This window comes from Mesoplodon mirus (assembly GCF_964341445.2).
Source record: "Mesoplodon mirus genome assembly, chromosome: 15".
Taxonomy (NCBI): Eukaryota; Metazoa; Chordata; class Mammalia; order Artiodactyla; family Ziphiidae; genus Mesoplodon; species Mesoplodon mirus.
The window spans coordinates 21,657,752-21,711,360 of NC_138991.1; the positions used below are offsets into that span (position 1 = coordinate 21,657,752).

The 53,609-nt window shown below is 54.1% G+C and overlaps 1 protein-coding gene across 1 annotated transcript; it reads right to left on the bottom strand.

The window, feature by feature from the left end:
• Positions 1 to 1,162: 1,162 nt before the first annotated feature.
• Positions 1,163 to 37,823, bottom strand: VSTM2L (V-set and transmembrane domain containing 2 like). The gene is made up of 4 exons (XM_082643499.1): positions 37,560 to 37,823; positions 13,284 to 13,453; positions 11,660 to 11,710; positions 1,163 to 2,516 (listed from the first exon to the last, which is right to left on the bottom strand). The coding sequence occupies exons 1-4, from the start codon at positions 37,678 to 37,680 to the stop codon at positions 2,244 to 2,246; spliced, it is 615 nt and encodes a 204-aa protein (XP_082499625.1). The 5' UTR covers positions 37,681 to 37,823; the 3' UTR covers positions 1,163 to 2,243.
• Between the last annotated feature and the right edge of the window lie 15,786 nt (positions 37,824 to 53,609).

Here is a 53,609-nt window from a genome sequence, read left to right on the forward strand (position 1 = left end):
AGGCTCGCTCAGTCTGGCTGGCAGGGGAGCTCAGGGACAGGTAGATGCCCCAGGCTCAGTGTGGGTGATGCTCGTGATTTCTGTAGACGCACAAAGGAGATGCCAGCTAGCCGTAGTGGCTACCAAGTCTTGACTGACATGCCCTCAGGCAGATTCTCAGCAGGACCATGGCAGGTGGGACTCTAGGCTGGGATGAGCCAGGGGGAGTCCAGAGCCCAGGGCATAGTGGGAGCAGGGGCTCAGCTTGGCAGAGCAGGGTTCGATAGCTGTGACCTTGTGACCTTGGGAGAGCCACTTAACCTCTCTGAGCCCATTTCTTCAACTGTAGTATGGGGATGGTGATACCTGGGGAGAAAATGAGACCCCTAAAGTGCAGTGCCTAAACCTCCAACCTAGCCAGTCCACCCTCGTGCTCACATGCTCGGGGCAGTGCTGTTAATTATTGTGCACCCAGATGGGACCACAAATTTTTGTCAACAGTATAATGGATAAATAAGTTGATAAGTTGTAGATAGTCATGCAGTAATAAAAATGGACAAATTACAGACACATGAAAGAACATGGATAAATCTCACAAATACAGCAGTGTGTTAAGGAATATATATGGTATGATTCCATGCATATAAAGTTCAAAAAATGTAGACAAAACTCAACTGTATTAAGATGATATACATATAGGTAGTAAACATGTAAAAAGAACATTGAGAATGGGATGACCTTAAAAATCAGGGTGGTGGTGACCTCTAAGAGGGAGGCGGGTGATCTGGAAGACATGGGCTGGGCAGAGGCCTCAGTTATGGGGTGCTGCTTGATAAGCTGGTAGCTCACCCCTACTTGCTTTATAATTTATTTATTCACAGAACAGTGTACACATATTTTATGCTCTCTTCTGTATGTGTAGTTATCTCAAAAATCTGAGAATAATTCAAGTGCCTGGTAATTGGATTGGCACTGGACAAAGGCTGGTTTTCCTTTGACTTCTTGTGTCCCCTCCAGTGCTTCTTCTGTGCTTGGGGGGCAGAGAGCAGGAGCGAGAAGATGCTGAGTGAGGCGCGGGCGTGGGCTGGCCAAGCCCTTCCCACCTGCCCCTCTCCGGTGGCGCTGCTCCCAGATACAAATGCCCCAGAAAGACACTGCCCAGAGGCTTTTTTAAACCGCTTTATTCAGGTTGGCTGGTAGTCACAGACTGGATCATGTGTACAGGGTAACCCACACACTCCTAGGCAAAGCCTCTCCCACGTCCCCCGACTCCATCGCTGAGGTGCGGCCAGAGGTTTGAGCCAGTTCTGAAGGGGTGTTGGGCCCAATAGAAATATTTACAAATCACCAGGGGGTGGGTGCCCCCTGATCAGGAATTGTGAGGGGATTGGTACTGGGGGGCCCTCAGCTCCCAACAGCCCCAGGCCCTTGGGTGGATTCGGCATGGGTCCTGGGAGGCGGCTGGGACATCAGGAGCTAGCAGAGGGGGGCTCCTGGAGAGGCTCGAAGCCCCTCGAAGGGGTCTTGCTGGTGCAGAACTCTGCATGGGGCCGTGGGGTCAAAAAGGAAAGGCCCTCCTTCCGACTTGCCATGTGAAGGGGCCGATTCCTGCCCCGGGGCGGGCAGGGAGCTGTTCCTTAGTGTAAGGAGGCTGAACATGAAGGACCCACCTGGAGGCAGTGGGGGCTCCCTCTCCTCCCAGGGCCCCTGTGAGCCACCCTGCCAACTGGCCACAGCTCTCCTGGGGGCTCTGCTCCCAGTTCTTTGCCAGAGGAGAGGCCCCAGTTCTGCTCAGAAGATTCAAGTCCGAATTTGGGGAGGGGTCACTGTCCACACCTCCAGGTCCAAGCAGGGGATGGTTGGAAGGAGGCGGAGTGAGGCTGGGAGGCCCCGGCTTGGGACGGGATGGGGGACAAGCAAGCAAAGCGAAACACTGGACTCTACTGAAGCTGGTGACACAAGGGGGCAGCCCGGCCCCGGCCTGGTGCCCCACCCCAGCGTTCCGGGGCGGTTGTCCCCTCGGTGCCCGGGCCACCGTCTCTGAGCCAGGTCACGGGGAGGGTCTGAAGGGGAAGGGTTGAGCGGGCCTTACATGCTGAGCCAAGGGGTGGTGGGAGGAGGGCCGACGTGGGGGCCACGGGCGGTCTCGGGATGGGGAGGCAGCTGGACCCGGGCAGTCCCGTCCCCAGCGGTCCAGCGGCTCCTCATGCACTCGGTACAGCCGTAGGGGCGCAGGGCGGGCCGGCGGCGGGCTGGGCATCAGTCTAGAGGCTGCAGGCCTCCTCATCCACCGAGCGCTTCCGCAGCTCCTTGCCGGGCTTGGGGGGCGGCGGGGCGGGCGCTGCGGGCGGGGCCTCGGGCAGGTGCAGGACGGAGTTCTCTCCCGGCTGCACCCGCAGGTAGGCCTTGACCTTGTGGTGCCGGGCCTTGCCGTCGCTGAAGTCGATGACACGGCACTCGTAGGTGCCTTCGTCCGTGGGCTTCACCCGCGACAGGCGCAGCTTGTGGGAGATGTTGCTGCCCACCACCTTGACCACCTGGGGGCGACAGAGAGACGGTGACCTGGCCACGGGAGCCCACTCCGTGGGTGGGGCCCCAGAGACACTCCCACGAGGGCACGCGGAGTTAACAGCAAAAGAGTAGAAGCAACTTCAATGGGCATCAACAGATCAGATAAATAGGCAGTAGTTAGTTCATTCAGTGGACTATTGCACAGCAGTGAAAAAGAATGAGCTAGAACTAGGCGTGTTAGAGCTCAGGGACATGCAGGAAGTGAAAAGATCTCACTGCAAAACTCCTACGTACACTGTGATGCCATTTCTGGAAGGAAACACGGGAAAATACTCTACACTGGTTTTGGTGACTTGTGTGTGTGCAAGTTTGAAAACAGATGGGAGGGAACACAGTGGCCTCACAGCCATGGTTGCCTCTGGAGTGGAGCCCAGGGAAGGGCCGGGGACCTGGGGTAGACTGCAAAGTGAATCCTTAGCTTTGTTTCTCAAACAAACAAACGCTGATCACAAATATATCAGGATGCTAACAACTGGTCAATTGCGGGGGGAGCAAGAGTGTGACATCTGTCTTTGTACTTTGGCTTTTTGCTTATTTGATATGGTTTTAAAATTTTTACTTAAAATTAAAATATAATTTATATAGAGTAAGGCACACACAGCTTAATGAAATTTTACTCACATGTACACCGGTGTGACCACCATCCAGAGCAAGGCATGGGACACTTACAACCCTCTGGAGTGCACCCTTGTGGCCCCTCCTTGTCAATACTCACTCCCGAGGGGTTACCCACTAGTCTGATTTCTATCACCATAGATTAGTTTTCCCTGTTCTTGAACTCCTCCGTGTGTGGCTTCTTTCACACAACATAATATCAGTGAGATTCCTTCATGTTGCATGGCTCAGTTTGTTCTTTTTTATTGCAGTGTAGTACTCCATCATATGGATATACCACAATCTGTTTATCCAGTCACCTGTTGATGGACATTTGGGTAGTTTTCAGATTACAGCTCTTACGAATAAATCTGCCATAAACATAAAGCAACTGTGAGTTTTTTTCAATTAAGAAAGAAAAGGCAGTTTCAATTAAGAAATAAAAGGAGAGTCATATAAGATAAATCATTGGGGAAGCTGGGTGAAGGAGACAGGGGACTCTGTGATCTCTTTTTGCAACTTCCTATGAGTCTGCAATTCAAAATAAAAAGCTGGAAAAAAAGAGAGCAGTTGGGCCTATAGAGTGGGGGGGGTGGTAATGGGAGGGGGCTTCCATCCTTCCTTGTCCCCTTATTTCTTACAACCAAAAGGAGCCTTGCCCCACCTCCTGTAGCCCCTGCCCCACCTACACAGAACAGGGGAGAAAAGTCCCCAACCGCCAGCCACGGGCCCCCTGCCCAGTGATCTCACCACCAGTTGGCACTGCAGGCTCGCCAGGGCCAGGATGGAGCTGAGTGGAATTTAGACCTGTGGCCCCAGTTCTGAGCCCATCTGGTCCCTCTCCCCTTGGCGGGGGGGGGGGCAATGGGGACAGACAACCAGCCTGCCTATTCTCGCCACACCCCAAATTCTGGAGGAGGACACCCCTGCCGATCACCCTTGCAGTGAGGAGGCCAGGATGAGGAAGAGGACCGTCTCTGAAGGAGTGCATTCACTGTGCAGCCGGGCACTCACACACGACTTCTAATCACCCCACTAATCTGCTCTGGCTTCCCTGGCCCCTTCCTCCCAGATGCCAAGCTCCTTCTGGCCTCACAGCCTTCTGGTCTCTCTGCCTGGGTGCTGTCTCCTTGACTCCCATTCATTCTCAAACATCACCTCCTCCAAAAAGCCTTCGATCACATCTCCCTGTCTATTTCTTTCCTAACAGTCATCACAATTTGAGAACCATTTTGTTTACTTGATTTTTGTTTCTCTCTCTGGCTAAACTATAAACTCCACGAGGGCAGGGATGATACCTATTTTGTTCCTCTTAGTGACCATCGCAGAGCCTGGTACCCTGCAAATAATAACGATAAAAACATTTGTTAGGGCTTCCCTGGTGGCACAGTGGTTGAGAGTCCGCCTGCCGATGCAGGGGACACAGTTTCGTGCCCCGATCCAGGAAGATCCCACAAGCCGCGGAGCGGCTGGGCCCGTGAGCCATGGCTGCTGAGCCTGCGCGTCGGGAGCCTGTGCTCCGCAACAGGAGAGGCCACAACAGTGAGAAGCCCGCGTACCGCAAAAAAAAAAAAAAAAAAAAAAAAATTTGTTAAGTGAATGGCCTTACTCTAGCTCCTTCTTTCTCCAAATGAAGTGGTACTCAGATATCACGCTTTTTGATTTTAGGTCATGTATATATGATCCTACCCACTTTACAGATGGCGAAGCTACGGCTCTGAAAGAAGCGACTTTCCCATGGGCACTGAGTCAGTGAACGGCAGAGCGGGGAACTGACCCCAGGCCTGAGTCCATGCACTCTAACCCTCCAAAGGCATGACAGAGGCCCACAGAGGGTCATGCAGAGCTGGCAGGGCCAAGGGGTGTTTCCCAGGCTCCAGAAGGGAAGAGAGCAGTGGGCAGCCACAAGGAGCCTGGCCCGTCCTCCCGTATTCTGAGCCTTCCTGGCTGGTCATCATCCCCCCACGAAGCAGGAAAGCATGGGCTTATGGCACAGCAGGAAGCAGGAGGTGGGACAGAGGCAGAACTTCCCACCTTCCCACCAGAGCAAGCACGGGAGACTCTTCCAGCTGCCCCCCTGGGCAGGGGACCCCTCCTCTCCGGGTACCCCCGGGGCTGGGCCCAGCTGGAGGCCATCAGCCCTGCTGATTCCATCACCTCTGGCCAAGGGCACGGAGAGGTCCTGCGGCCCTGCCAAGCTCTCAGGAGAGTGAGGAGATGCTGCTGCAAATGCGCAGCGGGGAGCGAATTACCTCAACATCTGTTTCCCTCACGGATATTAATTATCCTTCATTTGTCAACCCTACAAGGAGCTAATGGAGTAATAATGTGAAGGCTGGGAGCAGCGCTAGGGAGGGAGCACCGAGCCCAGCCCACCCCTCCGCCCAGCCCCGGCCCAGAGGCCAAGGCCTGGGCACCAGCTCCCTCCTGCCCTGTCGCCCCTCTGTGTGGCCTCCCCCCTCAGGGAGGAGGAGGGAGACAGGGAGCACAGCAGACGGTGCTGGGAGGCTGATTCTGACCCTGACAAGTCACCAGCACCCTGGCCTCGGTTTTCTTGGGCTAGATCCATCCATCCAGCTGACGATTAGCGAGTGCCCACTCCGAGCTGGGCACCGGGGATACAGCTGTGAATCAGCCAGACCCCAGCAACATCCGTGCGGGCTCCAGGTCTAACGGAAAACCCAGACCTCACACCTGCAACCAAGCACCCCGGGGATCTGGTTTCCAACAGGACGAAGGGAGAGGACACACATCAGAGGCTGCTCCCTCCCAGCCCCAGGGGTCTGCGCCTTTAAGCACCATCCGGAGAAGGCAACTAATAAAAGCAGTAACAACAGTAACGGTATTGCTGGTAGCTAGTGTTTATGGAGCACTTGATCCCTGTGAAATGATGCGCTAAATAGTCTACACCTTATTTAAACCTCATACTAACCCCGTGATGTAGGTACTGCTGGGATACCCACTGTATGGGTCAGAAAACGAAGGCTCGGAGAGGTGAAGTGATTTGCCCAAGGCCACCCAGCTGGTGACAGAGACCAGGCCTTAACCATATCTCTGGGGAGCCTCCCGGAACCAGTAAACCACAGGTCTTTCTACCCCCTCCCCCGTCATTCCATAGGCCCCCAGCCCTCCATGTCTTGGGGGAGCCCAGTCCCTCCTCAGAAGCATCTCCTGTGGGAGGGGGCCCATCATCCTACCCAGGCTTCTTGTGGGTGGTGGGGCAGCCTGTTGGATTTCAACATTCACAGACTGAGCAGAAAAATCCTGCGGCCCAGGCCTCCAACACAGCCGGAGAGGCTATGAGGGGAAGAGACCCCCAGGCGGCAGCCTGGCTGTAAATCATAATCACCTCGACACAGGCATCGACAGGCCTTAGCAGTGCAATTAAGTACCTAATTATGCTGGAAGAGGCAAGGCCAGTCCGCACCAGGACCAAGCTCAGCCTCCTCCCTGCTTGCCCACGGCCCCGGCCCTTCTGGACACGGCAGGAGCCCACAGACCATCGGGTGGGCAGGCTGGGATCTTTCTCCCAAGCCGAGCCAGGAAGAATGGGTGATGCTAATTTGCGTCCATGGTGCCAGACCTTTCCTCCACGTGGCCTCAGCCTAAGAGTGACGTGGTGGCCCTGGGAAGGTGCTGGGTGGGGAAGAGGGGTCAGAGGGTCCCTGCCCCAGGCCAGGGCTTGCCCTGAGCTCTGCCACTCCCGTGCCTCCGTCAGCAACACCCAGCCGCCAGCCCCTTGGCATGTCCAGAACCCAACCCAGAGTCTCCCCAAATCTGGGCCCCAGAAGGCTGCACCCATTCCAGCTAGACCTTCTCAAGTCGTCATCCCCACTGCTCCTTTCACACTCTGGCACAACCCATCTCTGAATCCCACTGACCTTCCCTCTAAACATCACTGGGCCCCCTCCCCTTCTCTCCAGAATCCAGATCCCCAGGCAGTGGCCAGGACATCGCAGTCTCCTCCAGGGTCTCCCCAAAGCCACTCTGGCTCCTTCCAATCCATCCTCCCGTGACAGCCAGACAGATCTTCCCAAAACGCCCCCAACTTAGAATGCTTCCTTTGATGGCTCCCAGCAGTGGCTGCTGGGGGGACCTTTGGGGTCTCATCCCCACCTTCCCCTCAGCCACAACAGCCTCCTGCAGTTCCTCCAACACACACACCCAGAGAAGTTCCCCCTACTCCTAGTCAACCTCTCTACACTTCAGTGCTCACTTCACCTCACTCCACCTCCTCCAGGAAGCCCTCCAGACCCACCAGACTAGGTCAGCTCCTCTGTTACTGGCTGCGCTCCTTCTCATTTTGATGGTCACAGTTGTAATTTTACTTTTTATCATGAGGGATTATTGGATTAACATCCATCCCCCACACTGACTGGGAGTACCGTGAGAGCAGGGACTGGGAGTACCGTGAGAGCAGGGACTGGGAGTGTGTGACCATGCCCTTCACAGAGTAATCTTTTCAGTCCCAGCCAGAGGCTGGCTGCTCTATGGATGTCTCAAGGGATCTCCAAGAGGGATGGAGTGATTTTTGACTCCACATGAATCTTGCCTCCCTTTCAGACTTCAGAGTTCCATACCCTTTGTGTACTGTGGATCACGGCAGGAATTTCAAGAAAATATAGAAACGTCTACTGCAGAAAGTAAAGTCATAATACACCATGACCTGCCGCTTGGCCTGTTAATCCTTAGTGAAGGATGCAGACCTCATGTGCTGCTCCAGTGGTCCCAGCCCCCATCCCCCGCACCAGAAAAGAGGTGGTATCCATATGTGTATCATACCTGTGGGGCAGCCAAGCGGGGTAAACAGGGGCTTGACCTATAGGGCCACTTGGTTGATCTGACCAATGAAGCTGCCTTTTAACCACTTATGGAGATTTGGGGACAGGGGGCTGCCGTATGCTTCCTGAGGCCACTTTGGATGTACCTGGCTTTTAGGGCTTAGCTGGAGAGGAGGCGGGGCTTAGGATAAGTGGGCTGGAGCACGAGGCCATATGTATATGGGGACCCAGGCTGCCCATGGCTATTTTGGACTGAAACAGGTTACATGAACTAAATCTACAGCACAAACGACTTTGGTTAGACCAAAGGAGGAACTAACAGTAATGAAGGCAGGTAAGCCCCCTGGGAAAGAAGGTGTGTGGAGAATTTCACCTTTTTTTACAATTAGGAAGTGAGGGGCCATCTCAGCTTGCAAAACTGGTTAAGGGGAAATTAACCTAAATTCCAAAAGACAGAACTTCAGTTAGGTCAAAAGAAAAGTTTCCAGAACTTGAAATGGACATAGCAAAATTTACCTGAGCCACAGGAATAAGGCCCTGATGGTAGAATCCTCAGCATATACAAGCTCCCAAGGGAGATATTTTTAAGGCCAGGGGGTCTTTTCCCAGGACCCAAGTTAAATGAGATAATTCATGTGAAGTACTCATCATGGTTCCTGACATATGGCGGGCACTCAATAAATGTTAGCTGCTTTATTATTACTGTTATTATGATTATCATCATCATCATCACAGATGCCTGTCCTCCCATATAAATGATCTCTCTGAGCTCTTTTCATTTCCTCCCATTTCCTGTAGAGAAGCTGGGCCTCCTTTCCCTGCTCCACACATGCTAGGATAGGCGTCACGTGATTTGAATACTCATATTAAGTTTCCACTCTAGTACCCACTGTCATTCACACGGCCAAATCCAGAGGACTTTACAGTTGCCAAAGTGTTTTCATATATTCATTAGACAGCAGTGAAGGGGGGAAAGAGAGGCCCAGGGAACTGGCAGAGCTGGACCAGGACTCAGGTCCTGTGACATTCAGGGCTGGCTCCACTGTGTCCTCACTGTGCCACCCCCGCACTCAGCACTGCCATATTTCAACCTTCCCAGGGCCACCATGGCGGCCCCAATGGGTTACAGAGCCCATCATGGAGCCCTGCCCACACCAAACTCCCAGAAACTCACTGTATTTCCTCCTCCGAACCTGAGGCCCCCAGGTGCTGACGCTACCAGCGGGGAGACTGAGCCGTTTGTCTTTCACAGTTTTTCAAAAATCAAATTAAGTCCCAACAGTTAAAAGTTGGGAGATTATTCCATGGAACTCGGAATTTTTAGGTGACATGGGACTATGGGGCCGGAATTCCTGCCTGGCTCATCTAGCTCCTACAGATATAGGGCCTGCGGTCCCCAGGTCCCATAGTTTCACACAAGCCCCTTCATGGCTGCACATCCCCTGTACACATCCATGCACAGGCATGATGCACATCGTGTTGGCATGTCCGTTTATCAAAATCTGTGTCTGGCTTTACACTGCCATTGGCCTGGGGGTGTGTGGGTATGTGTGACAGTCACTTGATAAATATTTATTGAGCACTAACTACCTGCCAGGCACTGTGCCAGGCTCTGGAAATGTAACAGTCAATCAGGCAAGCACAGTCCCAGCCCCACTATCTCCGGGGAAGACAGGCCTGAAACAAATGCTCACAGGCATGGATAAGTGCAGACAGAAATGCAGCCAGCAGGGAGAAGGAAGGGGTGCCGGCTGAGTTCCAGGGTCCAGGGAGGCTTGCTGAGCTGAGCTCTGCAGGAAGAGAGAGGAACAGTTTTCTAGGCAGAGGGACTGGCCTGTGCAAAGGCCCAGAGGTGGAAGGAATGGGAGGCTGGAAGGCAGCGGGTGGAAAGGGGCAGTGTGAGCCGGGTCAAGCAAGATGAGATAGCCCAGAGGGTGAGCAGAGCAAGTTGCACAGAACCTCGAAGCTCACAGAGAAAAGTCTGAGCCTTCTCCTAAGCTGCAGGAAACCGGGGTGTGCCTCTGCTTACAGGTGTCCACTAACTGCGCGTCTGTGTATTTAAGAACGGTCACGTGCAAGACGCTGTCTGCACAAGGAACTGGGTCTGTGCTTGTCTGTGAGTTTCCTAACCAGAGCCCCAGAGCCCCAGCTGGTGCAAGAATCGCCGGGGCTAGGATGGGGTGGGGGGGATTGCACAATCATGCTGAGCACATTTATTTTATTTAACTAGTTAGCACCTTCGCATTCCCCTCACGTGGAGCCCAACAGCCTTGAATTCTAATCCTCTAAGTCAATTAGATTATTCTCTCCTTTACCTGAGACACTCCTTAAACCCCAAACAAAATCATCAGCGAGAGAGTTGCCATGAACGGGTATATTAATACACACACAGATTTCTACCTTCCTGGGCTTAACTGATGGGTGTTTGGGCAAGAAATGGGGTATTACGTATGGGTGTGCCCTTGGCAGAGAGTGAGGGTTAGGGTGAGGGGCTAGGGATTTAGAGAGGGTGGACCAGCAGCTGCCCTGAGCTGGAAATGGCTCAAATTTCCAGATCGCAACTCAGAAAGGCCCCGGGGCAGACTGCACAAATGATGCTTTGAAGGCCCTTGTCTGTCATCTGCCTACCTCCTGCTTGAGCTTCTGTGGGAGGCTCCCTCCTGGCCCTCCTGCCTCCATTCTGCCACCTCCAGTGCCTGGCACAGCACCTCATGCCTCCCAACGCCCACTCTTTACACTGTGACTTCTGCTCAGGGAGCTCCTCTGCATCTAACTGGCCTTGGGGTCCCGAGCTCCCCCGAAGGTCCCTGAAGGACTTCAGAAGGAGCAACAGAAAAGAGTGATTTTGGAGGTCACTCCCACACATGCACATTCATACCCCGGCGGGCACCTAAATCTTCTGAGTATGTGTCCAGTGGACTTCTAACCTCCTGCCAGGCTGACCACATGCCCTGTGCACAGACCCAACCTGGCCCCATGGCCACGTGTGTCTCCAGGCTGGTCCCCTCTACACAGTCTCTTTCTCGATCCTGCCTGCCTCTTCCAGGCCCTGCTTTGGGTACCCTCCTCTAAAAAAACTGTCAATCCCTGAGTCCCCTGGGTGCCCCACCTCACTGGGCTCCAGCATAGCCTGGAGACGAAAAGCTGGAGGCAGCTCAGCCAAGTCACGACCTCCAGCAAGGCTTTGACCCCTCTAAGCCTCAGTTGCCTCACCTGTAAAATGGGTGAAAGCTTGCCCTTCCCCATAGAGATGGAGCAACGATAAAATGTGTCAATGCATTAGAAGGCCCGGCCAGTCTTGAAATCCTTCAGCTGTAGTTCCCCTGTCCCGCCTCACGTCCGGAGCCAGATGACCCAAGTGACCATGAGATGCCACAGCAGTCATTCGTGATAGGTCAAAAGAAGCCGGCTCAGTCTCATTATACCCTGTTGGTTCCCCAAACAAAAACTGCTGCTGAGACAGACATGAAGCATCAGGGATGCACACAGCCTTGGCCCCGACAGGAGAGAATGCGTCTTCTCTCCCCCTGTCATTTGTTTGTGTCTGTCATTCAATGAACTTGAAAAATCTCTGGCTTTTAAAAAACAGAGCCAGGCCAATTTTTCCCCCTTCTTTTTTCCTTCTTCTCCATCTTCTTGCCCAAGCTCCCTGCTGAACTGGATTTTTTTTTTTTTTTTAATTACAGCTGTGTCCTCCATTAGAGCCCTTGTGAGAAGTCGTTACCAAAACTCACACTTATTTTGGTCGCGTCCTTCCCTGCGTCTTCCTGCTGAGATGCTTTTAGCTGTTGGGAGCGGGAGGGTGGAGAAAACAGACACAATGTGTTAGGATCACAGGGTGGGGATACAAGCAATGGCTAAGATTCTCGTGACGCAAGTGATGCTCTGGGGACTATGGGTCTAGAGGTTGGGGTCCTTCAGCTCTATGTCCACTCAGGGGATGGAGGTGAGTCAGAGCAAAGGAAGATAAAGGAGATGCCTGTAAAACTGACTGTGCATGTGCCTGTGCTACACATTCTGATATGTAGGGAGGGTACGTGTGAACAGGCAAAAATGTGATTCGGGCTTGGTGTGTCTGTAGGAGTGTCTGTACACTTGCATCTCTCTATCTGTGAATGTGTTGTGTTTTCAGGAGTGTTTGCAGCAGACGCTGTCGGAGCCCTGCCCACATACTATCCCCCTGCAAGCTGACCCCAGAGGCATCCAACTACAAAGCCTGCAACTCTTTGCCTAAGGGCTTTCTCTGACCACTGGAGTCCTCTGAGCCTGTGTGCTGGGGGGTTGACACCTCCAGGAGCTAGATGAGTTTAATATATATCTGTGAATATGTTAGAGGCCATTTCATGAAACATGCAAGAATGTGTGAGCATGCCCGTGTGCGCATATGAAGGTGTGTCATGTAAGTGAACAGGTGGGCAGATACATATGTGTTTGCATAATATTTACATATACACAAGCGTAAGAATGAGAGTGTCTTAGTTTGTTCCCCCAGAAGCAGACCCTGAGACAAAGATTCAGGTGCAAGTGGTTTATTTGGTAGGTGATCCCAGGAAACATCAGGAGAGGAATGAGTGAGTGAGACAAAAGAGGGAAGGAAGTCGATAATGGGTATGTCATCAAGCCAGTTACCACCCTGGGCAACTGGAACTTACTCCCACGGGCACCTGGGGGAAAGGGAGTAGGATGCTCTTCAGTTATCCCAACTGCGGAGCAAGGGAGCTGGGGTATTTACCCTCCACCTCCCGTCAGTCATTGACGGGGCGCTCCTCCAGCCTGCCTTGCTGGCCAGCAGGCTCTGTTGTCCAGAGAAAACCCTCAGGCAGTGTTGCAGGGGTGGGCAGCGGGGTTGGTGGCAGGGGATGGTGCTTACCCGGCACGCGGGCGGGGACACCAAGAGCGTCTGCACCCCGCCATCCCCTCCCCCCCTCCCCGCCGCAGGCTGGCACAGTGTGTGCGTGGGAGCGTGTACGAGAGCAGAGGTGAATGTGTGTGCCGTGACTGGGCTCCCTCGTGTGCCTGCACGTACGTGGAAAGGCATGCATGTCCACGTGTGTGTGACAGCGTCTGTCCCTCTGGCCTGCTTCCCCACCTGTACACGAAGGGAGGGACTCTACTCCTTGGAAGGCGCTTCTGACTGGGCCCAAGTGCTCAGCCTGGCTCCGCCCCCTGCCCCTCCCCACAAACAGGCCTCCGTTGGTGGTGGGGGAAGGGAAGGAGACAGCTGGGGGCTCCAGAGGGCGAACATAGCTGGGGCCCACGCCCCTCCGAGGAGATGAGGGGCAGAGACACACTCCTCCCCGGGGGTGGATGAACCAGGGCTCTCCCAGCCCCACTCGGAAGTCTCCCTGGGGGCGGTACCTGGTTCGAGGCCCATCCCTGCTTGTCCGTCCAGTCCCTGTGGCTCCGCACGTACCACCACTGGATCTCCAGCGAGTAGGAGGGGGAGCCGCTGCCGCGGAAGGAGCAGGCCATCTCCACGTCCTCGCCCGTCCGCGCCGTCACGTCGTGGGGCGTCTCTGTGAACAGGGCTGTGCGGAGAAACCGGGGGAGGGGAGGCCGGGGCTCAGGAGACAGCGGGGCCGGCGGGCCCGGGTATGGTGCGGGGGCTGGAGCGGAGAGAGAGGGAGCGGCCGGGCCTGCGGGCGGGGGTGGCCTGGCTGCAGGTGGGGCACCTGGACGAGCTCCGCGAGGCTGCGCAGAGGCCTGTGCGGCGTCAGCTGGCCAGACCTGGGGATGAAGGCGTAGGCCCGGGGACCCGAAGGCCCCACACAGCTGGGCCTTGATCCCGGAGCCCGCGGGCCCCATATTCTCGAGAAGGGAGCGATGGATCCGAGGAGGGCTTGGTTGGAAGGTGTGAGCAAGGAGGCCAGGGAGGAAGCTGCCGTTTTCATCAGTTCTTCCCTGATGTCTCCAGTTGCCCCCATCCTGGGTTACTCCCCACCCCAGGGCGCAGCGTTCGGCACCGTCTTTGCAAAACCAAATCAGACCTACCCCCCGGCCCCCTCGGAACCCTTCCTCGGGTCCCCTCTGCACCAGGTTGGGGGGCAAGCCCGGCCCACCTCCCCCTGGTCTCCATTCTGTCCTGTGAAAATGCCTCACTTTCTCGCCTCACTTTTGCCCTCGCTGTTCCGAATGCCTGGAATGTTCTTCCCCTGGTCCCTCTTCGTCCAGCAGGTCACTCAAAGCTCAGCTGAAACTTGGCCCCCTCAGAGAGGCCTCCCCTGACCACCTGGGTAGGTTCCCCTCAACCCCCACCTCCCACCTGCCTGGGGAATGGTCACCGTCTTGCATCGGTTCACCGTACTGCCTGTGCGAGCTGCATGGGAGCAGGGACCAGCTCTCCTGTGGCTACACATCTCCCGGCATCTCGTAGGTGCCCCGAACGGCTGACACATCCTCCATCCTCTCAAGAGCCCCAGGAGGCGGTGGGAGACACATGTGCCTCCCATCCCTCCAGCAGGGTCCAGCTCGCCCACCAAATCCCAGAGCAGGCGGTTCCTGGGACCCAGCAGGAGCCCCACCCACTGCCATGCCCGCCACGCTGGCAGGTAAGAGAAAACAAATCCCCGCTCGGTGCGGTCCAGCACCGCTCCCCACCATATGTCCTGACTCTCGTCTCTCCAAACAGATACTGTCCTGAGATGTAATTAGAATCCTTTCCTCTTCTCAGGAGAGATTTTCTCACCCTGGAAAGACACCTGGCAACAGGCAGGTCACCCAGGGAATGCTGCATCCATCAGTGCCCCCATCCCATGCCCACCTTGCTGCTGCAGCCCGCCAGACACCCCGACCCAGCGGGCAGACAAGCCCACCTTGCAGCCCCGGTGGTCCCTCAAGGCACCACTCAGCTCAGGGCAGAGTCTGACTGGGGGTGGGGGTCCTGCTCTGGGCCCACCTCCCTCCACCCCCTCCCCATGATCCCGAGGGCTTTGGGAGGATCGGGATTGCTAAGTTGCCTTTTCTGCTTTGCACACAGGGTTTCCAAGTGGAGCCTGACTCCAGCAACGAGTCTCTGGGCTAAGAGAAAGTCTGTGACATCCCTGACCTCCACGGTCATGGGTTCAGGCTGCCTACATCCTCTGAGGTTCGGGAGGGACTGGCCGCTGTTACATAACAAGGCCCATTTAATAAGAATGGGTGTTGTTGGAGTTACTGAACACAAGCCAGGCGTGGTGTGCGGTCAGCTGGAGGCTGGGCCTGTCCTTATTCCCAGTGGGCAGCAGGCTCCTGGAGGAAGGTACCCGCCCACCCGCCTCTGCCTTCCAGGTGCCCAGGCCCCAAACTGTAGAGTTGCCCTTGCCTCCCTCGTTCTTCCTCTTACACCCCCTTTCGGTCTCTGGGGAATCCCATGGGTTCTGCCTCCAGAACATCTCCTGAATCTGGTCCCTTCTGCCCACTTCAATTGCCCCACGCTGGGCCAGCCGTCACCACCTCTCACCCGTAACAGTGGGGGAGCCTCCTCACTGACCTCCCTGCCCCCTCCCTGACAATTTATTTTTCACACAGCAGCCAGAGGTAATTTGGCAAAACACAAATCAATCCCTGTCTCTTCAGTCCTCAAGCTACTTTTCCACTTGCTCATTCCATTCCTGATACGATGGCCTCCTTGCTGCTCCTCCAACATTCCAGCTGAGATCCTACCTCAGGGCCTTTGCGCATGCTGTTCCCTCTGCCTAGAAGGCTCTTCCCCCAGATTCTCACATGGCTCCCTCCTTCCCCTGCTTCAGGACTCTGCTCAAATGTCACCTCCTCAGCAAGGCCTACCCTGACCACCTCACTTAAAACTGCATCCCTGGGAATTCCCTGGCAGTCCAGTGGTTAGGACTCGGGCGCATTCACTGCCAGGGCCTGGGTTCGATCCCTGGTCAGGGAAATAAGATCCCACAAGCTGCACGGCCAAAATAAACAAATAAATAAAAATTTTAAAAATGAAAATTGCAAAATTGAATTTGTATTAAAAAAAAAAAAACTGCATCCCTTGCCCCAACCCAGTGCTTCAAATCCCTCTTCCCTTCCCACATACTAATAGTGCTGCCCACTAGAACTTTCTGTGACAAGGAAAATGTTCTCTATCTGAGCTAATACAGTAGCCACCAGCCACATGTATCTATTGAGCATCTGAAATATGACCAGTGTGAGTGAGGAACTGAATTTTAAGTTTTATTCCATGTAAATTCATTTAAACTTAAATGTAAATGGCCACTTGTAGGTAACGGCTACTATATCGGACAGCACAGCTAATATACTTATTTTATTTATGTTTATGGTCTGCTTTCCCTTCCAGGAGGCAGGGACGGTGCCTGTCTTGTCTCCTGATATGTCCCCAGCTTGGCACATAGTAGGGCTCAATAAATACTTTTTGAATAAACAAATGAGCAGACCTGGCTGGTCAGTGGTGGAGCAGCGTCCACAGGCAGGAGGGGCCCTGTCCGAGAGTCCCAGGCCAGGCCCAGCCCTCCATGCCTGCTCTGATGCTGACTTGCCAACTCGAGCAGGACTGAAGGAAGCTGCCAAGGACCGAGCCACCAGGAGGGCTAGGAGGTGATCAGAGCAAGCCATTGGCCTCCGGTCCTGGGACAGCCGGATTCGGCTTTGATCCAGGCCCCTGCCCACCCAGCACCCTTTGCAAACAGGGGAAGGAGGAGAGTGGTGAGGCCCCCTAGTTGGATCCGAGGTAACTGGCGGTGTGACCCTGCTGACCAAGAGACAGTGGGAGGGACACAGCTGTGACCTTCTCCAGGTGCCACTGCCTGAGCCATGGGAATCAGAAAATGCCCACACTTCTCCCTCCTGCAAATGGAGAAAGGGGGTCCAGAGCTACTGGGCGGTGGGGGGTTTGCTCATCCCAGGATCACAGAGCTACGAAGGGCGGAGCCAGCCCTGGAGGCTGGGCCTGCGTGACTCAGCCACGGCCCTTCTCCTCCCAGAGATGGCTTGAGTGGGGGAAGCACATCTGTCCGACAGGAGGATGGGAAATGGTACATCTGGGTCTCATGGGTGGAAGGAAAGGCAGAGACGGGCTGTCCTTGGGTGGGGTTTCCATGAGGGTGACCCGGGGAAGGGCCAGCCTCCATCCACCCTCACTCAGCCTCCCCCTGCCCACAAGCTCCCCCAGCTGACTGAAAAACCCTGACCCTGGCCCACCAGCTCTTCTTACTGATGCAGAAAATGAGGTTCAGAGTGGGCAGTATCTGGCCTGGGGCTACTCAGCAGCCAGGGGTCAGCAAGGTCAGGCTTCAGGCCCTCTCACCCCCAACACACAGCCCTTATCCCCCAACCCGGATCCCAATAACTGTCCTCTAGAGGGCACTGTCCAACAGACACCAAATGCAAGCCACGCAGGCAAGACACATACGGCACTTTTAATTTTCTATAGCCGTATTTTAAAAAGTAACAATTTTTTTAAACAGATGAAATTAATTTTAATCACTTATTTTATTTAACCCAAGATATCGAAAAATTATTTCAACAGGTATAAAATTATTGAGATATTTTACATTCTTTTTTGTGCTAAGTCTTGGATATCCAGCCTGTATTTTACATGATTACAACACATCTCAATTTAGACTAGCCACATTCCCACTGCTCAGTTACCACGTATGGCGGGTGTCCTGGCAGGTGGTGACGCTGTGCCAGCCTCAGCTCCCCTCCCCCTCACATGTCCCCATTGCTCAGAGGAGGCGCCCAGGCCCAGCATAGGGTGGTAACCCTTCCAAGGCCATGCGGCAGAGCTTGGATTTGAATCCAGGACTGTTTGACTCCCAGGGCCATGCTACTCCCAGAGAATTCAAACTCTTTTTGGTGGTAGGGCTCTTTCTTAAAAAGGAACAGTCCCAAACGGCCAAGCCTGCCTTGGAAGGTCCTGGAGAGGACCCTTCCTCTGGGACAGGGTGGGGAGTCTGTTTTATTCTGAGTGTAAAGGCCTGGGTACAGAGGAGGCATTTCACCCAGGCTGAGGCAATCAAGGGAGGCTTTCCAGAGGGGGTGTTGCTCCCCCCATCCCCAGGTGGGCCAGATGGTCCTGAGCTGGAGTGGGGAGGGGCATTGGCTGGGAGAATGGAGGGAGAACCCAGCTCCAAGAACTCCTGGGAGCCAGGAGAGTTGTCTGCAGGTGTAGCCACCAGCTCTTCCTCACCACGGTGGGCTCTGATCCCCTCAGACCCTGCCTGGAGGCACTTGGTGGAATGGGTTGGGGGAGGTGCCCTCAGGATCCCATTGACTCCAACCTCAGTGGTGATGGGGGCAATGCATCCTCAGGACAAGTGGGGAAACCGAGGCTCTAGACATTTGATGGCATATCTGAGTCTTCCTGTTCCAGAGTCAGCAACACGGTTTGTCTGGGCTCCACCCCAAGGAAGCCCCTTCCCCCCAGGGAGAAGCTGTGTGCAGATAACTGCCAGGAGCACAGGACTGAGCTGGGGAGGAGGGACTGAGCCTGTTTCTGCCAACAGACTTGCTGTGTGACCTTGGGAGAATTTCTCCCCCTCTCTGAGCCTCAGATTGCTCCTCTATACAATGGGGGTTGTACCTCATGGTCTGAGACCCCCACCAGCTCAGACGGCCTGAGGGAGAAAGTGATGTATGTTCTAAGAGCCATGGTTTGGGCATTGGAAGGGGTGGGGGTCCCTCCTATTTGGGGGAGAAGGGGACTCTGGAGGGAGGAGGAGGTGGCCTGGTCATTCAGCCAGGCCCTGAAGGAGGCGTGGATACTGACAAGCCGAGGAGGATAAAAGGGATGGTGTGAACCAAGGAGGAAAGGAGGGAAACCCAGGGAGCCTTGTTTAAACATGATAATAATAGGGACTTCCCTGGTGGTCCAGTGGTTAAGACTCAGCTTCCACTGCAGAGGGCACGGGTTCGACCCCTGCTCGGGGAACTAAGATCCTGCATACCAAGCGGCACAGCCACAAATCATCATCATCGTCGTCCACCATTTACGGAGCACCTACTTCACGCCTAGCATGGGGCAGACATCGTCTCTAACAGTCTCTAATCCACTCACTCCCATTAGACAGATGAGGAAAATGAGGCTCAGAAAGGTGACATCATTTGCCCAAGACACACACACAGCTGGAATTTTTTTTTTTTTTTTTTTTTTTTTTTTGCGGTATGTGGGCCTCTCACTGTTGTGGCCTCTCCCGTTGCAGAGCACAGGCTCCGGACGCACAGGCCCAGCAGCCATCATGGCCCACGGGCCCAGCCGCTCCGCGGCATGTGGGATCTTCCCAGACCGGGGCACGAACCCGTGTCCCCCGCATCGGCAGGCGGACTCTCAACCACTGCGCCACCAGGGAAGCCCCACAGCTGGAATTTGAACCTGGGTCTGACCAGCAGGCATGACCAAGACCCAGGGGTCCATCAGCTCCCATCAGAATTTGTTCTGAATTATCGGGTCGAGTTTAGCTACCAGGCTCCACACGTCTGTATCCCACTTGCACACCTCCAGAGATGGGGAGCTCAGTCTCTCCTGCATCCACTGAAAGTGGGCGGCTCTAATCGGCAAGAGGTTCTTGCTCCCTCTCCTAACTCTGTGATGAGGACATGGCATCAGCACCCGAGACTGGAAGGTGATCCACATTAATTCTGATGAGGATGATGATGATCTCTGAGAAATTCGGAGAAACTGCCAGGCCCTCTGCCAAGCTCTTTACACATATTTTCTCATGCCCCGACCAGGATGCTATGGGGTAGGTGTGAACATTACCATCCCCATTTTTCAGATGGGGAAGCTGAGGCTCACAGAGGTTAAGTGACTTGTCCAAGATCACAGGGTGAGTAAGCGGTTACATATGAACCCAGATCTAGAGGACTGAGGAGTGGGAGCCCGTAACTTCTAGACCATGCTCCTATAACCCCTCTTCCCAGTCTCCCCAACCTCCTTCCCTTCACCATTCAGACAACCCCATCTCCCATCCCCAACCCCCTACACCACCCCATCTCCACGTCAGCATCCCTGCTGAGTTCAGGACATTAAAAGCCTCTCTCCTCTCCGACATCCTCCGACCCCTGAGCCCCCCTCCCTGTTCAGGTAACTCCTCGCAGCCTGTGCCTAGGGAGGCTGGTATAATTATAGATTTATTTTATTTTATTTTTGTGGTATGCGGGCCTCTCACTGCTGTGGCCTCTCCCGTTGCGGAGCACAGGCTCCGGACGCGCAGGCCCAGCGGCCATGGTTCACGGGCCCAGCCACTCTGCGGCATGTGAGATCTTCCCGGACCGGGGCATGAACCCATGTCCCCTCTCACTGTTGTGGCCTCTCCCGTTGTGGAGCACAGGCTCCGGACGCGCAGGCTCAGCGGCCATGGTTCATGGGCCCAGCCGCTCCACGGCATGCAGGATCTTCCCGGACCAGGGCACGAACCCGCATCCCCTGCGTTGGCAGGCGGACTCTCAACCACTGTGCCACCAGGGAAGCCCTAATTATAGATTTTTGAGAAGGATGCAGTTGTGCTCTCCAGCCCCAGGGCCCGAGCAGGGCTAGGCTCGCTGGGAAGACAATTAAAACCACTGTCCACAAATTAGGATTCTACAGGAGAATGAGAAAGGGGCTTCACTGAATGCAACATCTCCTTCCTTTCTGCTTTTAATTGTATTAATTTAACCCCAGGCCTGGTTAACAGGGCGTCATCTGCAGGAAACAGCTCGTGGCCCTGGCCTGAGTCACTGAGTTTGGCTTCTGGGAAAGGCAGGGGATGACCTGGAAGATCTCACCTGCCCTTCAAGAGCAGGACCCTAACCTTCTTCCTAACCTTTCAGGCCCTGGTTCAGCACACACACCTAGGGCTTGGCCTCAGGTCTGGATTCGAACCCTGTTTCCTCTAGTCCCTAGCTGTGTGAGCTGGATAAGCCCCTTTACCTCTCTGAACCTCAGTTTCTTTAGCTGAAAAAAGGGGAGAATGAGAGGACAAGGAGAGGGTTATACAAGGCAACATACGCCTCATGCCCAGCACATAGTAGGTGCTCACCAACTAGCACTCCCTTCTCTCACCTTCTAGCTCAAAATTCTACCATCACCAGAAAGATTTTTAAAGATGCTTCTTTGCAGCCTCATCAGATTATACGGTGGATGCAACATCTGTATTTCACTCACACCACGAGACCTCTCATCCATCAGTCCTGTACCTCCTCTCCTTCCTCATTTGCTCTCAACAGCCGTCCCCCCGCCAAGCCAGGGGGATTCACACAGGCCCTGGGGGGCTTGTCAACCAAGGTGACCCCAGCTCAGGCCCCACCTCCCTCCATCTCTGAGCTCAGGTTCCCCATCCCAGACCCTCTGGTCCAGGAAGCCTGCAGGGACTGGACCCAGCCCACCCATACGTCTTTGCCAGAGCGACAGCAGGATTCCCCTTGGGGACTGGTGGTAGGGGCATCCCCTAGTCAGGGGAACCAAGGCAGAACTGGAGCTAGAGAGAGACAAAGGGGGCAGAGCAGAGAGAGCCAGTGCGGCCCCAAGGGCCCCTTGGTCATCCCTATCTCAGGCCCCATCTCTTGCCAGGACACACTGAGTCACTGCTTACTCAAGACCTCCAATGATGAATGGATAAGCAAAATGTGGCCCCTCCATACAGTGGAATATTATTCAGCCTTAAAAAAGCAAGGAGATTCTGACACATGCTCCAACATGCATGGACCCTGAGGACATGAGGCTAAGTGAAATAATCCAGGCACAAAAGGATAAATACTGTATGATTCCATGAGGTTCCTAAAGGCAGACTCACAGAGACAGAAAGCAGAATGTTTGGGCTGGAAGAGGGAGGATGGGGGGGTCATTGTTCAATGGGTACAGAGTTACACTTTGGGATGATGAAACATCCCCAGATGTGGATAGTGGTGATGGCAGCACAGCAACCTGATTATATTTGATGCCACTGAACCGTACGCCGACAAATAGTTAAAACAGTGAGATTTACATTATGCATATCTTACCACAATGTTTAAAAAAACACCTCCCGTGGCTTCCCAGCCCTGCAGCGGTGTGTTTTCAGGGATCTGTGCCACAAGGCAACTTTCCACTACATCTGAGCTGTCCAATATGGTGGCCCTGAGCCACATGTGGCTATGGAGAGTTGAAACACAGCTGGTCCAAACTGAGATGGTTGTTCAGTTAGGTCCACACTCAATTTAGAAGATAGTATGAACATAAGAATGTATCAGTAGGGCTTCCCTGGTGGTGCAGTGGTTAAGAATCCGCCTGCCAATGCAGGGGACACGGGTTCGAGCCCTGGTCTGGGAAGATCCCACATGCCGCGGAGCAACTAAGCCTGTGAGCCACAGCTACTGAGCCTGTGCTCTAGAGCCCGCGAGCCACAACTGCTGAGCCCACACGCCTAGAGCCCGTGCTCCACAACAAGAGAAGCCACCGCAATGAGAAGCCTTCAACAAAGAGTAGCCCCTGCTCGCTGCAACTAAAGAAAGCCCGCACGCAGCAACGAAGACCCAATGCAGCCAAAACTAAAATAAATAAATTTATTTTAAAAATTAAATTAAATTAAAAAATAAAAAGTGTGACTCTCTGAGGGCCATTTCCAGAAAGGCTGCTCTGTACCCAGCTCAGCAGGGTGCCGGGGCCAAAAGGGTGTGTGACACGGGGTCAGGGAGGCCTGCAGCCCCCAGAACTCCCAGCTGGGAGGCAGAATAGGAAAAAGAGCTGCAGAGGGAGTGTTTACAAGGAAGCCCCAGCTCACAGGCGAGTCTCACAGAACTCCTGAAATCAGGGGATGTAAAATGTCCGTAAGAGGAAAACCTAAATAAGTGGGATGAAAAAGCCTCCAGGGAATGAGAAGGCTGGAAGGGATGGGTGCAGGGCATCTGCCCTGGGATGGACCCAGGGGAGGCACCTGAGGGTTCTCTTTGTTTCCTCCTGGGCAGCCCCCAGCTTCTGGCAGGCGGCCTGCAGCAATAGGGATCGAGGTGTGAGTCAATGAAGGCTGTTTCATCTTGGAGTGGACAGGTTTCCTCTTCTCAAGAAGTGACAGGGAATGCATTTTGTACTAAAGCTTGAGGAACTGCAGTATGCCTTATTGGGAAGATGGGGGGCTGGGCACGCAGCAGGGGCTCAAGTGCTCCCTGCAGAAGGAATGAAAGAGATCAAATTTCATAGACTCCTACCCTGAGCTAGGCCCCGTGCTGGGCTTCCTAAGATGCTTAGGCCAGGCCCTGACTCTCAAAGGGCCCACACTCTGCAGGAGTGACAAACACACAGAACAGTCTGGACAACAGCTGGGACTGAGCCTGGATCGGCACGTACAGCTGTTCAGGGTGTGCACCATTCACAGAGCCATGAATCATAGTGCACAGAGATGTACAGGGCACAGCTGCATGCAGAAGCTCTGGATGGAGGTGCACGTGCTAAGAGAGGAAAGGGCAGGCCCATGTCTGCCTGGAGAATCAGGCTTCTGGGAAGTGGGGACATGATTGGACTTAAACACTGATGTGGTTTGCACAGCTGGGGGTGCTCAGGACAGGAAAGGGCATACCAGAGATAGAGTTTTCCAAGTCCAACCTTTGGGGGACCACCTTTACCATTTCTGCAGGATCCCGGTACCACCTGCACCATCATTTACTTAATATTTATTTTCGAAAGCATCTTTCCCTTCTTACTAAATAAATTCAGCTTAAAAAGAGACTTTTATTACTGCCATAAATGGAAAATCAGCATCACCTGCCATAAAGAGAGGGTAACAGTAAAAATAAACACTACGAAAACCAAACAGCGTTCGTAAATTCTAGCCAGGGCAGGTTGACTGCTGAAGGCTATGAGCCTCGGTCCCCATTCCTCTCATTAACAGGGGAGATTGGCGAGAGTTAGGCATTAAATTCAGAGCAGCATCGAGCAGAAACTTTCTTCTTGATCAGAAGGGCCTGGGATGCAGGTCCAGCTGACGCCAGTGGGCATCAGTGGGCAACCACCGCCACCACTGTCACCAGCTCTGGCTTCCTTGGCCGCTGGCCCAGTCCCGCGATTCACCTTTAGCTGGCACCTCCAAGACCTTGGTCACTCTGGCCCATAGACCTGGAAGCCTTTCCTGCCACTCACCTATACGGGGCAGCATCCTGTCTGATTCGCTGTAAGTTTCCGTGTGCCTTGCACATGGCAAGGACTAACACCCATTTCAGGAATGAGGAGGCCCGAATGCATGCTAGTAGAATGAATGACCAAAGAAATGAATGGAGGGCTCCCTTCTGTGCTGTGCTGCTCAAACCAGGGAAGTGACTTCCTGAGGCATTGGTTTCCCTCCCCCCAAATGCGGAAAGAGCATTGTTTTTGTATTAAAACAAACATGAACATATTATGGCATAGAATACAGAATTCATGCGTTTTGAATGAAATAGGAGACATCAAAGAAATACTGTCCCTGGTTGGAAGCTGTTTACTCTCCTGCATGGGGAGAACCCCTCGTCAAGGGCCTCCATCCGATCCAATCAGAAGCTGCCTTCACCTCTGCAGCCTCAGGCTCCTCAGACCATGCTCTGCACACTGGAGTGTTGATGTGTCGGCAAAAGGGGCAGGGGACCAAGAGGAAAGAGGGGGGCTGGGGGAGGGTGAAGCCCAGGATTTACAGATGCAGATGCAAGTTGCGGCTCCACCCTGACTTGCTGAGTGGCTTCGTGTAAGTTGCTGCACTTCTCTGGGCTTCGGTTCCCACGTGTGTCACTGTTTAAAGGCTTATTTTGAGGATTAAATGAACTCATGCAGGTGAAGAGCCTGTTTCAGTGTTCGGGACACAATAGGGCCTCAACGCCCACTCACTGCTGAGTTTTAGGGACACACAAGCACATTCACCCAGGTGGGGCCCCTGCCCAGCCCTGGCTGATGACTCACCCAATAACAATTAAAATAGCTAACACCTTTGAGCACTGACTATGTGCTAAGTGCCTGGAGATGCTGTGCCACAGTTTCCTCATCTCTAAAATGGGGATAATAATAACCACCACCTCATAAGGCTGTTGTAAGGATTAAATGCGTTAACATTTATAAAGTGACTGCCTGACACCAAGTATGTGCTTATAAAGATGTTTCCTTTTTATTTATTCATAGTTGTAATTGAAGTGAAATTCACATAACATAAAATTAACCATTTTAAAGTGTGCAAGTCAGTGGCATTTAGTGCAGTCACAATGTGTGACCACCACCTCTATCTAGTCCCAAAACATTTTCATCTCCCCAAAAGGAAACTCTTTACTCACTAAGCAGTCACTCCCCCTTCCCCCAGCCTCCGGCAACCACCAATCTGCATTCTGTTTCTATAGATTTGCCTATTCTGGATATTTCACATACATGGAATAATAGAATATGTGGTCTTTGGGGACTGGCTTTTTTCACTTAATGTTTTCGAGGTTCATCCACATTGTAGCGTATATCAGATTTCACTCCATTTTGCAGAGGTGTTTCTTTAATAAAATATCTCACTGAATCCCCAACACGACCTGGGAAGTAGCCACTATCACCCTCGTCTTCTTACAGATGAGGAAACTGAGGCACAGAGAAGGTGGGGACTTGCCCAGGTCCCCTGCCAGGCAGCCCCAACACAGCCAGGTGGGCAGTGCTGGCACCTAAGGCCGGGGGCAGAGTGCCTCCCAAGGCCACCAGCACATATTGAAGGAGACAGCAGTGGAATTACAAATCTAGGGACAATTTAAGGAGAGTGAAAATATTCTGGCACTTGCAGGATTGTGGGAGTTGAGGTTTCCCCAGTGGAATTCCTGCCTCCTCTTCCCACACATCTGGGCCACGGGAGATGAAAGGGTTTGGGAGGGAAAAAGGCAAGTGTGGGAATGTGCAGGGAGGCGGGGACAGGGTGGGGCAGCCAGGGACGGGAGAAGGCAAATAGGCATCCTGATGTCTGTGCAGGTACCATTTCTTTTCATCCTCACCTGTACATCCTGCAAAGCCGGTGGGGTAAGCCCATTGCACCGATGGCTAGTGAGGCTCTGAGAGGTTGAGTGGGGGCCAGAACTTGAGCCCAACAGTGTCTGATCTCAAAGCCCAGGCGTGTACCCATCCCTAATGCCTGTCACAGGCAAAGAGGAGGCGAATGGAGGAAGCATAGGGAGATTGCATCAGCCATAGTATGAGTGGTTACCCCAGAACCCCAGAAAGGAGCATCCCCGGATCCACTGAGAAGAGGAGAGAAAAGCGAGCAATGTCTGGAGGCACCAAGTGTGGAGCCAGGGAGGCCAGGGCCATGCAGAACACAGCAGAAGGGGAGAGGCAGAGACAAGGGCATCTGAAAGCCAGGTGCAGAGACCAACCGGAGAGGTAAAACTGAGGCAGCCCCCAGGGATGCTCCAGAGCAGAGCTTCTCGGGGTGCCCAGCAGGCAGTGGCAGAGAGCAGAGTGGCCATGCTGCCCCTCCTCCACACCCTCCCCGCCAGGGCCTGGCCTGGGTTAAACCTGGCCCCACTTGGGACCTCGTTCCTGCCCCCGTCCCAGCCCCTCCTACTCCTGTCCAACTGTGTTTGAGAAATCCAAGAATGCAGCTGTAAACATGTGGGCTCTGGAGTCAAGCTGACCTGGCTTTGAACTCCAACTACACTTCCTCGAGGTAGGCAAATCTCTGAGCACCAGTTTCCTCATCTGTAGAATGGGTATTGTGGGCACTCAACAGGATCATACATACCTGTAAACATCTGGCACATGGTGGGCTCCATGGAGCATTATCATGACGGCAATGGTCAGGCGGCTATTCCTCTCTCAGGGGGTCTTGGTCCACCCCCTGCCTCCCCAAGGCTCCCACCTCCCTTTTCCTCACCTAGAAGACTAGCCTGATCTGGCCGTTTAAACACAAGGACTATTCTAGAACCAAACAAGCGCTAGTTGAAGGGGTTCTGCCCTACCCCAGGGCCTTTGAACTTACTGTTCCCTCTGCCTGGAAGGGGACTTGACAGAAAGCAGCAGAGCTGGGATGGGGCTTGGGGCACCCAGCACCTAGCTGGAGTTCAGTGACCACTGCTGGGGGTCTCTGGGGGACATAAGGAGACCAGCTGGTGAGTCTCAGGGCCCCTGCCCCCCCAGGCCCTCCTGTCAGCTGTCAGCCAGCCTGCCCACCCCCTCCCTCTCCTCTGCCTGCCTGAGACCATTAGTGAGGCTTTGTTTTGAGCACTATTTCCACTGCGATGTGCTCTGGCTGCCGGGCCTCCATTAGGGACCCTTTCCTGGGGCCGATGACAGGCAGCCAACAGCTCCCCAGCGAGCCAGCCGTAATTGCTGCCGCCTTGAAGGTCGGAAATGATTTTTTTAAAACCTCACAAAGCAAAACAGACACCCTGCCGTCTGCTCTCGCCTTCCCTGCCCTCAGCCGGGAACCAAGCCTGAGGTTTCCAAGAAGGGGGGGTTCGGTTAAGACCCCCCCAACCCCAAAGACACCCTTAACATGCCAGGCTGGGGGGAAACAAAGTTTGGGTTCTGCTCCCTTGCTTTGAACTAGGTGGGGGGCCCCAGACACCTCTCTAAGCCCGTTTCCTCCTGGTCAAGATGGGCGTGCTGATGGGTGCCTGCTGGGGTGACCATGACGAGCTTCTGACAGGAGGTCACGGGCCTCTCTGAGGACGTACATGAAGCAGGGAACCAGAAGGCAGGAGAGGCAGGAAGAGAGCCTGCCAAGGGGAGAAAATCGCTCGGGAAAAGGAGGAGGGAGGAGCTTGGGTGTTCAAGAAAGGAAGCGAGTGTACTTACACACACACACACACACACACACACACACACACGGGCTCCCATCTCCTTTCGAGCCCACATTCCCATCATTCCCTGGACACCTGGACCAGCCCCATCATACTATGAGCCCAGAAACTCAGCCCCCCAGCCCCTGGCAAACAGCCTCTCCTCCTCCGTTAGCCCCTCCAGCCTCCAAGTCCTGTTTGAGCCCCATTTCAACTCACAGGGCCATCCCCACCCAAACGCCAGCCACGCCCTGTGTCTTCCCCACTCAGAAACCCTCCAGGGCTGCCCCTGCCCCGGGGATCAAAACCAAGCTTCGGGCTTCCCTGGTGGCGCAGTGGTTGAGAGTCCGCCTGCCGATGCAGGGGACACATGGTCGTGCCCCGGTCCGGGAGGATCCCACATGCCGCGGAGCAGCTGGGCCCGTGAGCCATGGCCGCTGAGCCTGCGCGTCCGGAGCCTGTGTTCCGCAACGGGAGAGGCCGCAACGGTGAGAGGCCCGCGTACCGCAAAAACAAAACAAAACAAAACAAAAAACAAGCTTCCCAGCCTGTTCTCAGTACCTCCAGCTGCAGCCTGCTTTTCCGGATATGCACACACGACTCTCCAAATGAAGCCCCTCTCAGACCCAGGCAGTCAGACAAGGCTCCCTACTGACCACCAGTCTCCTCTCAGCCCTGATGGTCCCCGGATACAGGCAGAAAAGCAGTCCATCTCCCCCAGGAAGTCGTCCCTGACTGCACCAGGACGCAGCAACCACTCTCGCTGGAAACCTCCAGAGACCTCCCTCCAATGGCTCACCTGCCCTGTTTCCTGGGCTCCCACCTCTGGTTGACTATCCTCCATTATCTCTCCCAAAACTCACCCCCTGAAGACACTCACCAAGGACTTGCCAGGAAAGTGAATGAAGCTTCTTCCAGGTCACAAGAGAGCACTGTGCGGGGGAGGTGGGGGGAAGGACTCCAGGGCCTGGCTCTGCTGCACACCGGCCCTGTGTCCTAGGGCCAGCCCTGGCTCCTGTCTGGACCTCAGTTACGTCCCCAGTGAAATGAAGGCTGCTTCCCTGGAGGACCACAGGTGGGCTTTGGGGGCCTCAACAAACCCTCTGATGCTGGACAAAACCATGTGGCATTTTTCTGAGGAAACGATCCAGTTTTCACCAACATTCCAGCTCTCAAGAGGATCACGACCTCCAAAAAAATGAGGAACCACTAGTCTAGACAATGTCCAGCGTCCCTTGTAGCTTCCCCACGTGGTCATTCACTCGTTTATTCGCTTCGTTCATTCAACCAACATTTCTTGGGTGCCTGCTCGGTGTGGGTGTCATCATCATGCACAGAATCTGTGTATGTGTAATCCTGAGATGTCACCTGAAGAGAGGAGCGTACGTGTGTGTGTGTGTGTGTGTGTGTGTGTGTGTGTGTGTGTGTCTACAGAGAGAAGGAGGGAAAGGGGGGACCAAGGTGGGAGAGATGAGAAGAGGGAGGGAGAGGGATAGAGCAGACACAGGGAAAGGGACAAAGAAAGATGGAGAGAGATTGAACAACAGAGACAGAGATCGAAAGAGAGAGAGAGACAAACCCACAGAGAGATCTGGAGGAAGAGGGGAAGGCGAGCATGTGCCACCGATGGGCAATGCCAGCCCCCCTAATTGATGGCTCTGAGCGAGGCCCCCCTCCCGGCTCCGCCTCTAACCTTCCAGATGCTCCCAGAGCCTCCACGCCTCGCATCCCAGGGGCACCAGCTTGGAGGGGGCTGGGGAGGCTGGTACTGATGCAAAGGCAGAGGGCACCCGCCTGGCCCCTTAGGCCAGTCCGCTAAAGGACCTCCCAGGCCCCTTCCCCCACTGCCACAGCTCCTCCAACTGCACGTGAGCAAATACCCTACCCGAACACTCACTCTAGACTCAGGCTCAGATAAAAACAGCAGCCGCCCAGTAGAACACTCAGGCAGGCGCGCCCACACCCCCGCTGCTCCCCGTTGACTATGCTGGACTTGGATCCAGGAGCCTAGACTCTCAGCCCCGGGCTCTTTCAGCCAGACCCAGGCCTTCTCAGCATTCTGGCATCACGGACCCTGAGAGAATCTGACGAATCCAGGGCGCCGCTGCGGAATAAAGCACCTGCCCACAAGCCCAGGCGGTTTGGCAGCCGGGAGAGGACAGATGAGGGGGTTAAGAGCCACAAGCTGGGCTCAGGCCTGGCTCTGCCATCCAACATCTGTGTGTCCTCAGGCAAACTGCATCATCCCCCAAGCCTCAGAGTCCTCATCTGTAAAATGGGAGTGCCCTCCTCACAGGGCGGGCGAGAATTAGATGAGAGGAGGAGGGGGAAGTGGCAGGCATGGAGAAAATCCCCCACGAGTGCTGGCTGGTGTTCTGGTTCACAGCCCAAAAGGCCACTGAGAGCTAAGCACCATGTGCTGGACGGAATCCCCCGCCACCGTCGGCTCCATCCTCACCTGTTGATTGGAGGACAAAGAATAGCGCTTGGGAGGATACAGATGGAGGTATTCTAGATGCCTAGAGCTTAGGAGAACTCGGCACTGTTCACGTGGGGAAATTGAGGGGGGCAGGGACGTGCCAAGCCACCCAGAAGGTGGAGGCAGTGGGAAGGTGGATAAAAACCCAGGTCCCATTCCCCGCCCCAATTCTGGCACTTTAACTGGGGGCTGAAATGACAAAAGAGTCACTATCCCCACCCCTCAACATGGGGAGCAGCGAAGGCCCCACTTCCACCATGTCCTGTGTGGGACCAGGCATCCCCGGAGTCCGGAGCTCCACCCACCTAAGCCCTTGTCCCAGCCCCACCACTAAACGCTGGGTGACACATCCTTATTAACTGCCCACTGTGTTCTGGCTTCTCTGCCCACTTCACCAGTCTTTGCTCCTTTGGGAAAGAAGGCAGGAATCCCCCCGTGACATCCCCAGCTAATAACTGGTCCAGCTTACATACCTTCTGAGATGGGGAGCTCACCACTGGGTACCTTAACTGCTCCAAGAGTGAGCGCCCTTCTCCAGGCTGAACATCATCCCTGCTTCTTAACTCATCACAATCTATACTTATATGTATCTTATAAGTTTAGTTGTCTGAGCAAGAGCCTTAACTGTCTTCTTCACTGATATGTCCCCAGTGGCTAAAAGAGCCTGGTCCATGGCAGGTTCTCAACTGATATTTGTTGAAGGAATGAAGGAAGGAAGGAATGATCAAGCTTCCAATAAATGGCAGCAGCCCGTTAGGCCAGCAGTTCCCAGTATGAGGAGTACGGAGTATGAGATGGGAGGGGCTGGCCTGCAGGCCAGCAGCCCCCAAGTCCAGTCATCCTCGCACACAGATGGGCCTGGGTACCACCCGTACTACTGTGTCATTTGTGTTTTTCTATAAACTAACCCACTATGGGTTTTTTTTTTTTTTTGCGGTACGCGGGCCTCTCACCGTCGTGGCCTCTCCCGTTGTGGAGCACAGGCTCCGGACGCGCAGGCTCAGCGGCCATGGCTCACGGGCCCAGCTGCTCCGCGGCATGTGGGATCTTCCCGGACCGGGGCACGAACCCATGTCCCCTGCATCGGCAGGCGGACTCCCAACCACTGCGCCACCAGGGAAGCCCCCCGCTATGTTTTAATATCCCCGTTAGGCTCATCCTAAGCAATCATATCTGTGAAATCACAGTTTTGATGTGCTGGTTATATTTTTCCAATCCACATTAAAATAAATGCATAACTCTTAAAATGTAAGAGGTTTGTCTGCATTCTTCCTAAAACCATCTCTCAGGTAGGACCCAATCTTGCTGAGGGCGCGGGGGCTTCTTAAAGGAGGGTTTCAACTGGGTATGGTGGAGCTGAGTCCTCTGCTGGCTTCGGGAAAGGGGAGGGGACACAGCGGTGGGCAGGGGGACCCGGAGGAGGAGCAGCCCCTCTGCCCCCCCGTCCCCACTTCCCTTCTCCACAGCAGCAGGTACCAGAGGGATCCCGGGGTCACCAGCTGGGAAAGGAGCAGATTTATTCCCCCAGTGAGACCACTGCCCCTTTTCCTGTTGGAAGAATCTCAATGGGGTCTGGGAGAAGATATATCCTGGGACCCCGTTACCCTCAAGACTGCAGCATCTCATATGCACCCCAAGGGTCTGAGTCCACCCACTGCAAGGTGAAATCAGCCTTACCCACCCCAGATGTCCTTGCTGTGGTCAGTAAGGATGAGGAGGGGTTCCAGTTTTGTGATTTTTCGACTAATAACATGGATTTCTAATGAAATTAAAATTACCTGAATGTTTAAAACAATATTGACTTGGAATGAGCAAAAGTTGAAGAATTCAGACCTTAGACCTCTGCCTTATCGTCCTTGCCACCCATTCAGTCATTCCCTGCCACCTCCCCAGGCTGGGCATCGTGGAGGGTACCAGGACACAAGGGAATCTGACCCGTACCCCTGGTCATTACAATGGGAGTGGTGAGAGTGGCCGGATGCCGGCCACTGTATAGCCAGAGGGCCCCAAATTCCCTTCGGGGCTGAGAGACTCTTCCCATAACCCCCTCAACAGCTGGTTCAGTCCCTGAAGTCCAAGGTCATGGCCAAGCACCAGGAGGTGGGGTTGCTTCATGCCCCCTTTCCCCTCTTTCTGACACCTGCCCCTCACGTGGGTGCCAGCATCACTGTTCACACCACGTACTTCCTCTCCTTGCGCACATGATTTTCTCAACCTCCAACAGAAGCTGGAAAGTCACTGAGGCAGGGTCCTGGTCTGGGGGTTGCCATGTCTGCTGCTGCACAGCTGGGGCATGGAATGTGGAGGTCCCCGTGCTCACTCCTTCCACCACAGGAAGTCTCGTGACCTTGGGCCTCTCCCTCGTCCTCTCTGGGACACAACGGCACTGTGAGCGTGGGCCCTGGAGCCACATTCTGGGCTCCGCTCTGGGCTCCAACACTTGCTAGGTGCGTGACCTTGGGCAAGCCTTTAACCTCACGTCTCAGTTTCCTCATGAAAACATCGGGCCAGGGAAAGTCCCCTCCCCTTAGGGTTCTTATGAGGATCAGATGAGACAATGCCATTTACGGCCCTGGCAGGACAATAAACATGTGCTTGCGTATAATTTTCACTCTCTTTGTATCGAGTTGGGTCAGGTGATCCCAAAAGCCAAGCACTAACCTCCCAGGCAATTTGGGCCCACGCTCTCTTGCCCGTGGCCTTGGTCTTCCCCTCTGTTAGATGGGTAGAAAGAAATGGTCCCAGAGGTCCTGCTGGCTTGGCCTGAGCCTTAGTGATTTATTCCAAGTGCTCCATCTCCTGCCTCAGTGGCTGGTGTGTGGGAAGGGACCACTGTCCTGGCACCCCCGACCCTGCCCACTTGTTTGTCAACAGGAGACTTTCCCCAACACCCCTGCTGTCAGGGTGGCAGTGAGCCAAATTCCTCGTCCTGCTGGCTGCCTGTGGCTCCCCTTGCTTGGGGAAAAGGCTGAGGGAGCCGCTGATAGGCAAAGTGTCAAAAGCAATTGGTGTGAAGGACTTAGGGAAAACTGCTTGCGAGGGTCAATTCCCTGCCGGAGGCCGGGAAACCCTCAGCCCAAGGTGGAGTGTTTACGGGCATAATTGATAGAATAATCACCAACACCCAAGACAATGACGAACACATTTTTAACATCATAACCTTCAGAAGACAGCACTCAGTTTTCTCCATCTCCCAGCCACCAAACTAGCCAGCTTACTGATGGGGAGATACCAACAGTTCGTTAAGGAACGTGAGAAAGCCAGAGTCATTTTTCAGTGCACAGGCTGTTTGCCAAATGGCCCGGCGGCCCCCCCACCTCCCCCAGCGCCCCGCTGCTCCCTCCTGGCAACAGAGAAAACCTCAGGACAGTGAATCGCTCAATGGACAAAGCGCCAGGCCAAGCCAGGATCTTTGTCTGCAGCGGGGTGTATTAATAATTGAAGGTGCTGGCCTAGGGTTTGTGTGTGTGTGTGTACGTGTGTGTGTGTGTGTCAGGGCAGGGGCGGGAGGATGGATGTTTGCTGCAGAGTAAGGCTTCCTGGGGCTCCTCTGAGGGTCCACATACCTGTTCCAGCCTGGACTTCTTCCTCCCTTGCAAAACCAGACCACTCCAGCAGCCCCCGGCACCAGACAAGTTCCCATCCCTACATGTCTCATCAGGTTTGAGTGAATACTTAAGGCAGTGGCTCCCAGACTCCAGGTGGCTTGGTAATCATCTCGGGAGCTTATTAAAATGCAAATTCCAGGGTCCCATCAACAATCATTTTGGCCAATGGGTCTGGGGAGGACCCCAGGATCTGCATTTTAACAAACTCCCTGGGTGATTGCAATGCAAGAGGTCCACAGAGATCTTCATAAAGATCCTGCCTTCCGGGGACTTCCCTGGCAGTCCAGTGGTTAAGACTCGGAGCTTCCACCACAGGGGGGCATGGGTTTGATCCCTGGTCTGGGGAAAGTAAGATCCCACATGCCGTGCAATGCGGCCAAAAAAAAAAAAAAAGAAGACAAGATCCTGCCTGCCGTGGACAAGATCTAGCAAGAGTCCTGGAGAAGGAGGCTAATCCAGCTTCCTGCTCCTAACGTGCACGTGGCCTCAGCAAGATCCCATCACCTTTCTGAGCTACTGTCTCCTCCCGGTGGAACCCACCGCCTTACCAGTTCTCTGGGGAAGTGGAAGGGAGTCCCTTGGGCAGAGCTGGGCAGAGGAAGGAGACCCATCACACGACTGGCCAAGCCTGCCTCAAGGCTGTCCCGGAGGAGGCAGGCCCGGAGCAGAACTGCCAGACACACCTTCAGTGTAGGCACAGCTCCCCAGCTCTCTGTACAGACTCAGTGACCTTGGGCAAGTCACTGGCCCTCTCTAACCTGTTTCCTCATGTGTCCAGCACCAGCTTGCACGAATAATGTCAGCCTTAGTGAGTTAACACTGGCAAGGGGTTTGGTAGCACCTGGCACACAGTAGGCAGTTCATAAAGGTCAGCTCCCTTTCCTCCCACCCGCTGTGCTCATGGCAATGAGCTAACCCTGTCTGATGAGGAAAAATCAAAATAGCTGCCATCAATTGAATACCTACTGGGCATAGACACTGACCATCACCACCCCTGCCTCCCACTTCCCTGAGGTCTCCCTAAGAGGCAGGTACCACTCACTCCCCATTCACTCCTCATGCCTTTAAAAAACCCTCTGCGAAGCAGACTGAGTGGAGGTAGCAGGGAGAGGGGAAGCGAGACAGATGTCCTTGCGGACCCATCTGACCTCGGGCTTTCCCTGTGACAAGCCCCGGGGCAAGCAGGCGGAAGGCGTTAGCCTGGCGGCTGGGCTGGGACCGAGCTGGAGAGGTGAGCAGCCACCAGGCGGCTGGGGTCAATGGACTCCTCCCGGGCACCCCCCCCCCGCCCCCGCCGCTTCCAGCCTCCTACCCCTACCCAAGACGCAGAGACACCTGCCTAACCCAGCCACGTTTCCTGAATCAGCTGAGGACACGCGGAGCCCAGGAATAATGAAATGATCAGGCTCCAATCTGCTAAACAGCAATTTCTGGGCTTTTTCAGCACACATAGCTTTTATTAAATTGGTATTCTCCTCCTGAACACAAACGGCTATTAGACATGACCCACTTATCCGCTGTGTCTCACTATCATTAATAACAGTTTCTTTTTGTGATTAAGTGAGTGGCTCCAAACCCTTCCCGTGGTTTCGGGCGTTTGGCCTGGCAGAGGGGCAGCACTGGGGGCTCCTCGGCGTCTGCTACTTGGTGACTTTGAACCTGGCAGTGCTGGGAGATGGCAGTCTGGCCCCTGCAGAGCAGCCTGGCCTCCTCGCTTCTTGGGAAACAGAATGAGCCCTAGAGGGGTGACTCGCTGGCCCAGAACTGCAAGGCGGGTCAGTAAGAGAAGCCAGGTTCCCCCGCAGCCAGTGCTGTGTCCTTGACATCCAGCCCCTCCTCTGGGCCTTCGCTGGCCCTCCCCAGGGTTCAGCAGGGACGTTACAGCTAGTGGGGCAGAGCTATGCCCTAAGCACGCCTGGCACCAGGGGGCAGGCGGAGATTGCCACACAAAGGGCAAACCCTGCTTTCCTATGGGGGGGTCACCTTGGGGCCTCAGAAATGACAGAGTGGCACCCAGATCCTAGGGGTCTGGTGCTCCAGGGACAGGATGATGGTAAACCTCAGAGCCCCAGTCCCTGTATGTCTCGGGACCGCAAACTCAGGAAAGCCCTTCCTTGGAAAACCCTCCTAGTGTAAGTTCCAACTGTGCCAAGGAACTGAGCGAACTGAGTGGAACCAGGAGGGGAGTGGAAGGAGGAATTCCCAGTCTCCCTTGAATGGGAGGGAATCTGACAGGGAGATGAATGTCCTGGAAAAAGCAGTGTCTTTGCCCGACAGACCCTGGGGCCAGTCTCAGCTCAACCACTCACTCACTGTGTGACCTTGGGCGAGTCCCTTTACCTCTCTGAGCCTTGATTTTTCCCTCTGTAAACTAAGGATCAAAATAAGTCTTCCCCTATTTACCACCACTGCAGCCAGGTCGGTAGAAATTAGCTGCAGGATAAGAAGGGTGCGTAAATGGTACACAGAGAGGTCTCTATTTAACATGGTAAGGAGGAAGGGTGCAGGGAGTCATGGTTCCCAAAAGCAGAGGCCCTGAGAAGGGCTTTGGAAGTGCCCCCTACTTTCCGAAGCAATTCCACTCATGCGTCATGCCCCAGCAGCCTTCTCCTATTACCTACCATGGCCCTCACTCTTCTCCATCGGAATCAATCACCCAGTTCTCTGCCGTTTGTGCAAACCTCTCCCCAGCCCTGGGCATACAGTGCCCAGCATTGGTGCTACAGCCTCTCCTACCAGATTGGAAGCCTTTGGACGGAGGAGATGGATGGACAAAGGGTCTCCATTTTCATCTATGCCCTGGTCCCCATACCGGAAGGAGCCCGGCTCATGGGGGCAGGGGGCGCCCCCAGAGCTGCCAGCTTCAGACAATCCAACTCTACTGCCAACGTGGGCTCCTCTGGGGCTAGAAGGAGCTTCTGACACTCAGGCAACCAGTGCTGGGAATGTTCTCTTGCTCCCCGGCTCTCACAGTGGCTGAGTTGAGATTTCCCACCTTTCAGTCCTCCAGGGTCAAAGATGAGGACGGGTGGGTACCCTATAGAAGGATGGCAGGGGCTTCCTGTCCCACCCCCTCCCCAGAGGCAGACAAAAGCTCCTGGCTTCCCTCTTTCTCTTCCATGCCTCTGGCTGGAAGCAACAATGCCAACTATTCCAATGTCTTGGAGGGGCTCCCACCAAGCCTTCGTCCCCAAGATGCCACCCACCTGACAGGGGTGGCTGCAGCCCAGGCTACCAGTTCTCAAGAGGTGGGGTCTTCTGTCCCCCAGGACCTTTCCCAGTGGGGGAGGTGTGGAGAGGGAGGGGACAAGGACAGCTGTGGGGTTAAACCCACAAAGGGGAAAGGCAGATGGGCGGAAAGCGGTGGGTGAGCAAAGTGTGTTCACAAAGTGTTTGTATATGCCAGTGTGTCTGCAGGCAGGCGGGCAGGCAAGAGTTGTGCGCTTGGGTGCCAGCTGGCAGGGTCTGAGTCCTCCAGCCCCAGTGCCTGCTGAGTGTGTAGTGAGCATATGAGTGAGAAGGGGGATCTGAGATGGTGTCTGGAGATGTGTGAGGAGGGTAGGAGTTGTGAGTGTGAGAAAGCAGTGAGTGTGGCTGTGCGTCCGTGGCTGTGAATATCTGTGTGGTCGTGGAGGTGTGTGTATCGCAGCGAGTGGGGGGGGTGTGGGTGTGGGAGGAGAGAGTCCTCCGCGAGAGGGGCATAGGGGGTGCCCCCTCCTCCGCAAGGGTGGCCAGGGAGACAGGGCCGGTCCATAGACCCGGCAGGGGGCGCCCCAGGACTCCCGCCACCGGCAGCATGGGTTCGAGCCCGGGGACGGCCAAGTTGGAGCCGCGCGGCCCAGGGTGGGGTTTGGCGTGGAAGTCCGCGAGGGCGGCGACCCAACTCACCGTGGCTGGAGATGTGGTTGTCCCAGGGCGCGTGGCCGGCGGGCCGCGTGGCGCCGCCGAGTTGCAGGAAAAGTGCCAGGTAGTGGAGGGCGCCCAGCGCCACGCCGAGCAGGGCCCCCATGGTGCGCGCTCGGGCCGGGGGCGCCGCCGCCTCACATCGGGGCTCAGGAGACCGCAGACACCACGCCCGCCGTCCCCTGCCCGGTGCGGCCTGGTTGCCCCGCTGCGGCTGCTGCCCCTCGCCCGCTGAACCCGGTCTGGCCCCGGCTCCAGTCCTCGCCCGGCTCCGGCCCAGCCCCGGCTGCGGGTAGCGAGCGCACGCCCTGCCGACCGTCTCCGACTGCGGGACTCTTCCCTTCCGCGGAAGGCCACTCCGCTCGGTGCCGCTGCCGCCGCACCCCCTCCCTCCCACTCCCTCCCGCCCGCCCGCCCAGAGGAGGAGGCGGCGGAGGGATCTGTCGCTTGATTTATCATCAAAGTTTTGCCCAGCCTGGGATTTTTAAAGCGGTACCCGCAACTTCCCCGGCTGGAGAGAGCAGGCGGGGGAGAGATGGGGTGGAGGAAGCCACCCCAGGGACCAGGTTCCTGCAAAGCATAACACCGCTGGCTTGAGAAACAGAAATGCTCTCCATCGGGAAAAGGAGAAAAACCAGCTGACCAGCCGCCAGACCCAGCGCGCTCAGGAAGGACTCCTCAACTTTGCTAGCCGGGCGGTGCCGGGGTCAGGGAGGCACGTGGGGGTGGGGTGGAGGTGAGGTTGAGGTAGGATGGGAACCTGGGCTGAGGCAGACCTGAGGGAGACCTGGTTAGACCTGGTTAGACCTGCCTGCCTCAGCCTTTGGCTCCCAGTGTGATCGTGTCCGGGTGTCTACCCCTGTCTGAGCTTCAAGGTCTTCAACTGAGAAGTGGGAATAATAGCTGCCTTCAGGGATCCTGGTGAGGATTTACAAAATCGTGTGTGTAAAGCGCTAAGCATAATGCCGCCCTCGTGGTAGGAGCTCAATAGTTATTACTGTTGTTGTTTCCCTCTCTGGGACTCAGTTTTCGTGTCTGTAATAGTGGGCGTAAGGCAGGCTAGTTGCTGGGTCTTCTTCTAGCTTAGAGATGCTGGGCCCTGCACAGTGGATTGGATCGCCCCCTTCTGGACTATAGGGCTCCCTTCCTCGGACAGATGGGCATAGTGGAATGTTGGGCGGGTGGTGAGGGGGAAGGAGGTGGTGGTGAATGAAGCCATTTTCATTCCCAAGAGCAGGAATCCAACGAGATCCTCCGATTCCTTCTCCAACTGCTTAACTGGGGCTGCTGGGACAGACCTTCAGTACAGACACAAGGCGGACCTACTATGGCCCCATTTAAAAGAAGATTAAACACATTAAATCAGAGAAGTAGCTTCTCCGAGGCCCCACAGAGAGTCTGGGGCTAAGTCCCTGATTCCCGGGCAGGGTCCCTCCTGCTCTCATCCCTTGTGCTTTGCCAGGCATCATTCCCGACGGCCTGTCCGCCGCTGTTTCAGCACCACGGAGGAGGACAGCGTTAACCCTGACACCCATCTTTTTTTTTTTTTTTTAAATAAATTTATTTATTTGTTTTTGGCTGCGTTGGGTCTTCGTTGCTGCACACAGGCTTTCTGTAGTTGTGGCGAGCGGGGGCTACTCTTTGTTGCGGTGCGCGGGTTTCTCATTGCGGTGGCTTCTCTCGTTGTGGAGCACGGGCTCCAGGCGCACGGGCTTCAGTAGTTGCGGCCCGCGGGCTCAGTAGTTGTGGCTTACGGGCTCTAGAGCACAGGTTCAGTAGTTGGGGTGCACGGGCTTAGTTGCTCCGCGGCATGTGGGATCTTCCCGGACCGGGGCTCGAACCCGTGTCCCCTGCATTGGCAGGCGGATTCTCAACCACTGCACCACAAGGGAAGCCCCACGGACACCCATCTTTTCAACCTCACCGACCTCATCTCCGCGGGCTCTTAGATGGGCAGGTTCAGCACCAAGGACAGACCTTCTGATTTCCTCCCTCGCCCCGGCTGAATGGGAGTCAGCGCCTGAGACGGCCCACATCCGTCTCCAGACCACACACAGGTGGATCCAGCATTGTGGACAGCACCCCAACTTTGAGAATGAAGTTAGAGCCCGAAGGACAGCTTCTCCCTCCGCCCCTCCACCCCCGTCTTTACTCTGTGCCGCACACCCCTTTACAATAGTATGGCGGACAGCACACCAGTTGGGGCCTGTGGTCACCAGCAACAGTACAGTTTATTTGAAACTATGCTCAGCATCCTGAAGTGTCGCGCACTTACAAATACTGTTTCTGCACAACTGACAGCCCTCACAGGACCGGTGGCACGGCACTGCCTTCAGCACCACAGAAGGACAAAACCCCGTCCTAGCTCATTCCCGCCCATATTATCTGGAGGAGTGGCCTTTTATTTATTTATTTATTTGCCTGACTAACTTACTTCTCACTTCCTTCCCACTCAGAGGTGGTATTTAGGCTTTCCTGGGTTGACCAGCTGTCTTGGGCCCTACGAAAGTATTTCCTCATTCATTAATTCGATTGACTCTCACTCCCAGTGAAATGGGCTTCATTGTCCCCACTATAAAGATGGAGAAACTGAGAATCTTCAAGAACACATAGCAGGGACTTCCCTGGTGGTCTAGTGGTAAAGAATCTGCCTTACAATACAGGGAACGCGGGTTTGATCCCTGGTCAGGGAACTAAGATCCCACATGCAGCAGGGCAACTAAGGCCACCTGCCACAACTACTGAGCTCACCTGCCTCAACTAGAGCCCGCACCGCAAACTACAGAGCCCACGCACTCTGGAACCCACGTGCCACAGCTACAGAGCGCACGCCCCCTGGAGCCTGCGCACAACAACTAGAGAGAGAAAACCCACATGCCACAAGAGAGAAGCCTGTATGCCACAACCAAAGATCCCACATGCCTCAATGAAGGTCCCACGTGCTGCAGCTAAGACCCGACACAGCCAAACATTTTTTAAATAAATAAATAAATAAATCTTAAAAAAAAAAATTGATCACATAACAGCACCAAGACTGGAACCCAGGATTCTTTCAATCCCAGGCTGAAGCCTCTCCAGGAGAATGTAATGGCAGAAACGGGGCCCAAACCCAGGGCTTTCTCCTCTTAAACCTCAGATTGGAGGGAAGGGGGCAGAGGCAAGGGGACAGGGAGAGATCGGGGACTAGAAGAGACAGGAGAAAACAAGAGACTCCGCTTGCGGGCTGCAGAGGAACGAGGTCAGGGTGGGACAGCAGCTCTGCCACCAACCCACTGCCTGACCTTCAGGAATCCTTTTTTCTCATAGTCTGGGACAGGGTTAAACCCTCTAACCTCTGAGGTTCCTTCAAGGACAGACCTCCAGGGATTTAATGAGTTTGAAAAGGCTCATGCTGTAATGGCTCTGCTCAAAACCTTGTTTATCACAGAAATCTTGTCGTCTCTGGTTTGCATTCAAGGTCCCAGCCTCACCTCCTGCACATACCAGACATCATTCGTCCCGTGTTCTCTCCCTGAACATGCCCTAGCTTCATCACGTCCTTACCATTCCCAGTGCTTCCCCCTCCACTTGCATGCCTTCCCCTCTGTCTAGCTGAGTCTTCCATTGGCCAAGGTCCAGTCTGCATCCCCCACAGGAAGAAATGCCTGCTGCCTTCTTCCAATCTCTGAGCCTCTGTTGGCCCATTACTGTCTACCCAGCGCTGTGCTAAGAACTTTACTTATCCCACTTAATCCTCAGAACTACCAAGCCTATAGGGTAGAATAGTGTGGTTATAAGTATGGGCTCTCATTTTGAATCCTGCCAACTGCTAGCTGTGTGACCTTAGATACGTTACTTAACCTTTCTGTGCCTGAGCTTCCTTATCTGTAAACTAAAGATAATAATACCTCCATCACAAGATTATAGTGAGGATTAAATGACTTGCTACATGGAAATCACTTAGAACATTGCCTGGCACATAGTAAATAGTAATACACAGTAAATACATAGCCATATACATGTTGGCTATTATTATTATTTACAGATAAGTAAACAGATGCTCTGAGAGGTTAAGTATCTTCCCCACTGTCTCACAAGACAGTGGTAGAGCCGTGATATGTTTGACTCCAGAGCCGATGCTCTTGGCATAATACCTAAACACATCTAGTTCAACCCACCCAGCTTAGGAAACTAAGACCCAGAGAGGATGAGTGAATTCCTCAGTCACAGAGCCAACCATGACAGAACTCGATCCAGGACCTCTGTCTCCCCGCTCAGGGCTCTCCCAAAATACCATACTGTCCCATTTGTATTTCTTACAGCACCTAAAATGTACCTTACAGCTTATGAATCACATTTACACCCATGCTCGCGTATAATTCACGCAACAACTCCTGGGGCCGCTATTATTTTTTATTTATTTATTTTATTTATTTGTTTTATTTCTGGCTGCATTGGGTCTTCATTGCTGTGTGCGCGTTTTCTCTAGTTGCAGCGAGAGGGGGCTACTCTTCGTTGTGGTGCATGGGCCTCTCATTACGGCTTCTCTTGTTGTGGAGCACAGGCTCTAGGTGCTTTGCAGGCTCAGTAGTTGTGGCTCGTGGGCTCTAGAGCACAGGCTTAGTAGTTGTGATGCACGGGCTTAGTTGCTCCACGGCATGTGGAATCTTCCCGGACCGGGGCTCGAACCCGGGTCCCCTGCATTGGCAGGCGGATTCTTAACCACTGAGCCACGAGGGAAGCCCAAGGCCACTATTATTACCTTCCTTCTTTTACACATAAGGAAACTGAAGCTCAGAGAGATGAAGTAACCTGTTCAACATGGCACAGGGAAGCAGGGCAAAAGCTGGATGTGAAAGGATGAATCCTCAGCCCATATTTCTCCTCTGTGTAATTCTGCCTCTTTTCTGCTTTGCGATCCAAGTGCAAACAGCAGACACTGTGGAAGCTAAGAGCTTAGTGGAGGCACAAGGTAAACGAAAGCTATTCCAGGAAATAGTCTCTAGGAATTCACCAGGGCGGGTGGCTGTTGTCACTCATTTCACTCTGGGAATGCTCTAGGAGATGGTGAGCTTCCCATCCCTGGAGGCAATTAAACAAGCATCTAGTGGTCACGTGGATGCCAAGAGGCAAATATCACTGTTATTTCCATGACCCAAATGAGGCTCAGAAGGTGAACATCATGTTAAGGATTTCAGTCAGGAAAGACGATCTTTTAAAAGTTCCCCTCAAGCAGGGGATCTCACAATGTCCCCTGCCTCTGACCCAAGCTCCCTGGAGAGTCCCCAGCCTCCCTTTGACCCAGGGAGGCCAGCCTCCTTTTCCTCCTTGAGAGGTGTCACTTGAGCACCATGGCTCTGTCAGTGGTAACAGCCGTAAGATTTGTCCTTTTAATCCAGAATCGATAACAAATTTCATTTAAAAATAAACCAGGCATTGGGAATCACTCACCATGTGGGCCAGGGTGCTATATAGCGCCGTCTAAATGGCCCCCTTCTGCTCATTTATCAATGCCAAGAGGGGGGAAATACCTAAGCTGCCTGATTCATGGAGAAACTACCTGAATGTATCATCTCCTAACAATGAGCAATTGAGCCCCGAGTTGCCCCTTTTAACACACCAATAACATGTGGAGCGCGGCTTCATGAGAGCTTATCGGAGACCCCACGGTCGCTGGCTTGGAGGGAGCCCATTTATAAGGGGGAACAATGGCTTCAGTGTGTAACCGCCTAATTTCCAGAATGCATTACTGAGCTCAGAGGAGCAGTGGAATTCTATTAAACTCTTATCTGTCATGGGAGGGTATGAAAGCTGCGGGGAAATCCAGACTTAGCAGAGACATGCCCAGAAAGGACTAGGGCTGACCCTGGGAGGGGGTGAGCAAACCCAGAGGGGAAGAGGGGCAGGCAGGGCCCTGGATGGGTGAAAATATGTGCGTTAATAGAGCTCTGGTTTCCAGCGATTATGTTTACATCAGCGAATAAAACTTGGCAATAAAACATCAGAGCTGTGTCTCAGACAGCATTTCCTTTTACAGCCTGGTGTATTTCACTCATTATAACAGGAGGCAAGGAGCTTGAGGTGTTCCCATTTCTCCCCCTTTAATTAAATTTCCTAAATTACTGCCCAAAATTTGGATAAAGCAAAAGACTTACAGCTCTCCTAATCTCCATCACGGTTCCCATCCCATCATTGTGGTGGCCCTGACTGTACCAGGATCCAATATTATTAAACTGAAATACTGTGGGCATTGCCTGCCTGGGCTCTGGTTTGTAAAAGGAGATGTAGCCTCAGGAGAAAAATTGGCCCAGGCTCAGAAAAGAGGCCTGGGTTCTGGGAATGACTTTGCCATCATCTTGCTGTGTGACCTTGGGCAAGTTACTTCCCCTCTTTGAGCTCGATGAGTTCCCTTTTTCTCCAAACATTCATCTGGAGGCTTTTAGAGTTGATTGGGGTCTGGGGTACCCTTTTGAATGCACACTTGGATGACTTAGGGAGCTTTAAAAAAATAATGATGTTCAGACCACACCCCAGAGATTCTGACCCAACAGCTTTGGGTGAGGCTAGGCCTGGTATCAGGCTTTTTCGAAATTTCCCAGGTGATCCCAGTGCACAGCTGGGGTTGAGCACCGCTGGCCTAGGCACAGAGTTATGAGATGTTAGTGGACTTCAGACTCTCTGGGGAGGCTGGTTGTGTCTGCAGAGTCCCAGGCCCCACTCCTGGGTGGGTCTCTTCCAGTATGGCTGGGGGAGATGTCAGGGAATCTGCTGGCTTACCAAGCTCTCAGGTGTACCTCGGGCAGGGATCCAGTGGGCCACAGTGAGGACCCCGACAGGACGGAAGGACAGGGGCTCCTCCTCTTCTGGTCCTTGAATTGGGTCCAGCCAGCCTCTTGGGGCAAGGAGGCCACCTGCCCCAGCTCTCATGTGCAGGGCAGCACAGGGGGCCAAGCTGTGACCCCCTCCCACCCAGGTCTGGGACGCTCTTCTCTGATGGCTGATTCCTTTATCCGTTCTCCCACAAGCTGGGCAGGAGCCGTGAGTGCCCTCTACAGTCAGGCCATGTCTCTGTCACGTGAGCCTCCAGGTTTCCTTCTGCCCAGGTGGCTCACCCATGATGCAGACCCAGATCCTCCCATCTTTGTGGATTCTGAAACTTCATCTGCACTCTGCCTCCCTCAGAACTCACGGGCCAATTAGGAAGCGCCTAGCTAGGCTGAGGGCCATGCCTGGGCCAGAAGCCAGGGACAGGGGGAGGTCATCCAGCTGGCCCCTGTCCCTTCCAGGCTGAGTAACCCCATGAAGACCTGTGGGGCCACTCTGAGGTTTTCTTTCTGGATTGCAGCCTGGGTGGACCACGTAGAGTGAAGACATCATCTAAAACCTAGAATTTAAAATAACTCTGTTTTTTAACGGAGAAGGGTCATCAAGGATCAACCACAGTTGCCCCATTGTATAGATGGGAGAACTGAGGCCCGAGAGGGGTGAGGACAAGCCTAGGGTCTCACAGGGAGGAAATGGCAGAGCCAGGCCAAGGACCCAGGTCTCCTGACTCCAGCTGGAGTCTTTCCTCCACATGTCATGAGGAGAGCAGACAGAACCCATCATCAACTTTGCAGCCAGGCAGCTACTCCAGAGGCATCCCACTCTGGGGTTTCCCAAAGGGGGCACCTCTCTGAGGTCCAGAGAACCCCTCTAGGCCTTGGCTCTCAGGTTTGAACTCAAGCCCATAAATTGCACTCTACCAAGGCCAGTGAAACGTGCATGAGCTGTGTATTTGTGTTGTCCCAGCAAGGAGCCTAATGATAATCCCCATCAAGGGCGATTAATTGCATCAGAAAGACGGGGTTCCTAGGGCCCTTCACCCTGCCAACCGGGTGCTTATTAAACACGACAGGACAGCAGGGTCTCTGCCAATTTCGAGGCTCTGCTTGTGGGAGTGTTTTTAAAATCCTGAAATGACGTTAATGGTGTGGTTAATGCCAGTCTAAATAGTCCATGGCTGTGAGTAATTAGCTAGACTAACGCTGTCCAGTAGAAATCAAATGCGAGCCTGCATGTGTAATTTAAATTTTTCGGGAATTCCCTGGTGGCCCAGTGGTTAGGATTCCTCGCTTTCACTTCCGAGGGCCCGGTTCAATCCCTGGTTGGGGAACTAAGATTCTGTAAACCGCGTGGCGCAGCCCAAAGAATAAATAAATAAAAATAGCTTCTAGTAGCCACAATAAAGAAAAGTAAAAAGAAACAGGTGAAGTTAATTTAATAATATATTTGATGTAACCCTCAAATATTGTCATTTCAACCATAATCACTATAAAACATTATTCATGAGCTATTTTACATTCCTTTCATGTATAAGTCATCAGAATCTGGTGTGTATCTCACACTGATGGCACATCTCAATTCGGACTGGCCGCATTTCTGGTGTTCAGTAGCCACATGTGGTTCTCGACTACCCTAGCGGATGATGAAGAGCTGAACCACTCCAAGGGGAGGCTGGGGTATCCAACAGATCTCACACAGAGGGAGGAAACGGGGATCTAGTGAGCACGTACTATATGCCAGGCACTGGGACTGATGTCACTAAATCCCCACGACGAATCTGGGATGTAGGTGGTGTTCACCTATCTTATAGCTGGGACAACTGAGGCTCAGAGAGGTGAAGTGACTGGGCTGAAGTCACACAGTGGCTGGGACCAAGGTCTGCTGCCCGAGACTTCTGCTGAGGCTCAGCGAGCTGGCCTTACATGAGCCTGAATCCTCAGGGGTTATTTCCCTCTTGTTTCCCCCTCAAACATCTTTTTGAGATTTCTGGCTGCCGAGCAAAGGGAGCCTGTGGAAGGGGTTTGGCCAGCCTCGTCCTGAGCTTTGGAGAGGGAGCAGGGCACAAGTGCCAGGGTGGCAGCAACGACAGAACCCGTATCACGATTTTAATTAACTAATTAGTTGTACAACTAGCTGTTTAGTGTCTGTCTCCCCTCCTCGACTGTGAGCTCTTACAAGGAAAAACAATGTGATCTTTATTCCCCACTATATCCTCAAGGCCAAACAGCCTGCCCCCCAGCCAGCTGCACCTGGTAGGCTCTGAGTTCACTTCTTCTGGAACCTCCTCCATCACAAGGAGCTCCAGAGGAGGCTCCTTCCACCTCTGAAAGGCACGATCTGTTTGAAAAGGCAGTCCTAGGCCTGGGCTCAAGCTCCTGCTCGGCCATTTACTTACATGTGGCTTTGGACAAGTCACTTAAGCCTCCTGCATCTCAATTTCCTCACCTGTAAAATGGGAATAAAAGAGCTCATTTCATGGGGTTGTTTTAGGACCAGAGGGAAAGGCACATGGGACGCACTTTGTTCTCTGCTGTGTCTGTGTCAATTACCACTGGTGCCTTTATTAATATCATGGGACTTACGTCACATCCACAGGTGGGCCCTCGGTGGACCCTCTGGGCCAGAGAAGAGGGCTCTGTGCCTCTCAGATGTTTGAAGACAGGGACCAGGCCCCCATGTTTTCTTGTCTGTGCCCAGGTGTCCCCAGCCCCCTCTACCGCCTGAGGGCCTTTGCTTGTTTTCTTTCCTTCTTTCCTTTCAAGCGTGTCTGGAGTGCCTGCCATGTGCCCTGCCCCAGGGCTAGACCTGAGGGGTCCCGAGGCTGGCGACTCTCTCCACAGTGCTCATCTTGTCACTCAGGCCGAGACCGGGTGCTCACCACACCTCACAGGACCCACCGTGATCTGGGCCTGTCACTCGTCACCTCTCTGCCCTTATCTTCCTTGCTGTCCCCTCACCTCCCCTGCTCCAGTCACACTGGCCTCCTTGCTGCTCCTCAAACATTCCAGGAACACTCCTGCCTCAGGACCTTTGCATCTGATGTTCGTGTTCCGCAGAACACGGTCCTTTCAGACCCCCAGCGTCTGATCAAATGTTGTCCTGACCATCTAATATAAAACTGCGGTCCCCGGCCCTCTGAAGCCCCTTACATTTCTGTTTTTCTGAACTCTGACCATTATCTGCCTCATTACATGTTTATTTCTTGACTCTCTGTTGCCCTCACTACAATGGAAACCCCATGAGAACAAGGGCAGTGGCTGTCTTGTTCTCCAGCCTGGATCCTGGCACAGAGTGGGTGCTCAAGAACTAACTATTGAATGAACACACAAATGTGGTTTTTGAAACTTGTTTGTGCCGGTCTCCCCTAGGGACTGGGATGTCCTCGAGGGAGGGGCCGAGCTCGTTTTGCTCATCACTTTGCTCCTGCAGAGCCAAGCACACAGTGGGCCCTCAGCTGCTACTGGCCGTGTGGAACTGGACACACCACACTCCAGGAAGGGTTATGACTTCTGTGTTACCATGACTCGCAGCCGTTTTTTGCTGAGGGTCTAGAATGTGCCAGGTCATACGTCAAGGGCTTACCTGTTTTTTCATTAAATCCTCACCACACTGAAAGGTAGATATTTATGCCCATTTTACAGATGAGGAAACTGAGTCCCGAGAGGTACCCAAGGTCTTCTAGCTGGCAAGTGCAGATCCGGGGTCCAGCTTGGCTCTTCCTGACTCCAAATAGGAAATAACACTCCCTGCGTTGGCCCCTCTGGGCACTGAGCTGAGTGCGATGTTCATGGTCCTCCTTGCAGCCACAGTGACCCCATGAGGTCCCACCATTGACATCCTTGTTTAATGATGAGCAGCCTGAGACTTAGAGGGATCAGACGTGTGCTGAAGATGACACAGCTTGTGGCCACCGGGTGACCTGTCTCTAGGGGTGAGCTCTTAACCGCAAGAAGGGTGTTGTTTGGGGCCAAAATCTCTGTTGACTGGAGGGGAGAGGGTCAGCCTGGCCCACTCTTGATGATGTTGGGATTTTGTTCCCCATCAGGTGGACCTGGGAGTCAGGCACGCCAGGCCCTAATCAGGCCCTCTTTCCCTGCATTCTAAGTCACCCCTAGTAGCCATTCTCTCTCTGCACTACAGCTTTTCCCATCTCGAAAATGGGAGGGTATAGCTTGATCATCACTGCAGAGCCCTTCCAGCTCAATATCGTAGAAGGAAATGAGGGATAATGACTTGACCAAGGTATACAAGGTTTCCAACACAGATCTTTAGACACCTGGGCCATTGTTCTCCACCCTGAAGAAAATGCCCTTTAAAGCCAGAGCTGTAGTGTTAAACCAAAGGAATGACATTCTAATGGTGAAATTTCAGGCAAGGTTGGGGGGAGGGAAAAGTCTTGACCAACTTGACCCAGGCTGCTGGGCCTGGGTAGGGGGAGAGGGGTTTCCCCAGGGGTCCCTGCTGAAGTGAACACATCATCGGGCATCCTGGGTCTCTCATATTAACGATCTATTGGGAGAATCTGGATGGAGGTGCCGGGTAATTATATTTAAACAGCTGGAACCTGCTCCAGAGTTTCATGCCACTTGCCAAGGCCTGTAAATCATGCCACAGCAGCTCAGGGAGGGGATAAATTCCCCTCTAATTCAGGAACACCTCCAGCTGTGATCTTGAATGCAGCACAGCACCTTGGGGTGTGTGTGTGGCTTTCAGAGCCTCCCCACCCCCAGGGGAAGGCAGCCTTCCAGGAGCAGAAGTAGGCGAGGGACACAGGAGGCTGAGCAGAAGTCCATGATCCTGGAGGTGCAGCCCTCCTACCCCACCAGGAGAAACCTGGTTAAGAGCCACAAGGCAGCTTCAGAGGTTCTGAGGGAAGAGAGTTCCCAGGACTATGTGCATGTTTTCATTTTTCTGTCCATCCATCCATCCAATTTTGATCATCCATCCAATATCTCCTCTTTGCTAGTGCGGTGTGTGCAGTGGTGAAAGGTCACCCACTGGCTTCAAATCCTACCCTGTGTGACCTTGGGAGGGTCTCTTCACCTCTCTGAGCCTCAGTTTCCTCGCCTGTGTACCTCCCCTCCCCCAACCATAGGGCTGTTGCAAGAGCAGATGAGACAGAATCTCAGCATCCATTTTACCAACAGGCACTGTGCCTATGGCTTTAAATATATCATCGCATTTAAACCACCCAGGGAGGGAGGCCAGGATTACCCCCATTTCACGATGGAGAAACGGAGACTGGAGGGGGTAAAGAAACTTGCCCAGAGTCACACACTGACTTATTCTTGCTAACTTCTACCCACGTTCACCGCACTTTTCTTTCCATACTCCCGTCCACCCCTTTCCCCCAAACCCCACCTGTTTCAACACCCTTGAGGGTGGAGTTCCGAAGGGACACACGCTCACAACCCACGTGCAGGGCTGTGTGCAGCGGAACAAACACTGGGCTCGTTTGAAGCCAGACAGAGGCAGGCTTGATGTTGGTCTCACCCCATCCCAGCTGTGTGATCCTGAGAAAGCTACTCAACCTCTCTGAGCCTCAGTTTCCTGATCTCTAGAGTGGAGATAGTGATCCCTATCTTACTGGGTTTCATAAAAATTAAGTGAGATAATAGTAAAAAAAAATTAAGTGAGATAAGCATGAAAAGCCCTTCTTCAGCACACAGTAGAGGCGCAATAAATGTTAGCTCTTGATTTGTCTGTCCTCACTCTCTCTAGGATAATCTATAGCTGTCAGGGTCTCTGGATGTCATCTTATTGGCCTACTTCATTGTACAGGTGGGGAAACTGAGGCTCAGGGAAGGGCAGAGAATTATGAGACCACACATCCCATGAATAGGGAGAAAGAGGCCTGAATGCGGGGCACCCCCCCCATCACAATCCTCCACCCTGTGCCCCACTGGCCACTCATGCCCGGAGGAAGCAGAAGCCCCAGCACTGACCAGGCTGGAAGGCCTGTGTCCTCAAGGAGGCCACCTCTGGCCATGGGTCAAGTGTGTGTCCTTTGGGCTCCCGTTCCACCTTGGTCTCAGTGTCCAATATTCAATTGCTGTTCCTGCTTCCCTGGTCCCTGGAAAGGTAGTTTCTAAGGATCACTGTTCTTTTCTCCCGTGCTCCTGTCCCCTCAACCAGATGTGGTGTGCAAGGCCCCACTGCCTCTAAGCAGGGCCTCCGTCCCACTCCCCACACCCACCCCAATGAGGCTGGGAAGGTCCCGTCGATCTCTCAAGAGGCAGCTGGCTCTGGGTTTGGATCTCAACTCTGCCTCTTCTGGGCTGTGTGACCTTGGGCCCTTTCCCTCTCTGAGCCTCTGTTTCCTCATCTGTAAAATGGGAATAAAAACAGAACTTAGCACATAGGATCGTTGTCTAGCTAAATATCCATCACTCACTGCAGCACCTGGTGGATGGTGGCTCAGGCTCAGGAAAGGTAGCTGTGAGGCCCGACTTCCCGTGTCGCTGGTCTGGTTCAGTGGACGTTCTCCCGATGGGCTCAGCTCGGGTCTGGAGGAGTCTGAGGAGTGAGGAAAGCTGACAGTCAGGCCTCAAGGCCCTCGGGAGGCTTCCAGCTCCACTGACACCAGTAGGGTGAGGCCAGTGACCAGGCCACGTGGCCACTGGTAGCGTTGACAGGAGGGTACAGCCTAGAACAAGGGAAGGGATGGCCTGCCCTGCTCTGTCCAGCCCTGGTCTCCCCCAGCCCTCCCCCAACCCTCCCACCCCTTTTAAGAGGGACACTGACTCACTGGCAGGGAAGCGGGTGTCAGGACCGGGCGGGCCTGCAGACCACATATTTTCACCTGGGTGAGTTCATCAGCCTCTGGAGGACCCAAGTCTGGCTCTGGTTCTGGTCAGCCCTCACTCCGGTATTCCCCTGCCTAGAGCCCATCTCCTCTTGAATGGCTCTTCAAACCCAACACGCCCCATCCCCACCTGAAGTTCTATCTTTCCCCTCCAGCCTGGCCCTCATCTGGGCTTCCCATCTCAGGAGTGGCCCCCGTCCATCCACCTGTCCTCTCCCTGAGATGGGATCCATGCCCAAGCCCCCTGCCCCGCCCCAGCCCAGAGTGAACATCTCCTGATCAGCCTCCCCTACCTAAAACTCTAAACGCTTCTCACACTTAGAAAAAAATCCAAACAGCTTCCTTCTGGGGCCTCGCCTCGCACTGGCTTCCCCTCACTCTCACTTCCAGCCACTTGGCCTTCTGGCGGTTTCTAGAATGTACCCTGCCCCCTCCCACCACAGTTCCCTCTGCCAGGAGCACTCTCACACCTCTCGCAGAGCTCGGCTCTAGAGCAACTTCCTGGAGGGGCCCGCTGTCCCTCTGGAGGCCTCTCCTTAGCCCCTCACCCCTCTCCTTTGCAGCCTTGCCACCCTCAGCTGGGCTTGAGCACCCCAAGGGATCAGCCTGACTCCCCTCACTCATATTCTCTGAGCTTAGCACGTAGGGGGGCCTCGGTGGATCTCGCTGATTGAATGAGCAAGGGAAATAATGGATAAATAAATGCAGAGCTGACTCTTCAGCCTGGGGAGCAAAAGATGTGGGGCACGGGGTGGGGGACGGTATTGCGGCCACAGGGGAGCCCGGGCCCTGCACTGACACCCCCTCACTGTGTCACTCTGGGGTTTTGCTCCCTCTCTGCGCCTCAGTTTCCCCAGAAGAATGAGGCAGTTGGGTGAGGTGACCTCTAACGTGGAGGGTAGCAGGGGGTTATGAAGGAAGCGGGCAAGTGGCCGAGCCGGGGCCTGGAGGTGGGCCTGGAGGGACTTTGACCAGGTCCACATAAGGACAAATGTTCCCACAGTCAGAGCTGTCCTGCTGCTGGGCCGGCTGCCTCATGAGGAAGTGAGCTGACCATTGCTGGAGGTATGTAAGCAGGGGCGCTGTGGGGAAAGAGCCCCGCACTGCCTGGGCAGTTGGACACATGACCAGGCACACAGCCTGGAACTGGGAAAGACACAGACTCTAGAGGTCAGTCTCAGCTCCGTCCTTATTAGCTGTGTGACCTTGGGCAAGTTGGTTTAGCTCTGAATCTCCAAGGGCACCTAATCTAGAAAACAGAGATACAGCCTTGACCTTGCAAGGTTTTGAGAAGCTGCACAGGGCCTGGAGCCATGTAAGTGTTTGGTCAGTGCCAGCATCTTCCCCAGCCCAGCCTGCACATCGAGGATGCAACTTCTGGCCGTTCACAGGACAAACTAGCTGCTTCATTCCAAGCCCAGCAAGGGCCTGGGCCCCATGTACAGGGTCTCATGGAGGGCTCACCTGGGCCCTCGTGCCCAGGTGGCCCTGGCCTTGACCCTGGAGCCTAGGAGAAAGGGCAGCCTTGAGTGGGCCCCTCACCACACTGGGTGCCCCCTCCAGATCCACGGGCCTGTGAATTTTTTCCTCCACCCGCCTCTCCCATCGCCTCCATGCAGGGAGGCCCAACCTTTCCATGCCTCCCAATCACAGCAAACTGCCTCATCAATCATGTTCTCTCTAATTAACTTCTAATTTACCTCTTTAGTCAAATCTGTTTACAATCAGAGACAAGAAAACATGCAGCAGCTCAAGGTGCAGACGTGGGACCAGCTCCAGGGAGGTGGAGGATCAATCAGCCCTTGACCGGGGTGGGAGCCCAGTAAGGGGTCTACAAGGCAGGGGCAGGGGTACCACTTGACCCAGTGCCCTGGCCCCCAGCAGCCTGGCATTCAACATCAGCTCCGCATCCCCCAGAGGGCTTTCCTGCTGGGGCCCCCAGCCGTAAATCACCAGCCGCAAATCACCAGCCGCAAATCACCTGCCGCCACCTGCCCTCCCCACCCTTGTGTTCCCCTCTCTCTGGTTTTTCTGCCTCACTAGGTGGGGAGCGCCCCATGGGCATGCACCCTGCCCCTCACTGGCTGTGTGGCCTCAGAAAATGACTGGACAACTCTGAGCTTCTGTTTCCAGGTTTGCAAAGTGAGGGGTAAAGTCACATCACCCAACTTGCTGGCGGCAGCCTGGCCAGCCGTGCCTGGACACCGAGCTCAGGGTGGAAGGAACACAGGCCGTGTTTGTTTGGTTTTTGTTCCTGTATTTTGGATGTTTTAAATTTTAAAAAATTTGAACTAATCTCCAACTTACAGAAAAGTTGCAAGCACGGTATGTGATATGCCATTACCTCCAAATTTCAGTGTGCATTTTCTAAAACAAAGACATATTCTTACATAACCACAATATAACCACAGGGATAGGGACATTTG

Bases quoted from the DNA above. Each gene is read 5' to 3' on its own strand.
- VSTM2L (XM_082643499.1), bottom strand. From the start codon at position 37,680: ATGGGGGCCCTGCTCGGCGTGGCGCTGGGCGCCCTCCACTACCTGGCA. The intron at 11,711-13,283 runs GTACCGCCCCCA...CGCTCCCAACAG, and splicing joins AGGGATGGGCCTCGAACCAG to CTAAAAGCATCTCAGCAGGA. The intron at 2,517-11,659 runs GTGAGTTTTGGT...TGTCGCCCCCAG, and splicing joins AGGACGCGACCAAAATAAGT to GTGGTCAAGGTGGTGGGCAG.